This window comes from Sciurus carolinensis, chromosome 7, assembly GCF_902686445.1.
Source record: "Sciurus carolinensis chromosome 7, mSciCar1.2, whole genome shotgun sequence".
Classification (NCBI taxonomy): domain Eukaryota; kingdom Metazoa; phylum Chordata; class Mammalia; order Rodentia; family Sciuridae; genus Sciurus; species Sciurus carolinensis.
In genome coordinates, this window is record NC_062219.1 from 151,749,410 (window position 1) to 151,821,498 (window position 72,089).

Genomic DNA, 72,089 nt, shown 5'->3' on the forward strand with positions numbered 1-72,089 from the left:
AATGCTGTCCTCCAGGTCCCTCTGCTTGGTTCCTTTCCTGAGTTGCTGCTCCCTGGACCCCCCAGTGCTGCTGGCTGCCAACATATTGCTCAGTTCTTGGGAGTCACAATGTGCTGAAGGCAGTTTAGAAAATCCTTTAGGACAGTGTCATAGTACACATTTCCATAACGATGATTTAAAAAAAAACTAAAAAAAAAAAAAAAAAATGAAGCCTCTTCCCTGCAGGTGTGCTCCACCTGGTGGAATCTGGGCTGGAGACTGCTCAGTGACATCTTTCCTTGGACTCTGCTCTCCTCACTGGACCTGATCCGTATCCACCAGGAAATGCTCCATTCTCTTGCTGACGACCCTGTGTCTGCATGGGACCAGAGGATACTCTTGACATGAGGCCTGAACCCCTCAGCTGTCACTGTCCCAAGTAAGAATCCTCCGAGGGAAGAGAACTGTTTTGGTGCAAGTTATTGTTTAAGCCTCCAGGTTTTTCTCTGGAACCTTGGAACTGTGCAGGGTCGAAGCCTAGTGGAGTAGCTCAACAGTGAGGCTCTTACGAGTTTCCATGAGCTCAAACACATACTGTATTACTGCATCAAAAATCGTTAAAATTGCATATTTACCTTAATTAAACCATGATTAATGATTTAAAAAAAAAAGAGTGATTAGGTGAGAAGGAGGTGGCCATTCTCTGAAAGTTGGTTGGTGAGACTCAGTCGCCTCATGAACACAGCAAAATGCACCGTGTGTTTCAAGGTTTGTGGAGTCCTTCTCCAGGTGAGGGAGTGCCCCGCCTCCACTCTTCTTTCTGTATCCCAGGCTAGAGTATCTCTGAATCTTACCCAAGTCCATCTGGATTATCTAGCAAGTGTGCCAGGACCTCCTGAGACTGTAAGTACCTTGGAGGAGGCTTCTGTGGTGCTGGCAGGAAGCAGAAAGGGCTCCCTCACCGCCCAGCGTCTCTCGGGTCAGGCCTGCAGCCTGACAGAGTCTTCAGGAAGGAGGAAGTCCCTTTGGATCCAGTCTTCCTCCAACGATCCCAGCAGCACCTCTTTTGGGACTCTTTCCCTTGTGATACCAGAGACAAGAACTTTTTCAGGACCAACGTAGTAGCCCTCTAGCAATAGTTTCTGAGTCCCTGGGTTCTGTGATTTTTAAATGCAATTTTAAATGTAATTTGGAAATGAGACCAAATATGGTGAATTTAACCTAAGTGTGTTGTGTTGAAGGTGGCCTTGTTTACATCAGGGGGAGTTAGGAAGTGATAGCAAGAGTGGGCTGTACCTTCAGACCTAGTAAACCAGGGAGGCACAATGTTACCCAAAAGCAAAACCTATCCCCTGGGAACACATCTGTAGAAGGCACACAGGAAATCCCCTTGTGTGCAATATAATTTCCCTGTATTGCTTTCCATCCAGCTCTTAAAGAGTGTCCCTAAAATGTACCGGGCAATATTTTAGGCAAACAAAATTCACTTCAAAGATAAGGAACTTCTTACATTGTAAGATAATGTATTTCTTTCTAATTGTGGATGCTTATTGTACAAATAACAAAAAGTTAATAAGGGAGAAAAATCAATTCCCAGAAGCTCATTGGTGAATATTAACTACTGTGGTGTTCAATTCTATTTGAGTATATATATCTTTCTATAAATTGCTCACAAATAATGATAATAATAATAAAATATATTTATTGAGCATTTATTATTTTCTTGGCACCATTATTCATGCTTTTTTACATATTAACTTAATCTTCATAATATTTCTCTTAAATAGTGTTATCCCTATTTTTTTTTTTTTTTTTTTTTTGGTAATGGGGTCTGAACCCATGAGCCACATCCCCAGACCTTTTTATATATTTTATATTTAGAGACAGAGTCTCTCTGAGTTGCTTAGGGCCTTGCTAAATTGTGGTTGGCTTTGAACTTTTAATCCTCCTGCCTCAGCCTCTCCAGTGACTGGGATTAGAGGTGTGGCCTCCACACCCGACTATATTATCCCCACTTTTATAAAGAAAAAAACTGAGACACAGAATGTAGGTCACATCATTAGTACGTGCTTAATTTTTGGAAAGGTGCACACACACACACACACACACACACACACACACACACACAGACCCGCATGGGCACAGTAGCACACTCCTGTAATCATAGCATCTCAGAAGACTGAGGCAGGAGGACTGCAAGTTCCAGGCTAGCCCAGGCAACATAGAGAGACCTGTCTCAAAATAAAAAACAAAGAGGGCTGGGGATGTGGCTCAGTGGTAAAGCACCCCCAAGTTCAATCCCAGGAACAAAAGAGCAAAACATCAAAATACAAAGAGCAGACCTACACTCTACACACAGCTACACACAGACGCACGTCCAACACATGCGTTTTATCCAGCTTGTTGATAGTTGATATTTTATTAGGAAAGATTTTAAAATAATGTCTATTATGAAAAACACAGAAAATGCACAAAAATAAAAAGGGGAAAAGAACAATCAACTAATCTTTCCATTAAGGTAATGGCTATCAACACAGGTAAACTACAATCATCTTTAAAGTATACCTGATAAATCCAGGTACGTAGCCGTACATGCTACTTTGTGTGTTTTTACTTAACACTCGAGCAAACGCATGATTTCATAGTACTGAAATATTATATAAGAAACAGATGAAGATGGTGGCAATGTCTCACCTCCAAATAATTGAATTTCCATAAAGACCTAGAATGCTGAACCACTTAGGTGGGTGTCTGGTTCAATCACCCTGGTGGGCACAGAGGGGCCATCAGTCATAGGGAAGTTTCTCTTTTAAAAAGCTTCCTCCTCAGACCCTGGAAAGCAGCTGAAGGCCAGGCTTGCTGGATCAGATTCCCAAGCCACTGGTGGGGGACTTGAGGTGCCGGGGGCAGCCTCCCACCCAGGGGCAGGTGTGTCAGTCAAGACTGCTGTGCTGGTGTGAGGAGCAACTGACCTTGGTGTGTTTGGGGTCCAGCGGGCTCTCCAGTTCTCCAGTACAGTAGCTCTGTACTGTCAGCGCTGTGTGATAAATATGTTTTTGCCTAGCACAATGATCTTTATCACCAACAAACACATAATTTATTTCACACTTCATTACAGCTATCATTTAATGAATTATTTTCAATGCTCAACTTAAAGTATCAGTAGATATTTATAAACTCACAGAGAGTAAGAATACCATGTTTTTCCTCAGAAGACTGGGATTCTTTAGCTAATGAGAGATTCAGTGAGAATCAGAACTCTGCATGGATCAGCTCTGCCTGGAAAGAGCCGTTGACATTCTCAACTCCAGCATGATCTGGAACAACACAAAGGCCCAGGAGGTACACACGTCCATGTGCTCCTGTGCCACGTTGCTAAATCCCAAGCATACAGGCTTAGTTACACAAAAGCTTCAAAACCTCTTCTGATTTGCTGCTCCTCGAAATCTGTAATGGTTCCCATTATCTGAATTGAGATGGGGACTTTTCCTTTCTTTGAACTGGAAAAAAAGATTAAATTGCAAAATTAATCACTAGCCATTCAGTGTGTATTGAAATTGATATCTTTATTACAGTTGTTTTTGTATATGCCCTATTTCTCCAACTGGATTATAAACTCACTCAAACCAGCACATGCTACACTTAATAGCTATCTAGTAAAAGTATCTGGAAATATTCAAACTCCTGGGGATTCTCGGATACTATTCAATGCACTTGGCAAAATGTTATAGGAAAAAGAAGATCACAAAAGAAGCAACCATTTTAAAGACAGAAGTAGAGTGGAGAGACCCTAAAGCCCAGCCTTACTGCTTCTGGATAAGGAAGTAGAACCGCCCATCTCCCTTTTATCAGGCTGTAGTTTCAAGGTAGCTACTGCCCCTCCTCAACCATGGAATACCACGTGTATGTGGGGAGCAGTGGCAAGGAACCTGTCTGTCACTGAACCTAGGAAGCCACATCCAGAAGTGACAGGACGTGGCGGGTCCTGCGGACAGTGGAACACAGTAACCAAGTGGCGCTCTGGCTGTCTTCCTCATGGGTGGGAGTGAGTGGGTTCTAGGTAAGGGAGGAAGATGGGAATATGTCTTTGGTGACCAGACCTCTCACTTTCCACTGCAGAGAGCATTTCCCAGGGCCTCTTACAAGCAGGTTGGGCCAGAGCCATGGTTCTTGCTGCCCTATCCTCCCTGCCACCCCTTCCCTGGGAAACCAGGCGGTAAAGATTTTGCAGGAAAAAATGGAGGAGTCTGACTCCATAAGGGACTGTAGGAAGCAGAGCCCTTCGACTAGACCCCAACCCACCCCCAGTGACAGAGTGCACCGTGCTGAAGGTGGCCCTTATTAGAAGTGCAGGCATAAGTTAGGAGTGGCTAGTGTAGTTCCACAGCCTGACATCAGCTTTGCTCTCAGGGAAGAGTAGAGACGCGCTTTCCAGCAAAGCAAGAAACCCGTGGTTCACGCGTGCGTGTTGTCACTGACGTGTGTACGCACGCTTCAGTGAGGTTTTAACTGGAACTCAGGCACTCGGTCTTTCACGCAGCCCTCGAGCATGCCGTTACCACTCTGACGTGGCTCAACCCTGTTTAGTGACATGGAATCCATCCCCAGCACGTCCTCCTTGCGGGCATTTCTCTGATGGCTCCTCTTGACCATCTTTCAAGGTCCGCAGGTGTTCATGTTGACGTGCTCGCTCGCACAGGCCAAGGTCCTATGCAGGATGGTGAACTCCAGGACCAGCAACGTGACCAACTCCAGGGAACGATGGCGCTCACTCCGTCCTGTCCAGCTGCTCAGGGGATGGGCGAGCTGCTGCAAGCTCTGCTTCTCTGTCCATGATACAATGCTCTGCGAGTCATACAGCTGTACACTGACGGATCACTGTCCTTCACATATCACGACTAATCACCCCGTGTGGGACTTTGAGCTAAGCACTGAAGACACAGTGAAGAATCAAAGTTGCTCTTCTTATTTGCTCAACATAGAGTCCTAGTGTGCTTCTCACTCACTGCTGGCCTCATTGTACAGTCGTGATCTGTTGGCAGGTCGATGGTTTTGCTAGAAAACACATTAGAATATTTTGTACACATTTACCAAATGGAATATAAGATGAACCGTGATTTTCACAGGTATTCTTTGATGTTACATTTTTTTAAAGTTTAGCATGGGTGATATGGACCAACCTGGTTAGTTAATCTTCACTAACATACCATTAAGGTAGAGTCTGCCTCACAGTTTTTAATATTTTTGAAATCCCAGTGTTATTCTTTACATTGTCTAAATTTGGTGTTTTTTTTTTAAATTATTTTACTGGATTATATAACAATGCCATTAAAAATAAACCAAAGCTTCCAGGGATATCCATTAAAATATAAAAGGAATCTCTAACAAATATTTAAAAATAAGCTTTTTGTGGAAACTGAATTCTGTTTTGCCTGGCTCCTCAGTTTTGTGTACTGTGACACTTTGTCAACGGAAGCATAAATTCATCAAAGATTTCTTCTCATTTTCAAAATACATATATTTCACATATTTCAACTGGCATTTCCAGAACAGGGCAGAACGATGGCATCTTTCCGGGCCTGAGACCCGGCCAGGTCTTGACATTGCCCAGGAGCTGGGGGCCCTGCACACTTCCTGGGAACAGCCCCAGAGAGAGCCGCGTGCCCATGGCCGCGCTCTGGTCCGAAGGCATGGTGGTGGAGTGGATCGTGGCTCATGAACCGGAGGCACGGTATCATCTCCCTGCTAACTGGTATTTTACGTTGATGTGGGCTAAAACTGGATTTCCATTTAAGTGACGATGACTTTGAGCAGCATGGTGTCATCCGGAAATGGCCTCTGGTTCATAACAAGGAAGGGTCCTGCCACATCAAGAAGGAGGCTGGACAGAAGTCGCATTCGGCTTCCCACACTGACGAGAGGAACAGTGGACATCAATGCCACGTTTCCCAGCGACATGGGTCAAAGGCGGGCTCGCGGCATCGGGGAGGAGGAAAGAAGACACAGTTTTAAAACCATTTCCTTAGGTAACTGATGATTCCAAAGAGAGATTTAAAATTCTTAGAAATGCCACTTGATACTTTAGAACACATGGTTGAGGTCAAGACTGTTTAAGGAGTTGACTGGTCTTCTCAGTTTCTTCTTTGCCACGAGATGGAAATCGATGACCACTCAGTGAAGAACCGATCCTGCATCCCTGAAGGTATTTAGGAACACCATCAAAGGTCTCCGCAGAACACGGAAACTATTCCCAGCACTCAGCACGGTGAGCCTTTTTAAAGCAGTTGCTCTGGCCCCCATGGGAACTCTCCCTCCACTGGCTCTGAACACCACATGGTCATCAACTGGTATCTGATGGACCAGGCTGCTGGGTGGTCTTCCAGGGATGGAACAAGGACTTCTGGGCTCAACCTCAGCTGCCAGAACAACCTGAGAAGCATAGCAAATGCTGCCCCTCCAGAGCCTTTAATTTCAGATCAGTTTTCTCATGCAGAGATTAAGAAGCAACAGAAGCTGATCTGTTTCAAGCCATCCGCGGTCATATCGATCATAGAAACAGAGGCTGACAACTAAGAGCGCCGAAATGCCTGGTCCATGAAGCTACTCGGATGAAATGGCTCACTTCTGTCATGCTCCTGCTAAGGAGCTTGTTCGTGGACTGCTCTGACAGTCTCCATCCCAGACCCTGGGGACCTGGCAGGGAGTCTTCAAGCCCAGCTCTGGCAACATCCTGAAGACTCATGGGACTCTACTTACGGCTCTGTTTGATACCGCTGTTTACTGGTGGTAAGTTCTGCTCCCTCTAATGTTGAAGTCTGAACACTAGAGAAGCAGGCCAAGGCAAGCATATTAAGCAGGTTTTATTAAAAAGTAGTAATAATACAGACTTCTCCCAAGGGCTGATGTTCTAAAGTCCCAAGAAGTGAGCACGCCCTACATCTTTTATAGGCTAAGGTCTCTTGTTCTCCAGTTCTCTCCCCGCTTATCTCTCCTTCCTGCCTACTGACTAGGCCTGGTTTTGCAGGTGAGATGCAAAAAGTGAGAAGCGGAGGGGGCAGGGGGAGGGCCAAAGTGATTCAGGCAGGTAAGGACCCAAGGGGCATTAATTAGAAGCTCCTTGCTTGCAGTCCTTGATAAAGGCAGGCAAATTTGATAATCAATGGGCTCTGGAGATCTTTGACATTCCAATCTCCCAGGGGCAGACTCCAACTTCCAGAGGCAGATGGCTTTCATGGCCTCCATTTCCTCAATTTGACCGATCCCCTATTTCTACACTAAGTGCCTGTCCCCAGTTCTGGCTTCATCTTGACTTCCTCCTCTGCTGGTCTCCAAAAACTTAGCTACTTAACCAAGACTCCAGAGCAGGAAAGAGCATGGCATTTTCTCCAGGACCTTCTACATAGCTTGATATCCAGCTACAACCCCCTTCATAAGCCAGGATTGTATCTCTAATTATTTCCTTGATGCCAAGATGTGGCATGCACATATTTTTGAGTAAACTGCTCATTGCCGCACCGGCTTTCAAGGGGAATGGTGAAACGCCTTAACCTGGAGAGGGGGACAGCCAGGCCTCCATCCCGACTCATTCACAGGCCCTGTCCCAGGCTTGTCAATCAGAGGCTGTGCTTCTCATCACAGGTGCACTGGCCACTGGCACCTGACCTTTCACACTGTGATTACAAAGCCCCACGGCTCTGTGCATGTGGAGCCCACTGAGCTCTCGGCCTCCACGCTCCTGCTTGCCACGACAGAGGCAGAGGGCGTGAACCGGCAGCTTCCAGGACTCGCCCCAGATGTGTCCCTAGTGCAGGACTACTTGTAGGTGATTCTCCTGGGATCCTCGCATCAGGGTCACCACACGGATCTCAGGGTCGGATCTACCTGGAGAAGCACGGGCCACCTGTGGGGCGATGGGAGCACTCCACGGCAGCAGAGGTTTAGGTCTGCAGCAAGGCTTCTGCATTTGCTCAATAAGCCCACGAGGTCCCCCCGCCTCCTCACCCACTGCGTGGCCTGCTTCACCCTCCCCCACCCTCTTCCCGTCCGCCTTTCCCTACTGAGGGATGGCCTTCCTCTTTGTGGCACAGGAAGCTCCGTGAAGGCAGAGGCTGTTGTCTCACCTTCACCACCGCATCCTGGGCGCTGAGACCAGTGACTGACATATCGCAAACGTTTGTTGAATGAATAAATGTCAATTCATTCTGCCCAAATCTCACACTTGAGAATGGCAGAGTGCTTTCTCTCGCTGCTTAAACTCTTGCTTAGTGATTTTTCCCTTGTATTTGTATTCAGTAGGAAGTAGCCTGAGGTTTATTAAATCAACTTTGTGAAAACAATGAAAGAATCCTAGGAATTCTTGTTGATTACTCACTCTTTTTCCCTTTCTGATATTGAAAGTCACATTTTATTATCTTCTTTTTCCCGAGATCCCTCCTTCAGGGACTTTTCTAGACTGATCAGAGCCACCTAGCTGCCTGGGGATGCCCTCACCCTGAGGAACGTGTGCTGTGTGGTGAGGGCCTTGCCCAAAGTGGGTTCGGATGATGGAGCTCTCTGCCGCGGCTCTGTTGGTGGCATAATCAAGTGTCCCGTGGGTTTGCATTCATGTGGAGCACACAGGGGCGGGAAGCCTGGGCTGTGTGCACAGAGATGTAAATAGGAAATGTTTAATTTCGTTTTGAGGGCCCAAACGCTTATTTGAAGTTAACCACAATTGAGAGGATTTCTTCATAATCTACAAAAGCCTTTTTAAAAATCCCAATTATGCACACTTTTTAAGAAGTGCCAAATGGTGATTATTTGAAGGGAACTCGGAAGGAACCAAACCTCCGGAAAGGACACATCTTTCCCTAAGCCAAAACTGACTGCACATGCACCTCTTTAGTTTTAATTACAAAAAAGGGGCACTTTCTTCTTATCCATAAATATGAGGCGTTCTGATGTTGGTTTTTCCTTCCTTTTTTTTTTTTTTTGACACTGAGAATAAAAAATAACTTTGACTTAAGAAAGTCAGGGAGCCACGGCAACCTTAACTCTGCTGCTAATTAATGCCCTCAGAAGGCCTAGCAGGATCACTCTGCTGCTTTCATCTCCACATGATGAGTAGCTTCAAATAGCCTCCCGCCTTCCACTGCCAGTTGGATGTCATCTGCAAACCGAGTAACCGCAGCAACTGCTCCCACAGAGACGCCACTGCCTCCTCCCCCAGAGTAGGAGCTGCGGACGTGGACAATCCGCAGCCATGTGATCCTCTACCACCAGGTTCCCCAAAGCTGTCGCGAGGCCCATTAGTGGGAGAGGAGCACTGGACTATTTTCCTACCTTGCCAGAGAGCAAGGAACCGCTTTACCTAAATGCCTCCCATATCAATGTCGAGCTCGTCTTTATTTCCACACACACAGTCGCAAAAATTCTTCACACTGTCTTTTTAAAATCAAAGCAACATGCTCTGGACGCCTCCATCGTGAATATCAGCCTTGTCTGAAATGTTTCAAGGCGAACTGGAGTTTAGGTTGAACTGCATTCTACTGTGCTTTCTTTCTTTCCAAACCCCAAATTTGGGTTTATGATGGTTTTAGAAGGAACTAAAGGGATGATAGGACTTTGCAGTGAGACTCCTCGAAGAGGACAAGTCTCAGCATGCATGGCATGGTCACCTACCGGTGGCTTTCTTGCTGAATGTCACCAGAGGACACACAGAACTTTGTGTAGGTACAGGAATGCCTCTTGTCTTGCCTCATGCATTTACACAATCATGTCTTCTGAAAGCAATTACCTCAAAGTGTTTGTTTCCTAAGTTGCTACTGAAAATCAGCTTATCCTATAAATGGCATGACTTTGCGTTTAGCAGATGTATGAGATAAGCCTGTTTTGTTTTATGACTTAACAGTAGATTGCATTGCCTTGTTTCCCATATTATAAAAGATAGAGGAAATGCTATCAATACACATGGAAATATTTCCAAATGAATTGTGAGCTATTTCTTTGGAAATGAAAAGGAAACGTTGAATATTTCTACCACTTCTTCAGTCAGTACTAAAGTGACTAATTTGAGCAATTAAAAAATATTTATCCTACTGTAATTCGAAGTAGGATTAGGGGAAAAATCATTGATGTAATCATTAAATTTTAACATGAATCAAGAAACAGAACCTGTGGTGGTAAATAACAGATTTTTAAGCCACATTTTAATGGCTATTAAATAAATGATCAGTATTGGGGAAAATACCTTAATGAAGCTTTCCCCCTCTTCTCTCACAAGCTAAATTGTTTGCTATGTCTGAGAGAAGTACCATTGTACTTGTTAGATAATTTACAGTAAACACACATCCTCTTAATCACATCACAGAAGCTTAAATAGATTTGTAAAACCATTAAAAAATCAATACTTAGCTTTTAGGTGATGAATTAATTAATACAGTGTGAATGCTTGCAGTTGGCATTACCCAGCATGCTCTGCGCCCCTCATAACATCACTGTCACGGGAAACCTGCCCTAAGTACCGTGCGCCGCAGGTTGGGAGGCCCTGGTAAAAAGCCTCACTCCCTGCTTCCCAGGGCAAGTTCCAGTGGCAGTTGCTTTCTGGTAAGAAATATGATGCAGTTATTTTTCAGCAACATAGAGTGATGGAAGAAAGCCATATTATTGGTAAATAAAAGAGAAAAGATAATCCGAGGTGTCCCAGCTCTTCCAAGGTGGTTGGATAAAAGGTCATGATTCATACAACATCGTGAATGAGCTTGTGAAGAGCTGTAAATACAGGGGAAGAAATTTTTATTATTTTCCTTCATCAATTCTATAAAAAGTCTTTTTCGATGAAACAGAAAATATCTTTTCTGATTTTGTTTGGGTTACTTTATCCCATCGCTCTTCCTGTGTTTCCTTCCACGTTAAAACATGTCCTCATAACCACCTCTGTGGGTGAGTGCATGGGATGCTGGCCCCTGCCTGCCAGTCACCTCTTGCTGATAGTAGCATAAAGTGGACCACGGCAAAGATTGAGGGGTAATTAACATGGACGTCTAGGTTTTGAGGTGGACAAAACTCAAAATTTGGGGGTGATCTTTTAGAGACAGAACACCAGTTTAGAATAAGAAAGTCAACACGAAGCTTCTACTTCAGACGAGGCTTTGAACCAGACCTGGGCTCTCGAGGGAGGATCACCAGCATGGTCAGGACAAGGACTCGGAACAAGAAGGTCTGTGGGAAGTGCTGGGAAGCCACTGTAGCAGCTCGGGCTTGCGGGGAAATCTCCGAACTGTCTCATTTTCAGTTTAATTTGCTTTCCACTCATGACTGATTTGAACACTGTTGTATGTGCTTACGTTTTCATTTTCCTGTCTTTTTTGTTAAAGCATCTGTTATGATCATTTCCCCCCTCTTTCGCAGGATTGGACGTCTTCTTTCATTACGAGCTTTAAGTGTGCTGTGCACAGTAGGATGCATGTCCTTTGTCGGATGTGTGATTTGCAGGTAGCTTCTCACAGTTGGGTTGGCCCACACTCCCAGAAGCATCTCTAAGGAGTGGGGGCTGTTAACGCTGAGAAAATCTAGTTTATATGTTTTCTTTCCTTCATTGGTGTGCTATTCCACGATCACAGCTACGGACGCGTTCCTTACGCCAAGATCAAGAACTTTCTCCTGTTCCTGTGGAAATGTTACATTTTATGTTTTATACTGAGGCCGATGATCTGTGTTGAATTTTGTATGTGGGTCAAAAAAATGGTTTAAAATAATTTCACTCTCTCCCTGCCTCTCTCCTTTTCTTTCCATTCCTGCTGCCTTCCTTTTAAAAATAGTTATTATACCAGTTATTCTACCACAGTATATTGAAAAGACTTCTTTGTTATCTTCACTTTGTTATTTTTTACCTCTGTCAATACTCAATGATCTCTAGGGTTTTTATATCATAATAATCCCACTAAGTTCCTTCTACATGGGTGGGCCTGTTTCTTTTCACTGTCTATACAGACCTGCATACTAAACTGTATTTATGTTACAGAATTAAACTAAAACTCACACATAGGTACTATTACTCATTCATCTAAAAAAATATTTTAGTGATTCCAGGTCCTTTATATTTCTGTATGAATATCAGAAATTCCTAGTTAATCTCAATGCAAAAAAAATGCTGAAATTTTTATTGAGATTTTCTTGAATACGTGAACCAAAACGTTGGAAATGATGTGAACAAGACAGAGTCTCCGATTAGCAAAGTAGATCTTTCCATTTACTTATGTCTCATTTAATTTCTCTCAAATATCTTATGGTATTCAACTGAACAAATGTTCATCAGACTCATTTCTAAATATTTTATATTTTTAATATTATTGTTTATACTTGAACAATACACTTTGTTCAATTCTAGTACACAGAAATTGTGCTACAACAATTGATTTGTTATCAATCTTTTAACCATGCAAACTTGCTAAGCTCATATTATTTATAGGAATCTTTCTAAAGTTTTCAGTGGATTTTCCACACAAAGATCATGTTGTCCATGAATAAAGACAGTTCCACTTTTCTGATCTGGATGCCTTTTATTTCTTATTCTTACTATATTGCGTTGGCCAAAACCTCAAGTAAAATGTTGAAAAGAAGTGGCAAAAGTTGACATGCCTGTGTTTTTACGGATATTAGGGAGAGAACATTTGGTATTTTTCCATTAATATGATGCCAATCATGTTTTTTCTTTGTTTGTTTGGTTTTTGTAAGAAAATAGTTTACTAGGCACAGAGGATGACTGGCAAGCAAAGTCAGTAGTAGCCCAGGGGGAGGTGAGGCACAGCAGTGTTTATTTTCCCTGCCTTCTCCCTGCAAGGTTGCATGTGGGTGGCCCCATCCAGCAGATGACCTCCCCGTTGAGGAATGGGTTCTCGATTACGGTCTGCACCAGATGAGCATGCAGGGTCACCCAGTCGGCGGGGAAGGGCACCTAGCTGGCCAAGAAGTTGCTCACTTGCTCCAGAAGGCTGGTCAGCAGTGGGGTGCCAAACAGGCCTGGAGCAATGGTCATCGCCCCGCTGCCTATTGGAGCCAGATCTGAGCAATGGGCAATGTCGTGCCCACTGTGCCCCCTTTGGATGCAGAATGTGCAGCTTGTCCCACCTGGCCCTCACAGGCAGCCACACTGGCGGTCTTGATGATGACCCCACGTTGGCTTCCCTGGTCTGGCGCATTCTGGCTCATCTCACCAGCAACCAGGCGGATCACATGAAGGAACCCACAAGATCCACACTGAGAACTTTCTGGAAGTCCTCCAAGGTGGGGCCTGGTTCTTTTATACGTTGCATGCCTTCATGGCCACTGCATACCTGCACAGTTGACAGCCACATCCACACGGCCAAACCTCTCCTTTGCTGGAGTCAGGGCTGACTGCACATCCTTTTTGGAGGTCACGTTGGTTGGGGCAAACACGCAGCTCTTTCCTAACTTCTTGGCCTGGGCCTCATCACCTGAGTAGGGTGGGTCCAGAAGCACAGCAGTAACCTCTGCCTCACCAGTGGCTCTGTGGTGGCCAGACCAAGACCTGAGGCTCCTCCGGTTATTACTGCAACCAAGCCCTTCATGTTCCGACACGCCACAGCCACCTTGCTCAACCATGGGTTTTTATACTTGCACTTTATTCTGTAGAAATGATCTTGTCTTTACTATTATTATTGAAAGTTTGATTATACTGTGTCTTATTATACTTTTTTATTTTTTCTTTGTGCTTGGGTTTTGTTGAGAGTCTTAGATCTAAGAGTTTATAGTTTTATGATACTGGGATTTTTTTTTTTTTGCCATTATTTCTTCAAATTTTGTTCTGCTTACTCTTTTTTTCTATTTCCATTTTTCTTCCTCTGTCTCTTTTGGGGACCTTCAATTACATTTATAGTAAGATGCTTGAAACTATCCCACAGTTTACTCTTTCTTTGTTTTTATTTTTTTTTAATTTTATATGTTTGTTTTTTCAGTGTTCTTTTTTCTTTTTAAATTTTTTTATTTGTTATAATTAGCTGTACGTGACAGTAGAATGCATTTATACATTTTAATAGATCATACATAATGGAGTGTAATCTCTCATTTTCTGATTATACATATTGCAGGATCACATGGGTCATGCAGTCATACACGTACATGAAGTAACGACGTCTGTTTCACTCCACTATCCTTCCTACCCCATTTCCATTCCCCTTTCCCTCCCTTCACTCTCTTCTACCTAAAGTAACTCATTCCTCCATGTGTTTTATTTTGAAGTTTCAACTACTGTATCATTTTTAAATGTATAATCTGCCATTATTTTCAACCTGTGCATTCCTACCATAGATATTATTTTAATCTCTAGAAGTTTAATTAAAATATTTTTTTAAAAATTTACAGTCCATGCTTCTCAACTTCTTTTGAACAGTTTTAATAATTGCTTTAATGTCATTGTGTGATAATAGTATCTATATCAGTGCTAAGTTGATTTTAGTTGAGATTTTTCTACACAAAATAGAATAAATATCTATTTCTTTGCATGCCTATGAATTTTTAATTGGATGCTAGGCAGTGTGTATTTTATTTCAGAGGGTGATGAGTATTTTTTATGTCTTTACATATTCTTGAGCTTTGATCTGGAATGCAATTAAGTTATTCTTATGTTCCTTTGATCCTTTGAAATCTTGCTCTAAGACGTGTTGGGCAGGACTGGAACAGTGCTCCATCTTAGGCCAACTGTCCCCATGACCAAGGCAAGACCCTCATGAGGACATACCAAGTTCAGGGCAGCACGTGCAGCTACCTCGTCTGGCAGTTGGGGGCAGGCCCTGGCCCTGGCCCTGGATGAACCCTCTGGTGTACGCAGGCACTGCTCGGCTCTCCAGGGGAATCTGCTGGCGATGTCTGGAGGGCTCTCTCTGCAGCTCTTCTCTCCATTGCTCTGTCCTGTGAACTCTGGCCGCCTTGGACTCACAGACTCAGCTCTGGCTCCTCAATTCATGGGGCTGTCAGGTCCCATCTGCGCTGCTTCCCTCTGTTTTGAAGTCCAAAATGCTCCCACGATAGGGGCTTTGTCAGGGTCACCTTGTTCTCCGGGGTCTCTGAGGTCACTGCGCTGCTTGAATTTCAATGTTCTGGGAACGGCTGTTTCGTACATTTGTCAGGTTTGCGTGTTGCTTGGGTGGAAGGGTCGCTGGGTTGCTACCACCACGCCATCCTGAATACGAGTGTAAGACTCTTCTACTGGGTTTTTGGTTATGGTTATTTCTACTATTTAAATGGTTACCTCACTCTAGAGACTTTCAGATACATAGATTAATGGAAGTATTTACTCTTCTGAAGAAAAATAAAGCTAAGATACTTTAATACCAATTATCCCTTTCTGCTTTGTATGCTATATTATCATGCATATTTAATTCAATCTCGTCTATTATCTCTCCTAAGTAGTTATTATTGTTTATGCCACAGTTATTATATGTTTATGCAATAAATGTTTATTTATGCTTACCACATATATTTAACATTTTTATTTTTTAATTTTTTTGGTACTGAGGTTTTAACCCAGGGGCACTTAACCACTGAGCCTCATTTCCAGCCCTTTTTAAAAATATTTTGAGACAGGGTCTTGCTAAGCTCCTGGGACCATCCTCAAACTCACAATCTGCCTTTGTCAGCCGCCTGAGTTGCTGGGAGTATAGGCGTGCACCATGAGCCCAGTTTAACATTTTATTCTTTATTATTTCTTCTGTATTTTTTTCTCTTCTTACAGTGGCTTTTAGAAATATTTGTGAGTGGTCTTTCTGATTTGTTTTGTATAAAATCCTGTAAATGTCCTTACTTTATTCTCTCTCTCTTTTTTTTTTTTTCTTTGTGGTGCTGGGGATTGAACCCAGGTCCTTGTGCATGTGAGGCAAGCACCCTACCAACTGAGCTATCTCTCCAGCCCTGCCATCACTTTTGAAAGATAATTTCACTGGCTAGGTATCTATTAAAACTATTCTGATTGTGCTTTCTGACTCTGGGTGCCCTGGGTCTTCCTCTTTTAAAATTTCGCTCTTGCTGAGGAGGCTGCCCTTGGGAAGTTCTCCGCTTTCTGCAGAGTTGGAGGGTGGGGATCAGACTGGGCACGCGTTTTCCTTCTGGGCTCTGATCGGCTGCTAGAGTGCAGGACCCGGCGGCTCTCGAGGAAGGCCCTAGCCTGTTAATCTTTCCTGATTCACACTTTCACATTTCTCTAGCCCTTGAAAGTTTTCTTTGTTGTCTTGGCATCAAAACAGGACATTTAAAGAGATGTTTAAACAAAATAATTTGGGGCCAATTTAAGTTTGTTGTTTTTTTTTAATCAAGACAAAGTTTCAGGTTTGGGGAGATAGCTCAGTTGGTAGAGTGCTTGCCTTGCAAGCACAAGGTCCCTGGGTTCAAATCTCCAGCACCACAAAAAAAAAAAAAAAAAGACAAAGTTTCTGGAAACCTGATCTGCTTTCTTAATAGAAGAGGCATGATGGGCAGGATTTGTGGCTTCTGTCGGTGTACGGATTTGTTTGCCCTGTTAGACTGTGATCTATACCTAGTGTGGGACTGTATTTTAGTTGCTTTAAAGCCCCTGGACCCAGCTTATTGCCTAACCTGGAGCAGACGTCAGTGAGAGCATGTAAGGCAGGAGCCTGCAACTGAGCTTCCTCCCCAGCCCTGCACTTGAGTTTGGAAGAGTCTGCAAAGGCAAGCAAGGTTGGAGCGACTTTGGAGGAGTGCAAATCCAGGTGTTGAAGCTCGGAGCAGATGTAATGCACAAGTAGAAACAGAGCGGTCCGGGCACAGAAACCGTCAGGTGGATCCGAAAGAGAAGTTTAGGAAACGTTGTGGAGGGAAAGGTCCGGAGAAAGGTGAGGGCGGGAGGATGGCCAGATGGCAGACGGGCATCTCCAAGCCCTGGGAAGAAGAGGGGAGATGGAGGCGGCAGGGCTAAAGCAGGAAGGAGACTTTCTCACATGGCAGATCTTTAGTCAGAGCCGATGAAAGAGCTGAGGAGAGCGAGAAACCAAAGTAGAGGAAGCATGAGTAATGGATGGAAGAGGTTCAGGGAGGAGGTAAGAAAAACATGGATGAAGCATGTAGCCACTGGAAGGGTCAGCTTCCAAAGGGAGGAGGGAGAGCGCATGGAAATATCGTTCAGTCCCAAGCAAGAGGCAGGGTGGAGGGAGATCTCATTTTACCTAATGGAAACTATGTTCTCCTGTGTTACTGTATTTCCCAAGGAGCACATAAAAAAAGGATTAGGAGCAGCTGGAATGTTGGTAAAGGGACATGAAGCTGCATCCTGAAATAACCTAATTGGAAGAGCTACATGAGAATTTATAGCAATAGATAGCCAAGGTAGACTCATTTGGAAAGAGTAACAAAGAGAAAAGATTTGGGGAATCAGCCTGCAGGATCCAAAAGAAAACATCATCTGTGCTCTTCCAATCTTCACTTCATGTCCCGGCCGAGAGGTGCAGAGCCTCGGTCGGTATGCTATTACCTAGTGTGATCACAACACGGGTGACTACAGGTGTGCTCGGAGCGGGAATTGGTATACAGGGAAAATCCCTGATGCTCCCCTGAGGCCAGAGCAGAAGCACCCCTGTCCCTCCAGCTAGAGGGCACATGAGTCGCGACCATGTCCGGATGGGTTTTCTTAGCTTTGCAGTCCCAGCGAGTTTCAGGATACAGGGAAACTTCGCTACATGCTACCACATCTATTGAGGTGCTAAATCATGTCATGCAAAATGTACCAAGAATTCCCGGATGGATCAGACCCAAAGGACTCTCTCGCAATTAGAGTTTGCTACTGACTTCACTGAGATTTCAGATGTAATTGAAATTTGAACTTATTTTTACTGACACTTAAAATTTTATACAATGTTCAAGCCCCATAATGTTCAAGGTAAGCAGGCATTCTAGGACTCACTGACGAGCTAGTGTCCGTGTTTAGAGGCCCTCTTCTACCCTTAGAGCTCCGCAATTGATTGCTGTAGATAGAAAATAAATCCCCAGCCCCTGAATATCCACCTACTGAGTCACTGAAAGGCAATGACCCAACACAAACATTATGCTAAAAGATGAAACTAAGAAGCCAAGATCAAATGGAAAATGTTCTTTCCAAAATGAAACACTTGCTGCGGGAAAGCCTGGGGTGTCAAACCTGAACCTGAGAAGAGCTTGGCTCTGAAATCTTGGCTCCAGTGTGTGTCTGTGACTCTCTGGGTGGCTCCATGGGACGTTCCATCCAAAAGTGTGCACGAGGAACCAGCTGCAACCCGGGATGTGGGGCTCTGAGGGCAGTGTTATTCTCCAGTCCTCCCAGGTCACCATCACCTAGCTTCCTCTGCCCAGCACCAGGGGCAGAGACCGAGCTGCCCTCCATGGGCCCCTTAACTATCAAGAGTCCCAGCCAAGAAACACTTGCTGCTACCCTCATGTTCAATTGCAAGGCAGGTCCTGGGCCCATTTGCTCTCAGCATTACCGACTAGTACTTACGCTGATGACCCTGTTAGTACATGACGGAGCGGCGGCCTGGCGAACTCCTCCTTGGCAATGCCAGCGTTACTACAGGACCCCTGCAGGACCCTCACAGGAGGGTAAGGGCTGCAGCAGGGAGTAACCTGGGGGAAAGCCAGTCCTGGTTGAAAGGGGTCCTGAATTCCGTATTTGAATGATATTGAGCAGGTACTCTGCACTGAGCACTGTGCCTGCTGTTGTCAGGTGCAGTCTCTCTTTCAGCCCTCCCCACACCAGCAACAAGTGAGGAAAGGAGCTCGAAGGGGCAATAACTCACCCCCAGGAGATCACAAGCCATTTCTACTAGAACTGCAAGTAATTTCCTGCTCAAGAAACTCCCGCAGTCTCTAACAGGTCCGGAGTGGAATCTCAGGACTCCACCATGCTCTGCAGGGGCCTGACCTCCTCTGGCCCTGCTTCCCATCTCTGGCCAGAGGGACTCCCTGCTGTTCTTGGGCACAGCAAGCTTGTCCACACACAGCATCTCTGCCTGACCTGGACCTGCCACCTGGAAATCTCTTCCCCAGAAGCCTGTGGTCTCCCATCCCCCGTCCTGCATGCAGGAGCACACACCACCCAGGTCACCCTGGCCCCTGTGCCCTGTGGTCTCCCAGTCCCCCGTCCTGCATGCAGCAGCACACACCGTCCTGGGTTGTCCTGCTTCATTTGCCTTTTGAGAGCTTTCCCTTCACATTTTATTATTTTCTCATATTGCATCATATCATATCTTACTGTTTCCTACTGCCACGCAAATAAACTCTGGATGGGAGCTATTTACATTATGGATGCTTAGAATAGCTCTGGCCCTCACAGGTACTCAAGAAATGTCCAATATGTGAACACATTAGATAATCGCTTTCCCCTCTCTGGCTCTGTGCACCACTTTGATGCAATAATATTGTTTCTACTTGGTGCTGATGCTTATTGGAGGCTCCTTACATTTGAGACACAAGTTAAATGTCTTGTAAATATCTTTAAATTTAATTTTCACAAGCTGACAAAGGAATATGAGTGAGAATTGTCATTTTTATTCTGATTTTACTGATGGCAGGCCATGCTCAAAAAAATGACATAGTGCATCAGAGAACTTTGCCTCGTTGGAATTTGAATGAGGTATGGCTGGCATACCACTACTCACAACCACTACTGTAGGGAACCAGTGTGTCAGCTCTACCCATGTGCAGATGAGGAAATTGAGACCCATGTCAGTCTAGAGAAAAGGGAACAGAGTAAGATCCAGATCTTTCACTTTCTTACATGTAGCATCAGCCTGTGACCAATACGGAATTTGTAGGAGAACATCACCACCGGATACAGAAGGAAAATGTTTTTGTCTCGTGACAGAATGAATCAAGACAGCACACGGGTGGCATGTGCAGAGGGCAGCATGTGCGAGCTCACACAGGGAAGGCGGGCGGACAGCACCCTGCGAAGGCTGGCATTACCCCCAGTGTCTATGAGAGACTGGTGCCACGTGGCTGTTAGGGCCTCAGGGCAGACTTCTCATCCAGTGCCCGCCCTGTCAGTAAGCCTCGAAGACGTGACCCAGAAAATGGGGAGTGCAGCCCAGCACTGCTCTTCATGAAGGGTCCCCATCCAGACATGTGTGTTCCCAGGTGCTTGACAAATTTCAGTATGTCCACTGAGACATTCCATCACCTGTAAGGGCAGCGAGCATCAAAAAAATGAAATGTCACTACCAAACAGAGACATAAACAACAGAAAGCAACTGAATGGACAGAGGTGCAGGCACACTTAGGTACTCGAATGCTTGGACTCAGGTGTGTTGCTCTAAAATTTGAGTTGTCCATTGGGAGGCTCCCAGCCGGCCTTTTTACCCATTACCCACCAACGTGTCAAAAGCCACACTTGTCATTTCTCTGTGTTCTCTCTTGGAGGTACACTAAACCAAATCAAAAGGATAGAGAGGTAAGCATGCACGATGAGAAAGGGACTGGAGAGGAGGCGGCCACAGAAAAGCACACAGAAACCAGAAATTTAGGAAGAATAGACATGCATTAACTGATTTAAAGAACAGAGAAAACCATGTGCTTGGAATGTAGCCCTGGGTTCCTTTCCCAGCATCGCGAAAGAGGAGGAGGAGGATGACGATAAAACTAGCTAAGTGTGTGGAAGGGAGACAGGTGGGGTGGGGAGAAAGACCAGGAGAAACGTGTCAGGCATGCGCAGGGCTGGGGATCAGAAGAAAGAGCGAAGACTGAACTGTGAAGCACGTAGACCTCCAGATGTTCAGGCCAGACTTCTGAGGCCAGTCTCCAGCAGATGACTGGCGTATGGACAAGGTCACCCAGGTGGGCTCTAGATTTGGAGACATCAGACTCAAGCAGAGGCAGGAGAGAGAGAATGTGAGTCGCCTTTCTGAAAGAGGACTGAACACCCGTCTAGGAGCTGACCCGTCTCCCTTCTGTTCCGTGCCTCTGCTAAGTCCAGTCTGCCCAGTCCAATGGTGCCCACTCCCGGGGCCCATCATTGGACACTCCACCCTCCATGTGAAAGACTTTGTTCTAGGAAGGAAACCCAGAAACACAGGAAGAGACAAGTAACACTACTTGGAAATTCCCCAACAAAATGTCCTAGAGCTCAGAGGGTCCCCTGGATGAGGACAGCCTAGGAGGAGCCTTGGTCCTCCTCAGAGGCATGGTCTTAGTGCTCTTCTGAACAGGGCTGGACAGATATCACCACCAGACAGTCAGGGTCACCACCTGTCCTCTCTTGTCTCAGGAGGACTGGAAACATGGGCCCACTTTCACACAGTCCTTGCCAGCCAAGCTCTGGGTTAGATTCAACAACCAGAGACCTCCCGGTCCCAGTGGCTGGGAGACCATGGCTGTATGTGAGAGCCGGCCAGTGGGTAGGTTTGGCTGAGATGTGACAGTGGCCTCTGGATCTCTCATGGGAACCACCCACTCAGTGCCGGAGGGAGCTGCAGTTCCTCGTGCCAGCTCCCTTGCCCTTGATCTTCTCACCTTACAGTGAGTTTTACACACCTCGCCCCTGTATTGATTAACCACTCTGCCTATAGCACCTACAGTACTTTTAGAATCCAAGAGCAGTTCTCATGTGGCAGGTAAATAGGAATGAGCACCTTAGTTAGAGCATGTGCGTGTGTGTGTGCGCGCGCGCGCGTGTTAGTGGGGACCTGGAGATAACCCAAGCATTTGCCACTAGAGGAATTCAGAAGTTGAACTCCCTGGACACGGCAGAGCACAGAAGCACAATCAGCTGCGACTACAAACTGCACACATACAAACCCCTGGCGAGACCACCCAGACCTTGGAGGATTAGTGGGAACAGGAGACGAAATGAGGTCGCGGGTGCGCTGCATTTACCTGAATGAAAATACACACAGGGGAAGCAGCACTGCGCATTCTACATGAGACCTGCAGCGTCTGCACGGCATGTGCGTGTCTAGGGAGGAGACGCGTCAGGCTCAGGTGTGGATGAAGACCGGGCGAGAAAGCGTCGTGAGTGCACGCCTCCGTGGACAGAGGAGCGAGGGCCCGGTGATCCGACCCGAGACGCTTACGACGGTGCAGTGGAAACCCTATTTGAGGTCGTGAATCTGGATCTTTCCTGGGCCCGCACGTGCGACACAGCATGTCCTCATGATGCTGGGCATCAGGCCACTCCTCCAGGTCAGTCGGTGACCCAGAGGGTACGCAGCTGGCAGTCCGCGGAGTGCCGCGTTGCCACACTATGGCGCTGGGTGGTGTGGGTGTACTAATGTATTTCAGTGCGCGCTCCGTGCGGTGGTCCATCAGGACACGCTGTGAGGCACGTGTAGACATCTGTGCCGTCCACAGAGGGTCGGGTCCAGGGCTGAGCACCGACCATGGAGTGCCTGTGGCAGCGGCCCGAAGAGCAGGGGCAGGGGGCAGCATTTTTGCCCGTGAGCTCCGTTACGACGGCTATTTCATTTAATTATCCATTGCATTTCCCATGTCTGTAGGTGCTCTAGAAATTTTTATGTAACACAACTGAATTAAAATCTACCTAAATCCACCCATAGAGTTTGGGTCCCCAGAGAAAATTTCCCTAACGTGACAAAAGTCATGAAAATCCTCAGATCTCCCTTTTCAGTGCTGCCTGCATCAGAGATACAAAGTGAGCAGTGAGGAGCTGGGTCTCGGTGGCTCTGGGTTTGACAACCTCAGTGTCAGGAATGGGGACAGGAAGTGGGCCTTCAGTTTGCTCCTGGCCTGTGGCGTCTGCACCAGCTTTCAGAAGGAAGGCTCACTGGGCGTGCCAGGCGGGCTGTCGAACTTTGTCTCCAAGCCACACGCAAGACCTTAAGCAGTCATAGCTGTACTTCATGTATTTTAAAGAATATTAATCTTACACTGAAAATGATCCAGAACTTTAGATAATTAGGGAATACCACTGATTGTTTAGGAAAATCAAGTCACTGCACAGGAAGGATCTTTGTAAAACTGGCGTTGAGTGACACAAGTTGTCAGTTATAACAAAGGTTAAGACACGTAGAGAGCGTGTACGTATTTACATTTACTTACACACACATATATAAATATAAAATTCATGAACTTGACCCAGAGAACATTTGCTCTTATAAACAGCTTTATTGCTTAATTTGCAATTAGGTCTTGCTTGCCTGTGTGTGGCATTAACATAAATTGATAGAGAGAAGCACCAGGTGCATTCAATTAAAAGAGCTTTAAGGAGAGGTATCATGTTTTACCACTAGGTTGCATTTTTAAAATACATTTAACAGGTTTATTCCAATGTCAGGGTTGCAATAAATGAAAGTCAAGCTGACTGAAAACAGACATGTCTCCAAGGTTAACGTTCCTGCCTCCTGATTTCCATCACCAACTTTGAAGCTGTCCAGTCATCCATGTGCAGACCTTGCCAAAGCCTTGGCACATGCCGGCAGGGCAGTTGCTCTTCTCTGTGCAATACAAAGGCCAACACTTATTGTTTCACTTTGGAATCTTACTAGTCTGAATCAAGCTAGCCACAGAACAGCAAATGCAAAGGGCCAATCATCTCCACCACTGTATGTGGATGTACCAGGGGCAACAGAGACACTAAGAAAAGCATGAGCTACCTGGGGAAATATCTTGTCCTTTTTCACCTTTGCCTTGCTGGCTCTTGGCATGGAGGAGGAAGCCCTAGGACATGCCCTGAACAGCATGCATCAGAGATGCATTAGAGAATGATACAGTGCAAGTATATTTAGACTTTTCCAAAGCTATGAAAAGTTTATGAAGCAGCTTAAAGTTGGAAACTCAGGCACAGAGGGAAAATGAGATATGCTTGGCTCTAGATACTTGATTTCTGTGCAGCTTCAATACTGATTCAGTTGCTGCTAATACTTTCCTGGAAGATTATTCATTTACATGCAACAGTATACAAGTTGTATTCTTAAAATGTCTCAGGAAATATAAATAGATACATACACGCATTTTACCTCTTGCATAAATATAAAAATTAACTTCCAGGACAAACTTTTACATGAGATGTCTAGGACCTTCATGGTATTTTTTCTCTCAATATTTCCACTTGGTCACATATTCAAAGTCTAAAATTTAGCATACTGTCTACTACAGACTGATTGTTTATGTTCCTCCCAAATTCAAATATTCAAACCTAATTTCCAATGGGATGGAATGTGGAGATTGGGTATTTGGGAAGTGAACAGGATTAAAAGACACTTACAAAGGACACCAGGAGAGCTCCCTTAGCCCTGGACAACATGTGAGGACATGTCCAGCAGAAAGATTATGAATCAGGAAGCCGGCCCTCACCAGATTCCTAATCTACTGGTGCCTCAGCCTTGGAGTCACCAGTTTCCAGAACTGTGAGAAATAGACTTCTGCTATTTATGAAAGATCCAGTTTGTTATTTTGTTGTAGCAGCTCCACATGACTAAGATGATGTGTCTAGTCCTGAGACTCACTAACAGAAGATTCAGAGACTATGTCTTTAAGGCATATGATGTGGTGAGTCTATAGATAAGTTAACAAAACCCTTGTATTTCCTGTCCATTTGAATATTATTTTTTCCTTAAGAAAAATCCCAAATGTTGCCACATTCCAAAGGTCTTCCCTGGCATTCTTGTCAGAATCTGCTTTGAATTTTCTAATTATTTCATGCATAGACTCCCGTCCTAACTAATGTGTGAACTGTTAGGTAGAGGAGTATTCAAGGTCTTATAATTCCCCGACACCTATGTAAAACATGAGAAAGCCATGCTTTGACACATTCCCGTTCTCATCTAACACATAGCAAATAGTAGATAAAACATACAAGATACAATTAAATAATGTATACGTCCTAAATGAATTGATAAACTATAAACAGAATGAAATAAATAATATTAAAAGAAACTAACACTTTATGTCACTCAACATCTGGGCTTGGACATTCCATGGGGCAGGAAGGAGCAAGATCCCTCCCATGCAGAGGGAACTAGAGTTGGTCTCCCTGTTGGTCAGATGGTAGGCCATAGGTCAGAGTGGGATTTCCTGAGGCTGCAAAGGAGGCTGGAACAAGCCCTGGCTTCTCACCCTGAGTGAGTCAACAGTTACAACACTGCCCCTCACAGAGGCATGGAGACCTTGGGCAGGTGAGCCTTGGGCCAAGCCACCAGCAGGAGATGAAATCATGACAGATTAGATTAAAATAAGAGAAAAATACCCATAATGGTTTTAAAATAAATATGCTTAGAATGTCTGAAGGGATAGTGAAATGAATGAATCCAAGAAAGGAACAAGAATTTATGAACAAAAACAGATATAAAAGAAATAATGAAAGGTGTATTAAAAAAAATAGAGATTCTTAAGGAGAAAGCTTTTATTATTGAAATAATCATTGGGGTAACCTTGAAGTCAGACCCAACCAAAGAATAAATAAATAAATAGGACTACAGTTCTGAGAAGTTTTGCAGAATGTAACACTGTCATTAGAGTCTGAGAACATGGCAATAGGTGGAGAGGATTTTACATACTTAGGTGGGTGTTCTGAAGCAAGCCCGCCAGCAAACGTGTGAGAGGCCATATTTGAAAACAAAGATACTGCAGAATTGGGGACAGACATACGTTCTGAACCAGTCTCCACAACCGTCAATCACGGTACACGAGAGTCAGTCTGCACTCACACACTCCTTGGCGAAACTGGAAGGTATGAAAGGATAGAGGAGACAGCAGCCGTGCTACTTCAAAGGGAAGGGCCACTGCACCTCTGGCAGATGTCCTGGCAGCAATGGTGGACTCTGGAAGGTGATGCACTCACCCTCCCCACTCCTGAAGGATGTGACTGAAAGCATGGATCACATGCCTGAGAATGCACTGCTTTTTTTTTTTTTATTGTAAACAAATGAGATACATGTTGTTTCTCTGTACATGGCGTAAAGGCATACCATTTGTGTAATCACACATTTACATAGGGTAATGTTGTTTGATTCATTCTGTTATTTTTCCCTTCCCCCCACCCCTTCCACCCCTCTTTTCCCTCTATACAGTCCTTCCTTCCTCCATTCTTGCCCCCCTCCTTAATTCTGACCCTAACCCTAACCCTAACACTAACCCGTCCCACCCCCCATTATGTATCATCATCCGCTTATCAGCGAGATCATACATGCACTGCTTTTGAGTGAAGTTACAAGTCCTCTTTAGCTATCAGGTGCTCGGAGTATTTATCGACCACTCCACAACCTTGTCACAGCAATTTTCTAAATGATATGTTTCCTTTACCAAAAGTAAAGGAAAGAGGTAAGAAACAATAATTAATGGTAAAATACATGAATAAATTAAACAAACTAATTGGTTAAAAAAAAAAAAACTACATGTGATTTAAAAGAGAAAAATACAATCTAGACAACCATTAAAGGACCAAAGGGTTGGGGTTATTTTGAAGAAGCTGAAATCTTTAGATTTATTGAGGCAAATTTATAGTCCAGTATGTTTACTCAAGAATAGTTGCCGAATGAAGAAAATCACAGTCTCCAAATCAGCAAAGGGGGAAAACAAATAATAGTACTGCAGCGATGATAATGCTGACGAAGTTAACTTGGCCAACCCACAAGTACGTAGGAGAGCAGGTAAACCAAACACAAGAAGATGGTAGGCACAGCACTGACCACCTGATGTGAGAGTGGATGCTCAAATCTACCCCTGTACTGGTTACAAGATGGAGAACTAAGCAAAACAGCATAGACAAACTCAGAACTCTAACACCCAAATACTAATTGCAAAGACTACAGCATAGAATTTAAAGCAAAAGCGCTTGCTAAGGCAATTATTTCAGTCTAAGGAAATGAAGGTTGTATGGAAGCAGAAAAATATAACAATAAAGAATACATATGTGCTTAGCAATATAGCCCCAAAATTCATAAAACAGAAATGCACCTAAATTAGTGAAAATTGGCGACTCCATAAGCACCATGGATTTTGGTAAAATCCGACTGTATTTCTATCAGAAATAGATAAAGCGGATTTAAAATCAACAAGTGTATGGAAATGCTTAACATATATAAAGACAATATATAAATAAATTAGAAATAGATCACGTAGCAGAACATAAATGATGTTCCAACAATGTACAGAACATAGACCACTTGGTACAACTGTCGGTTAAAACATTCTGTGCTGATGCTACCTTCCCCGAATCACTGAGCTCTCTGCTGGGTGCTCTGTAAGTATGCAGATACCAGTTGGTGGCCTGAGACAGGGCTCTAAAGGAACATTGCATCTCAGATCTTGCTCTTTACAGTTTTCAGGCTAAAACTCCCTGTCAACTCATAGCACACTCATGAGGCAAAGAGAAGAAGAGAACATGAAAAAACTAAATGAAACCAAGTTTATCTTTCACAATGTAAAAATAACTGTACGGTTTCATTATTACATTTTTTCCATTATATTGAAAATGTGGGAAGTAGTTAAAATTAGCAAAAATAAAATCACAACTGCCTGAAATTGTAACTAATGACAGCCTTGTTAAGTCTCATTCATTATTAGCTTTAAGTGGTTGAGTTTAATATGAAGGCATTTTGTATGCACCTGTTCAATGGAAACCTTCATCAGCTTCACAGGTACTCAAAGGGGGTACATCATGGTTGGCCACCAGGAGAGAAGACGGTAGCTGGAGAAAAGCTTGGAATACATGCCACTTGAGTTTTCAGAGTTATAAATAGCCCTGAAAAGAAGAAAGGTTAATTATTTTTACATTGATTAGCTACTTTACCTATACTATTTACTTTGGAGAGAGATGTCTAGGTCAATATCGTTCAATGTGTTTTTAGCATCGTTTTACCTTTATAAATCACATGCCAGTCACAGGTCCTGAATGTGATCATTGTGCTACCCAGCACTACTTCATTCTAAAACTCCAGGCTCACTCAGACTCCTTCAGACAAATGGTTTTCAACTCGAGGAGGTCTTGCATTGGACTAAGCTTACGTTGTAACTGGAAAAACCCTGGGGACTCAAGCTGTTCCAGGGTGATGGTGGCTTTCTCCGCCTCTCCTGTGTGGGTATCACTGTGACTCTTGCGAGCGGATCTAGTTTTCTGTGTCTGCGTCATTCTTCTCTGAACCAGCTTCTGGGGTTGGCTACAGGTTTTTCTTCCCCAGGGATGATGCTTAGAGTAAAATGGGCAGTCAAATGGGGAGGGTAAGGCAGTGTAGCAAAGTGTTCTAGAAACTAATTGAGAAAGTAGATATAAAATTTTACCCAAGCGTACAGGATATGATATGTGCTTTAAAATGGCGGTTAGGGTCAACCACTCTGTCACAGTTCTGTTCGCATGACATATTCTCATCAGGGAGAGACATTGACAAGCAAATAGAGTATGGACTTCTGTCTGATTTTGCAAAGCAAAGACTCTAAGACTCTATCCTAAATGTTTTACTTCTATATTTCAGTTTGGCAAGTAACAAAAATACTTCCTTTCCCAAGAAGGTTTATATCGTGAAAAGTGACTTAGAGAAGCAAGTGATCAGGAGGACACTGTTGGAAAAGCTGCCCTCTGGGTTATGGGACTCCTCACCCAGATACCAGAAGTGTGTCCTCACCTCCATCCTTGGGAGGAGGACGCGCTGCCGCTGAGAGGCTCCGGCTGGCTCAGCAAAGGCACGCTGAATTTCCTCTGCTCTCCTCTTCTCGTGCGTGGTCTCTGGCCCATGCGCTATGAGTTTTGGGGATTATACAAGAGCACTCAACTCACTAGAGCCTTTATTTAGTTCACTAAGTAATACATGTTTCCTAGCACAGAACAACTGAAACTGTTCTGGAGAGTAAATACTTCTTTCACTGTGTTTAAAGAGAGCAAGCTATCATCTAACTGAATCTGAGGTGAGGACTGAAAGAGACTACCCACGGGTACAGATGCCCAGGAGTAAAAATCAACTGAAAAGTTAAAGGCATTTTCCAATAATGAAATAGGGAAAACTTGATTAATCAGAATTACTGTCCATCATCAAAATGCCGTTTTCATTAATTCAAAGTTAGACCTTTTCATTCAAAATCCCACCCTGTTCATTAGCATCCACATTGGTGATGACTTCCTTAAGAGAGAACTGCACAAATTACCTATTTCTGAAGCTTAATAATTTGGTAATTATTTTGAAAGTTGGCAAGCTATGCAAGAAGGTGAGTAAGAGACAGATGATGTTATATCATCAAAAACCTTAATGTATGTGCCTGAAAACTTTGGTAATTTTAAGCACTTATATCTGAACCCTTATAATAGTAAAAAACAGAAATGGGAATTGTAAGTCTGGGTTCCATATTTGCTTGCAGATGTGGCTTTGCTGTTATCATGTCTCCCAAAACTGTTTTTATTGTGTGACCAATATAGTCCCTTTGCAAAAGGGAAGAAAAATATTATGTTTATAATAAAACTCAGAGCCAGAATAAATAATTTGTACAAAAAAAACAACAGTAACAAGAGAAAATGTGGATTGCAATATTTAAAAAAATAATAAAGAAAGAGAAGGGAGATTTGCCTTTTAACCAAATAGGGCTAATGGCCAATGGTAACTGGACGCTTCACAGGCACCAGGCACCAAGGCAACACAGCCGCCCCTATTACTTCCAACAGCCTTCTCTCAAACAGGTCCAAAACTATTCAGATTGGAGGTAAAGAATTAGGTTTCATGCAGGCTTATAAGTCACCAGTGCTATGTATTTTGTCCAATTCTTTTACTCAGAATTTTGAGCATTTTTAAGTCACTAAATTGCACTTTAAAAATTTTGGAGACCTCGGGCATGGCCATCTAATTGTGTAATTACTATGTAAATCCACCTTGTTATATGTACCTGATCCCCAATGATTACTCACCAGCATTAATAATTTCTATTTGTTTAAACTTTTATATATATATATATATATATGAAATAATTTACATATTTTCCTGTGGCAGGCCTGTATAGATATCACCGTGCAAGATTAGAAAAAATATTCACATTATTGAAACACTTTATTTATAAACTCTTCCTCAAAGAGTAAATTTTAAATCTTTTAATTTCCAAGTCAGTGTAATGAAACATAATTTTTTGTTGCCAGCCACAATAAGTTTGTTGTCGTTCACTTCAGAGTTAGCAATTTCCTTCCATGGCCACTGAATCAGTGGTCTGGCAAACAATTTTGATCACTATCATCTCCGCTTTTGCACACCATTCAGCATTTACAGCAAGCTGATGAGACCACGTTGCTAGCACACATATATACTTCTCAGAAAAACTAATCCTAACCCTCATCTGGTCCATCATCAGAGTCGGCTACAGATCTGACTATTCAAATGGATGATGGTACACCTCTCCTAGGGAATATCCTTAAGTTACCCCAGCGCTTCCGGGACATCCCCTCTGACAGCAAACTTCTCTCTCTTATAGTTCCCTTGGATTACAGAAATCCCTGAGGTTTTAAAACATTAGGCTAAGTGAACACCGATAAAATGTAGAGTTGACAAAATATGGAGGTACTAGACTTGCTGTGAATTTAAAAATTAAAATAAAATTGAGGCCATTGTGGTGGCTCACAACACTGCAATCTCAGTGAGTCAGGAGGCTGAGGCAGGAGGATCAAAAGTTCAAGGCCAGTGCAAATTATCAAGACCCTTTTCAAAATACAAAATAAAAATGGCTGGGGATGTAACTCAGTGGTAAAATACCCCTGGGTTCAATCTCCAAAACAAATACAAAAAAAAAAGAAGGAAAGAAAAGAAAAAGGTGGATTTTCTACCCATGATGGGGGTGCAGCTTGTTTTCTGTATAAATATATCTCCTAGAACATTCTGAAAGAGTAAAGCCTTGCTTTCAAATATCAACCAATGCAGAAACACTTCTACTGTATACACCCAGAGGCATTTAATATTTTTAATGAAAACAAAAGCACACAGAAAATAATTACATTTCTTTAAAATCACAGTTTAAAGCGAACTAATTGAATTTAAAAGTAAACAAGAAAATATCAATTAGATATCTATTTACTCTCCTGTATAATTACATTGTTTTACTGCCCATGTTTCATAATTGTTACCAAGCAGTTTCTAAATCCCATCATTAGTTTTCCAGGAAAGAAACTGGAAAGTGTTATGTGTTGGTCTCCTAGGTGTTGTTTTGATAGGTACTCGGCTGCTCAAATTGTCTTCTTTGGAAACAGGTGTACTCAGTACACTGGAGTTTTAAATCATCCTGACCTATTAAAAGCATTTGCCCTCATGGAGATCTGGTTTTTAAAAGTCAATCATTGAAATTGTTCATGAGTACTTTGTTCTGAACTAACCATGAACACCTTAGTCGACTTTTTGTCACCATGATCAAAATACCTGACAAGAACAATTCAGAGGAGGAAAGATTTGTTTTGGTTCACAGTTTCAGAGTCCTCAGAGCATGGAGAGCTGGCTCCAATGCTCTGGGCCTGAGGTTAGGAAGAACATCATGGTGGAAGGGTGTGGCAGAGGAAGTCTGCTCTGCTCACGGTGGGAGACTGGCCAGGGAGAACATAAAAACTCCCAGGGACTCCCCGGCCCCCCACACCCAGCAATGTGCTTACTCCAACCCTGCAGTGGTCCATCCAGCTATCCATGCACTAATCCACTGAAGAGGTCAGAGTCCTCATGACCCAACTGTTGCCTAACAGGTCCACCTCTGAACACTGCTGCATTGGGAACCAGGCCTTACACACGTGAGCCCTCGGGAAACGTTCCAGATCCAAACCCACTGTCCTACTCTCATCACTTTGAGTCAAGTGACAAAAATTTTTTTGACAATGACTTCAAAAACAAGTTGGTTTCAAAGGTTTAAGAAGCCGGGGTCACCACACCTGCATCATGGAGAATTCAGGTATCAAAGGCATGAGGCAGCCATGAATGCAGTCTCTAGTAAACTCTAAGTGCATCCTCTTATGGCCCAGCCTTCCTCCTGTTTCCCCTTTCTGAAATAAGTTACCGTGAGGCGAGAAGTGAAGTTGAAGAACGTTACTTTTCAAAATCACATTTCCAAGTAACAAGAAATTTGAGGTCTCTATCATACAGAAGAAGGGCTGGATATGCAACTCTGTATGTAATATGTCCTTTGGCTGGTGGGGCTATTTCTTCACTCTCAATGCCCTTATTCATGACTCTACTCCTTTTGATATATCTTTTCTCTCATTTAGCCTAAAGATAATAACTGGCTAGTCCTGTCTTTCATAAAATTCTACTTCACAGTCACTAGTACATCATAAACCATCTGGCCCAGTGTCTGGACTTTCAGGTCCATGATGCCATTAATATGTGTAACAGTCCTGAAAGAAATCTAGGTATTACTCTAAACATCTCAACACCATGCAGCAGAGCTCTGAAAGATGACATTTGCCCTCAGCCTCAAAAGGCAGGTAAACAGGTACAGGATGCCAGAATTCTTTCTACGCTCTCTTCTACCCCTGCTTCCTTAGGTCTGCCCTAACAGCCACTCTGCGCTGCTTTCTGGTGTTTATAAAGGACACATCTTTAAGCATCTGAGGACTAGTTTGCATTGCCCTGTAATGAAGTGTCTGCTTCGAAGGTAAACACCTGCATGCCAGCCTTTATCCCTGTCTTTGTGTCTCAGCTCAGCGGTGGGAGATCTGCTGGGAATGATACTCCTTGCCTATCAGAATCACATTGCCCCCTGTAGATCTAGAGCATTCCCTGCTGGGCCTTCCTGCCTTCGTCTCCTACCGTACCTTTCATTTGGTTTCAGACAGGTTTGGGTCACTCGCTCTAGCCCTCAGAGCCACAGCCCAGTTAAAACCCTCCTGGCTGCTTACCCCTGAGGTTCGTCCCCCGCCAGGATGCCTGGCTTGTTTTGCTGCTGCTGCTGCTAGTTGCCTGGGGTCACACTCACCTTGAGTGGTTGGGTCTCAGGTCTGGTCCTTCTTCAGACTGACCTGATGACATAACTATATGCCACTCCCAGACACAGAGTCGAGCCAGACTCCTTCCCACCTGCAAGACCTTCGTGCACCCTCTACTCAGTGGTGCGGCACATTCGGGATCTGAGGAAAGGGAAAAAACACACTCAGCAAGACTTCCACTTACAGAAATTCCAAGTTCCTTCCTTAACTGCCTGTGGGCTCCTATATTCTACAGCCACTAAGCATGGATAGTTTTCTGGAAATTCAGAGGAGGAAATGTGTCATAATTTTGTAGCCAACTGTGGGTCTGAGAGGAGCTTGCTGGTTCACGGTTGATGTTATTTATTTACTAAAGCTATAGATACTTGTGGGTCAGAGAGACGTTCTAAGAAGATGACTTACCATAAAAGCTAAAAGAAATTGTTTAGACTCAGCCAAGGATGCCATTTTTGTTCCAACTGTGAGGACAACTTATCTCTCTTTGCCCACAGCAGGTCTCTCTGATCTAAAGGTAAAATGGCTGATCCAACCTAGCAAACCAAAACAAAATTTGAGTTGCCCAGAAATGGGTGAATGATTCCACTGATTACATTAGGAAAGGATATCTGTCCAGTTAAACACAGGATTAGTATGAAAAGGTCTTTCTCATAAAAGTCAAAGAGCCCTGAGTACTGTGAGGATAAATATGGGAGTCCTCAGAGTGCATGCTCACAGCTGGTACCCCCACCCCCAAAATAAAAATAAAAATAATTTTGAAAAACGTGTTAAGGTTTACCGGAACTGCAGTGGGACTGAAACTCTCATTCATAGCCTTAGAATAAGCCTATATCTGAAGAAACTTCTCTTAAAAAGGTCTCTCAACTGAGAATGTGCTTTTTAGTCTGCAGTCCCGAGGAAAACGGTGTGGCCAACAGGTCTGACGGGCCAGACCTCTTCCTAAGGCAGGCGCAAGGAGCCCAGTTTTCTTCTCTGTGGAAGACAGTTTGCCAGGCCCTGTTAGGCCACACAGCCACGTGTTGCACATATTTGTGTAATAAAGGAAATTTCCAGGTCAGGCAGGAAATTTCAATAATTCTGGCTTGTCACCATCACGGTCTTGCTGTATACTTTCGGTGACCCTGAAAACCTGGCAATGTTAGAGTTTGGTCACCAAATGATGTGCCCTCAGTACAGATCCAGCCCTCGGTCAGACTTCCACCCTGTTCTTGAACCCTGGTCCCCAAGGAAGTCACAAGACGGTTGAAACCACTGACCCAGGCGGACATTCCATCGCGGCTCCTGTTTCCTGCAGTGCACAGGTGCCCACCGGGACCCCGCAAGGTGCCCCTACGCTGTGGCAAGTTTCATGGAGATATGTGCTCATGTGTCACTGTTTCTTCCCACGTGGTCCCAGCGGTGGCTTCGCAGGCCACTCTGGCACACAGGCAGCTGCGCGGTGGTCGCAGCGCCAGGGCCCAGAGAGCCGGCCGAGGCTCCTACGCACAACCGCCCCGGCCGTCTGGAGCGCTCTGCTTCTGCGACCACGGCGTCCGAGCTGGGCCAACTGTCCTCAGCGCTCGGAGGCAATGCCCGCTCGGCGCCGGAACCCTGCGCCTGGGCGTTGCGGCGCCCTCGAGGCCTCGCGCGGGCTCAGTGGCCGCCCCGCAGCGCACCTGCCGCGTCGCCCAGCCGGTCCCGCCGCGCCCGCCATGTCGAGCTACAGCGGGCGCAAGTTCAAGACCGGGGACCTGGTGTTCGCCAAGCTGAAGGGCTACGCCCACTGGCCGGCCCGCGTGGAGCAGATGGCCGAGCCCAACCGCTACCAGGTGTTCTTCTTCGGGACCCACGAGACGGCCTTCCTGGGCCCCAAGCACCTCTTCCCGTACGAGGAGTCCAAGGAGAAGTTCGGCAAGCCCAACAAGCGGCGCGGCTTCAGCGAGGGGCTGTGGGAGATCGAGCACGACCCCATGGTCAAGGCCGCCGCGCAGCTGGCCGAGCCGCTGGGCCGCGCCGAGCAGCCCGAGCCCGCAGAGGGCGACGCGGGCCCCGGCCGCGCCGAGGCCTCCGAGCCGCCCGCCGAGGAGCCGCAGGGCCCGCCGCCCGGGCCGCCCAAGAGAAGCACGGCCGGCGCGCCCGAGGACGCCGCCAAACGGCCCCGGGAGGCCGCCCCCCGACGGCGCGGAGGCGGCCCGCGAGCGCGAGGCGGAGGCCGAGGTGGAGGTCGCGGCCCAGCGGGGCCCGCCCGAGCCGGAGCAGCCGGAGCAGGCGGCCGAGCCGCGGGCCGCCGCCCCGGGCGCAGGGGCTGGCGACGGCCTGTAGGCGCCGCGCCCAGGGGAGCCCTGCCCGGAGCCACCTGCGGCCCACGCACCGACCCCTTCCCCTCCCCGCCCGCCCCGCCCCACGCCCGGTCCCGGGAGAGGAACAGGCCACCTGCAGTCGGCAGGCCTCCGCTGGCACCCGCCTGGCCCAGCCTACGTGACCCAGGGCCCCTGCTCCCGGGACGCGACGCGGCCGCCACGTCCCGCGGCCTGCAACTGCCTCCCAGGCCTCGGCGCGACGAACGGACGGCTTCCACCTCGGGACACCGCTCTCCGCCCCCTGGCACTCTGGACCTCTGCCTCGGAATGGGGGTAGGAGTGGCAGGGCGGAGGATAAAGAGCAAGGGCTACGCCCAGGGACCTGCCCAGGGCAAGAAGGTGCCATCTCCCGGAGCGCCTGTCTCTCCACACTTGTTGTGGCGGTTTTAGGGACGCAGGGAAAGCGGGACAGCATTTAGGGGCGGGCGTCCCCTGCGCAGATCCTTTGGCTGGCCTAGAGAGTTCTAGGGAGTTGACCTTTTTTCCCATCAAAACATTTGGGGCTCCAGAGTCGTCTGCGAGGCCCGGGGACTGGACTTGGCCGCGCTTGGGTGGAGTGGTGAGAAATAACTGTCCTCGTTAGATCTCTGGGGTGGCTAATGAAGCCAGGGGCGACCTCTGGCTTCCTTTCCCATCTCCACAGCCTCAAGGCCACCCAGAGTTGTATCTATCACTCGGACATAGAAGAAAAGGCACACGCTTTAGGAAGCTTTTTAAATGAAAGTATTTTTTAGAACATTCGGAACTGCCCCCTGGGTGTGTCTCCATTCTGCTCCTGGATGTCCGGATGCCACCCCGTTTCTGAGAGAACTGGAGGCTCCCTTTTCGTCTGGGGCTCGCTGACTTTCTCTTTGTTGTTAGGGCTTTGGTGTTCCTTGTAGTGTTGTTTTCCATCAACATGCCCCTGCTGGGTCCCCTCACCATTGTCACCAGATTCAATATGTAATCTACTGAGAAGACAAATAAGTGTCCCCTCCCAACCTCTTCCTTGTGGTCTTTCTATGCCCCCTTTCCCTCTTGTCTCTCACTCCTGGGCTCTGATGAAAAATTGTTGACTATAGCTTCGGAAGTTTAGATCTGAGAACTATTTCAGTTCTAGCAAATAAAACCTGTTGATGTCTTTAAAACGAATCTCAGTCCTGATCCTTTGGTTTCTGAAGAATTGGTTCTTAGTGATGATGATGATGATGATGATGATTTTTATTATTATTGGTACTGGGAACTAAACCCGGGGGTACTTTACCAACAAGCTACATCCCCAGTGCTTTGTATTTTTTATTTTGAGACAGAGCCTCACTAAGTGGCTGAGGCTGGCCTCAAACGTGCAACCAACCCTCCTGCCTCAGCCTCCCGAGTTACTGGGATTGCAGGTGTCACTGCACTCGACAAAGAGGGGTTCCTAAGTGCTCCTTGTTTTCTGTATATCCGTGTTGAAAGCAATTGCATGCAGGGAGATTTTAGAATGTCCCTGAGAAACCTTTGTCATCCTAAGGTCTCCACCTCTCACTCCAGCTGCAACAGGCACTGTGGCTGATTGGAATGATGGACACAATGTATTTAAGATGTTTGGGTGATGACAAATTGCGATGCTAACCGAGTTACTGGTAGTTGCTATGTCTGTAGACTATTTAGCATCTTTTGGTGACTTTGTGCAAATATCCGGGGATGTTTAAGTGGTGTTACTTGCGGTCACATGTTGGGGTCCCAGGTTCTGTACTTGCCAACACTGCATGCTCAGAAGCTCGGCACGTCCTGGAGCTCCAACATGCTGGTCCATCACTAACCAGTAGAAAGGCAACTGAACACCACCTGTTTTTCATCCTTGTAAAAACTACTGCTTGAACCAGGCACAGTGGCACACACCTTAAACCCAGTGGCTTGGAAGACTGAGGCAGGGGGATCACGAGTTCAAAGTCAGCCTCAGCAACTTAGCAAGGCCCTAAGCAACTTAGTGAGATCCTGTCTCTAAATAAAATATAAAAAAGGGGGAATATGGCTCAGTGGTTCATCCCCAGTACCAAAAAATAAAGGAAAATACTGTTTGGCTCCAAGGTATCTAAGGCAGATGGTTCGTTGTTCAACTACTGCTATTGCAATAGTATTCATACTAGAAGTTACTATCATTGAATGTCTAGTATGTGTCCTGAAGAATGGTCCCACTCAGTTTTTATAGCAATTCACCAAGGTTGGTACTTGTGCTCAGATTTTCCATTGAATGAGTCTTTGGTTCAGAGATGCTAAGTGACTTTTCCCACATTCCACAGAATACCCAGAATTCAAACAAATTTTTCTGGTCTAAGCTCTTTGTCCTGAATTGTATATTTATAAGGCACTAGCCATGAATCCAGAAGTTAATAAAATAGCCATTTTAGTATTAATAACAAGTCACACAATAACTAATATTCAGTTTCTAAAGCAAGTCAAGGGGTACTCTATTTTTTTACACCTAATGTCTTTATTTAATACAACTACCCAATTAGGTGGCAACTATCATCTCTGCTTCATTGCTGAGGGAGTTGAGGTTGAGAATGTTAAGGAATTTTCCCCAAGGTCATATAACTGGCAAATGACAAAGCCAAGATCAGAGGCAGGTCTGTCTCATTCTGAATTATTGGTGCTTTGTTTCATTGTATTTTATTATTTCCCACTGGAAAAAAATCCCATCAAATAAAATGGAAGTACTTATTATCTTCTACCATTTTGAAGTGAACATTTAGAAGTTTGTAAGGTAAAGAACACATTAACAAACATTGCTTGTGGGTGTGTGAAAGATCATTTGAATGTGTGACAATTGTTTTGTCTCTAAATGACTTGGCAAAATGATGAGGACAGTGGCACATTCAGTATTTCTCAGGATTTGTGTGACTCTAGGGAGTTTGGGTATGGATCCGTGCACTGGCCACAGGCAGGCATGTGATTTCCGTAAGGTTTTCATGGAGGCACATTTTCTGAAGTGATCCAATAACCCGAAAGATAGAAAACGAAATTGCCACTGTTTGAGTTGCTCTCTCTGTGTTGTTTCTTTCTTCGTCTTGTGTTTCAAATACCAGGAATAGAAAACACTGTTTATGTGGACGAGGCAGACAATCTGCCCTCTCGGTGGCCATGACATGGTGGAACAGTGACCCCACGAATAGCAAATCTGAAGAATGCTGCACCAAGCTTCCAAACACAACAGCAGCCCACAAAGAAGCGGGGCGTGGAAACAGGCCTGTGTCAGCAGCCCTCTCCTCCGGGCGGTGGGCCCCACTGCTGTGTTGTAGTGGCCAAGAGATACTTTTGTGGACTCAAAAGGAAGTAGTTTAAACGCCCAGTGACGCCTACGCTGTTTTCGCTTCTCCTCTGAACAAGATGCGCCTGGGTGAGAAGGCTGCAGATGGCTGGTTAGTCACCTTCCCGAGGACAGGGCGCCCTCCACTTCTGCCGAAGCTGTCCTCGCCAGTGGAACGTGTTCACGGATGTGGCGCGATCACGTCCAAGCGTCCACGGCAGCGCTCGCTTACACGTTGTCAGGCGTGGTGCACACACACCACGCTCGCCGGGCTCCTTTCTGTGAGGCTTTTATGTTGTAAATATGTGACATTTCGCACACCCGTCACCTGCACGAAGCACAAAGGTGCCGTGGGGGCTGCAGATTTTGTGGCTTTCTTCGACCGGGACTTAGCTGTCACCCACTGCGCAAATCCTCGTCGGAGGAGGAGGCTCTTCTTTGGGGTTCAAGCTTCCAACTTGTCTCTGCCCCAAATGCAGCAGGCGCTCAGGTGGCCGGGCATCTTCTGCTCACCTCGCCGTCAGTGCTCTTGATGAAGGGAAACCTCCACACGCTCCTGGGGCTCCATCCCCGTGCGAGAACGAACTGCCGCCTCTTGGGAGCTTGGCCAGCGTTCAGCGTCAGTCCCACCCGGTGTTCGCGTCCCCTCTGCTGGCTCTATCATATTCTAACTTCCTAGCGAAAGAAAGCGTGTTTCGTTGATATTTCTTCTGCCTTGCAAGGCGCGCCAACAGAAGCTACGCGGCGGATGCTTTCCAAACCCTCCAAGGTTCCTCATTGGACACGCCTGGTATCCCGGTGCTGGGGTGACGGTCCCCTGTGACGTTGACCACGTTCTGACTCTGGGAGCTGGGAAACCGGCCTGTGGGCTAGTGACAGCATTGGCTGAGGTGCGGCCTGGCTCCCAGGTAGGTAGAGGGGCGGGCTGGCTCCTGCCTCTTTCAGACGGGCCACATGTGGACCATTCTGCCAAGCATGTACAGCAATAAAGGTCGAGAATGCCAAGCAGAACTCACACCTGTTCGTCCCCCTGCTTCTTGTGGTCTAGATGTGTGGCTTACTGTAGAGACTGACTGTGCTGAGAATTCCAGAGGACACCCAGAGAGCAAGGTCCCCGGTGGCTGCAGGCAGTCAGAGAGGGGTCCACGCTGCCTCAGGCAGCCCGCGGTGAAATGGGCAGGGCTCTGGCCTGAGGACCTGTGGAGAACAATGTCACCCATTTCACTCTCCTGCTGTGTGGTCAGCGCCCAAACTAGGGGTCATTTGGTTTTGCCATTTGGAGGGGCAGATCCTCTGCCTGACTTCCTTCCTTTCTTCCTCCTGTCGCAGTTTTCCCTGGATCGCTCAAGCAGAATCAAACCGGGCTCCAGCTCCATCTCCACAAGACCCTTCCTTTCCCTGAATAGCGTCTGTTCTGTGCTCCTATAATTAGCTTTTTATTGATTTTTATCAACTAACAGGTCATATGTTCCACGAGGGCAGGAACTATGATCATTTTGCTTATCCCAAGACTCTAGCAAAGTGCCTTGTTCCTATTACACACCCAGTAAATGCTAGTTGATAGAGGCATGTACGCAGGGGACAAACCCGGTGCTCCTCCATTCCTGCCCCACCTTTCAGAGGAAGTTTGGGGAGTTTTGTCATCACTAGTGAAACACGGTAAGTAGAGCCTGAGGGAATTTTTAGAATGCATGTATGCCATTTATTCAAAAAGGTTTTTTGTTATTATATATGTGCTCATCTCACAAAAATAATAGACCTAAGCAATCCTGAAGCTCAATGAGGATCAATCAGATTACACAAGTTGCCATCTGAATCTAAGCGAGAACAAGTGCATTAAACACAGCCTCTGTCTCTCCGGAAGTCATTTTTCTCTTGACGAATTTGATGCCTCCTTTTCAGCTTACTTCCCTGTGGGAGGCAGCTCGGTGGTATTGGCTCTGGATCTGCCCAAACTTAGATTTGAATCCTGGCTCCTCCGTTGTAGAGCTGTGTGATCTCAGATCCCCTCCACCAAAAGTTGTGATAATGACTTTCATGTGGCAGTTTTGTTGTGAGAAGAAAATGAGCTCATATAAGTTAAAATGTCAAGCGCAGAACCTGGCTCAAAAGCAGGCACTAAATCTACAATCATTCGCGTCCTTCATTGTAATCCAGAGAACCTCACCATGCAAAATGCTTGGAGCCCAGTGCATCACCTTTATTTAGGAAAGCCCTGGAGGCCTTTACCAGATGCAAGCAGCTCTCGGTGATAATTCTATATTTAGGCTGCCTGAACACAGGGAGACAGTGAAATTCCATTCTTCCATTTGCCCGATATTGCCGTTCAATAGCTTCTTTGAATTCCCTCGCTGGCAGCTGAGTTATTTTATACAGACATATCCAATTTTAAATACTCCTCTTTCTGGCAGGACTCGTCCCTCCTGTGGCCAGTTTTATTGCTCTTGTTATTTCCCTAGAATCCACTCTCGGATTTCCAGTGGGTATTTCTTCAATGCATCTCCTTGAGTCCTCTGTATTCCTGGCTTCCCTTTCCACTGTGCAAATGGCAACTGCATTGCTCTTGTTATCTGGCCTTTCCTCCAATGCACCTATCTCTTCACACATAATCTTAATGAGCTGCCCGCCTCGATTACTGAAAGGCACTCCAGTGTCACAGGGACTGGCCACGCTTTCCAGATGCCTTCTCAGGTTGCAGGTCCTCCTGTGATTTACCAAATGTCACTTCATTTTGCTTTTCCATTTTTCCTTTTTCTGCACCTTGGCCAAGTCTTCATCACTGTCATTATCCACCTCTCCTGGTGATCTACTTAACACTTCATTAAAAAACGTGTTCAGCCTGGCACCTTCCTCCCGCCCTTCGCTTGTCAGCAAGCCCCGCCTGTCCCTCTCGCTCCCATTCTTCATGAGTCCACCCCTCCGTGCAGCCTCCACACCTGCCTCCAGGGGCAGAGTCGGTGCTTCATGACCACCAGCCTCTCTTCCTCTCTCCCCACTTTCTCTCCTACCTTTTACCCTTGGATGTTGAACCACAGCACTGATGTAATTCAGTGACTACTTCGATGATTGTACCTGAAAAAGTCTCAAAACAAAATGAAGCTGGGCGTGGTGGAGCACACCTGTAATCCCAGCAGCTCAGGAGGATGAGGCACGAGGATCACAGGTTCAAAGCCAGCCTCAGCAATCTAGTGAGGCCATAAGCACCTTAGGAAGATCCTGTCCCAAAATAAAAAATACAAAGAGCTGGGGATGTGGCTCAGTAGCTGAGCACCCCTAAATTCAATCCCAGGTACAAAAACAAAACAAAACAAAAACAAAAATAGGAAAAGAAAAAGATGCTTTTCATCATGAGTCTAGTTTCTTTTTAAAAAAAATATACTGAATAATAATTATTATTGTTGTTTTTATTATTATTATTTTGTACCGTGATTGAACCCAGGGTTCTCAACCACTAACCACATACCAGCACTTTTTATTTTTTATTTTGAGACAGGGTCTAGCTAAGTTTCTGAGGCCTTCACTAAGTTGCTGAGGTTGAACTTGAACCTGCAATACTCCTGTCTCAGCCTCCCTGGCTGCTAGGATCACAGGGGTGCCCCACCATGCCTGACCATGTACTGTATTATTATTACTGTATAATAACTGTCCTTTCACATTTCTTGGCTTATTAGGGGGTGAGAACTGGAGGAGAAGCCATTTTGGTTATGAGAAGGAGGTGTGTCTCCATGGTACCAGGGTTGGTCAGGAACCCTGGACACAGCAGTCCACCCTCCTGAGGCCTGTGTTTCATGGGAGAGACACAAAGAGGCAAGGACTAAGCTGGATCATTTCAGAATGTGATCAGAGAGTGACAGAGGGTGGCTATGTGAGGAATATGTATTTTCAATTCTGTTAAAATCAAACTTTGCATGTTAGAGGACTCAAGAAGTGGATTTCAAATGCAATCATTTTAATAGAACAAAATATTTCTGTAGTACTATAAGCCTTGGCACTGTTGCCCACACCTGTGATTTCTGATCTTAGTAATGCACAGTGAATGGTCCCAGAGACCTGGTACCAGTCGGCAAGGCTGTGTGCACAGCACAGTGCCACCCCTGGAGAGCTTGCTGTGTCGGATGCTCTCCTGGGGCTGGAGGTAGGTTGGTGAAGGGTATAAAAGTCTCTGGATTTTTGGTGCTTCCATTTTAACAGCTTCAAAAAGGCAATTAAGAATAAAAACAACAACAACAACAAGAAATCTGTTTAGTGTCTTAGATAATTCTGAATGCTGCAGGGAGGGACACAGCAAGGTAAGGAGGGCTGGAGAACCCAGGTCCGGGTTGTACCATTTGGGATCAGGGAGTGGGGCAGCAGCCAAGGGTGCCTCCTGCTCCCGCCTCAATACGTCACATCAGAATGTCATGGAACCGGGCTCCTCATAGAGAGCACCCAAGCCAACATGATTATTAGAATGTAAGTAGTTGACAAACTCAACTACTCTATTATTGAATATATTAGTAGTGCACACCTCACTGCAGAAAGAAACACGCAGATCTTAGAATACTGGAAATGAAAATTGTTGTTTGTTATGCTTTATTTGCCAATTTATCATATGTGTCCTTGTGATGGCTTTGGAACCGTGGTATAGACCAAGATTTTTGGTGCTGTTAATCACCAAGGACTCTGGTTCCCTGCTCTGCTCCCGAAGCCTGATAAAATTCATCAAATATGAGATGACTCTTGAGGTCTTCCTCTCTGCTGGTAACTGCAACATTCCAGCTACATTGGGGCAGTTATAGATGGAAATAAGTCCCTATCACTTTATTTTATTTAGCACTATGCGTGCATTCCCCCCCTCCCCAAAAGAAAATATTTACAGTTTAATGGCCCCAGGACCCCCAGGCTTGCTTTTCTGTAGCTCTGCGATACCTACTGGTGCACTTCATAAGGGATCTTCATCGTGAATCCAGCTCATTTAATGAGGTCCCAGTGCAAGTAGAGGCTGGCACACCCAGCACCAAGGTGCCTGAGCACTGGGGTCGTTAGTCCTGGGAGACAGGCGTGGTAGGGCGGTGATCACCAGAGCTGCTGAGGGAGAGCTCAGGAGGCCCCTTGCTACTGCAGGCCTCCCACTGAGGTTGGCAGAGTGGGACACTTGCCTGGTCCCTCACAACCAGCTCTCCATCCACCAATGCCACGGGTGCGAGCTGGGTGGCTCACTGGAGCATGCTCAGGGAGGGAAGCGTGTGGGCAAACGGGACATTCTGGATGCAAACTTCCATTTTATAATATCTAGGTTGGATTTTTGCTCAGATTATGTAGGGATACTTTTAGATTAAATTTTGTATCATTTTTGAATCATCTTAACACTTTGAAACCCTGTTCCTCTTTTATTTTTTTTTCCTCCTTTTCTGAATTGTTACTTCATGGCTGGCATAATAGACACAAATCAAATGTTTCCAGGATCCTATATTCTATCCAGCCTTCCAAGGAGAGGCTTTGTGAAATCTTGGGTCTTTGTAAAATATAATCTAAAATGCACTCTTTTAGATGAATGATATGAACCTGGTTTGGAAGATGTTAGACAATGCAAAGAGGTGAATGTAGAATAAATTAATAAGCTCCTTTTTGCAACACAGAGAAAACACACACTTATGCTGTTTCCACTTGGTTGGCATTCCTAACAATGGCTCACCTGTTAGCAGAAATTACCATTAGGCCTGAATGTCAGAGCCTTGATAAAAAACACCTTCAGGTTCCTGGGAGAGGTGGAACAAGGAGCAAACATATGTCTGAGCTGTTGGGCCACATCAATTAACGGGGTGGCTGAGTATCTGCGCCCCTTCCTCCTAGTCGCTATGGCTACCCAGAGCCACGAGCACCAGCCATGCTCGGTCACGCTGGCATAAATGTCTGAATGAGATGCAGATGTATGTAATTCAGCACAGGTATTCTGAAATACTTATGACATGAAATTAAAAAGAAAAAAAATGATGAAAATGGTATTTCACACCCTAAGCATTCAGTGTGGAAAGCAAAAACAAAAACCAAAAAATAAAACACATTCTACTTTGTCTTGAGTCGTCCCCAATCTCTTCAGGAAAACAACACCTATCTCAGCTCCCAGAACCGAATATCAAACCATGAAAGAGAACGGACCTCTGGCCTTTGATTGAGGTCACCCCATGAACTTGTTAAAGAGAGCCCCTCGAGGCTGAATATAAAGAGTAATGAAGGGATGCAGTGACCCCAGGAGCTGAACACCAGAGTCATGGCATGCTGGGCCTGTTGTCGTCACCCAGGGTCAAAGAAGCTTCACGTTGGTGAGTCTCTGTTTCTGAGTTCCTAGGACAGGGAGAGATGCCCCATATCTATCAATTCTGAAGGAGGGGGACAGGAAAGGGCCTCGCCACAGATGACTCATGACAAGATATAGCCCCACGCTGCACTTGAAAGACTGTTTAAGCTCTAAAAATAAACAGATGCCCGCAAGAGTTATATCACAAAATAATTAGCATAGCACATACCAGGCAGGGCTGCTCTCTCTGCACTTCCCCCTCTGGTTCAGGGGACAGACAGTGGTCTATTGCTGCTGCTGGCCACCACCACCTCTAATAATGGCCATTATTCATAGCAGGGCACCAGAGGTCACTAGCACCGACTTGTGAGAAGGATCCTACCATTCATCCTGAATTCTTCCCTGGATTGTGAGCAACAGCCCACAGATTAGGGAACCAGTTTTTCCTTTGTGTCGGAGATGTAGATTTGACCTTGTGTTGTCCTTCTGCATCTTCTATGATCTCGCAAACCCTAGACATAAAACTTTCAAGCAGCCTTGTAAAAAACCTCCAACTGTGCTTTGGTTTTGAGTTTAAATCATAGTTTTCCCATCATTTGTTGGTTTTGCTGTAAAGAAGCCTGGGGCCTCCAGCCGCCACTGAGAGGGCAGGCTTCTCATGGTTAGTAATTAGAAGGAGCCTGTGGATTCAAGGTGGCTCAGAATTCATCATTTCTTCTTCGTCGTCTTCTTTTTTTATAAAGAACCAAATGTGTTAGTGAGATGCAGTTTGCTGAATTCATTGTCGTGTGGCTGTCTTTTTAACCTTGCTGCCCTGCTCATTATGCATGCAGTTAGTCACCAAAGACCCTGGTTCCCTGCTGTGCTCCTGAAGCCTGATAAAATGCATCAAATATGAGATGAATCTTCTGGTCTTCCTCTCTGCTGGTAACTGTCTGCAAGATTCCAGCTACATTGGGGCAGTTTAGATGGAAATAAATTCCTACCACTTAATACACAGTTAGGGTGTGGCAGGCACGGAATAAATGCCTAAGGGGGTAATAAATAAATGAGTGAATGGACAGGCTTTTGCTTCTGGTATTTCAAAGTCGGTGGCTAAATTAATTAATAGAGAATCGCCTAATGTCGCACACACAAAACCTTCGCAGGGAGGGCCTCGTAGGCAGCCTCTTTCAGCGCTGGCTGTGCTGGAGGGAAGGTAGTGCCTATCTGTGTTAGCAAGGAAGCAGGACCCAGACCTTGCAAGCACCTTCACTTCACTGCGGTCTCAGGTCAGCTGCTGTTGTACTGTCTCTGGAAAGGTTTTGGCACTCATTGTGACTCTCCTTTTTTAAAGTTGGCTTTCCAAAAACAGGGAGGGTTGCTATTTGAAGAGGAAAACCCTCATTTAACAGAGTAACCACAGAACACCAGGGCCAGAGAAAATGAGTGAATGCCCCGTGTTGAAGAGCACAATAATTTTTGATCAACCCAATCAGTAACTTCAATCCATTAATTCCAGAGTTTAAGGTTCGTGTTGACAAAGCAGAATCATTACCAGCCTTATGAGTTGTGTATGCTTTCATTTGGATAATTTGTGTGTATCTTGTAGCTCTTCTATTGCAAATAAAACTTCATCTAGATTTCTTGATCCACTCTCCCATACACCAGCATAATTCATCTGGAATTTAAATATGGCTGAACTGGAATCAAACTGCATTTTAATGTAAATATGCACAGAAAGGATAATCAACAAATTTTCTAATTAGCCTTTATCGCCATAACTGTAAATATACCTTTGATTTTTCCTAGTACATAAAATACATTACTGACTTTGTGAAGACTTTTTTTTTTTTTCTTCATTTGGTTAACAGTTCAGATCATTAAAGTTGGAGCTAGTGATAAAGAGAATGAAAGTGGGATTATGGTAAAGTGGAAAGGGAGATCTGGGGAAGTTTTTTGGAATCAGCGAGGAATCTGATTGTCCAGTTAGGAGGTGATTCTGACCTCATGCTCGGTCCAGCTCTCCCAGTTGGTTCCTGGTAGGTCCCGCGACTGCGTCCCAGCTATGCCTCTTGCTGACCAGCAACACTCCCAGTATTTGCAGGTGGAGTTGCTGGAACATTTATTGAGACATTTTTGTGAATCAGCTATAGAGGTATTTTTATGTAAAATGATGTCATCTAACAAAGGAACAACACACATCTCTACATGTGGAAATAGCACGTGTTTGGAAAAATTTTCAAAAATAAGGTAAGAGCCTCAGGTCTATGAGCCATTCATCCACCTTCATTTCTAAGATGGCAATCATAATATGTTTTTGTTTTCTTTACTTGTGGTTTTAAGTTATGAATTTACATTGGAAACTTTAGGTTTCTGAAAGCATTAGATTTGCATTTATAACTTCACAGAAAAATTTTTAAAAGCGCAATGTTTGAATGTTTTTGCAGTATAATGCAAAGAGATCCATTTTGTGCAAACTAAGAATGGATTGTGGGCATTGTTCTAGGTCCTTCAGAAAATTCAGAAAGCATCAGCAAGTTCCTAAGCAACTCAGTGAGACCCTGTCTCAAAATAAACAATAATAAGGGTTGGGGATGTGGCTCAGTGGTTAAGTGCTGCTGGGTTCAATCTCCAGAACTCGCCCCCCTCCCTCCAAAATTAGAAAGCATAGTGATTTAAGACAAATTTGAAAAACACTCCCCTACAATCCATCACTTACTTGCCCCTGGTCAATATTATTTACAATGTATAATTAAAGAGGTGTTAAGTTTCTTTAAACATGTGCAGAAGAAGCACAAGATTCGTGAAGGCCAAAGGTGTGGGTGACTTACTGAAAAGCCTTCCTATTCAAACAGCCGTACGTCGCAATGGTATGAAAAGGTCCTTCACCTGAATGTCCTAATGCTCCCTCTGTACTTAAAGCATTAAGCGAGGTCGGCTTGTTTAACGTAGCTGCTTCTTTTATGGCAAACAGAGCATTATTTAGTGACTGGGATAACTCATTATCCAAATCCCAGAAATGTGGTTTTCCGTGAGAGTCAGCGTTTCTGGTTTCTGATAGTGAACCCTAAATGAGATCCTCATGTGCTTAGTGCAAGCGAGAAGGCCGGCACGGCCAGAGCAAGGTGACTTTGCTTTTCCTACAGAGCTGGGCAAGTCACCCTTAGGGACAACAGAAAACTCATCATGTTTTAAAAGAGGCCTTGTGTTCTCCTGTGAGTGAGGTCTGGGCTTGGCTCCCAAGTGAGAACGGGACCCACTTGCTACCCCTGCCCATGACAAATTCCAATCAAGGAAACAGGGAGGTGAGAAGGTGACATGTGTCTCTGACGGCCCCTGACAGCATTAGCACAGAGGGTCACTGGGGTTGAAGTCTTCTGTGCCGCGTGGAAATGAATACGCACCAAAACCCTTGTGCCTGCAGCCCAGGAGCTCCGCACCGGACCAGCTGGTGGAGCCGCCGCCACCCTCGGCATAGTCCAGGGGATGTGGAGGGACTTGCCCGATGGCTCAGGGAGATGCCATCCCGACCCTACTGCTTATGGATGGGACATTTCAACCCTGTCTCACATTTAATTTAATTAAATATGTGCTCACTTAGAGTAAAATCATCAACCCAAGAATATATAAAAAAAATAAAAATAAGACTTCACACAGCCAAATTATATGTCATTAATTCTTATGTCTGAGAGGATCTGATGAGCATTTGGGGATCTCCTAGGAGCTGTGAAGCCCGGTGGTCGGTGTGCCCTTGAACAGACCCCGACATTGAGGTGCTGAGAGTGGACTGTGGCAGGCCCAGAGCCAAGCAGAGGTGGTGAACAGAGGCACACTGAGGCCCAGGGCCCAGCTGAACCTCCACAGGGACCAGGGAGAGGGCAGCTTTCTCCCCAGATCAAAAGCCACCACTCACCTGCCGCGCAGGGCTTCCCAACAGCTCAGAGATGTCCAGCAGCAGCCCCTGAAGAGCACCCGCTGCCCTGTGTGTCCCAACTGTCCTCCTGGCTGCAACCTGGAGAGACCAGAGCCCAGAAGATGAGAGAGTTGTGGTCACCGAGGCTGAGCGTGGTGCTGGACCAGGGGACACGGGAGTACTGCATGGACTGAGGCCTGAGCTGTGGACTGGTGAAGTCAGTCGAAGGGTTCTAACACCTCGTGATGGCGGACAGCGGGAGGAACTGGATTGAAATACAACACAGAACACGGCAGGGAGATTTTACAGAGCGCGTTCAGAAACTGTGGTTAGACAGAGAAAAACAAATCACATTTCTGTTGTGTGAAGTAAACACAGTAGTCTCCTCTTGCACAGACTTTTCTTTTCCACAGTTGTTATGCTGAATGAATGAATGCACAAATGAATGAATGAATGGGGCCTTTTCAGTCACCGCGGAGGCAAATGCATGTCTTTCTATGTTTAAAACAGAAGGAATCAAAGCCTCAGTGAGCAGATGGTGGGAGCTTTTATTTTCCAGCAGACAAAGAGCCTGCCCATGCCCTTTAGCTCACGGCCCTGGGAGGCTGCAGTCCTCCCCCTGGGTAAAGCCAGCCTGCGTAAATCAGACCGTCAGGGAAGCCAGTCACAGCTTCCTGGTTTCAATTTTACCTAAATTATCAAAAAAATTCTGCTTTCAGTGAGTGTTTTTTTTTTTTTTTGAGAACATTAATACTTTTATATTGGCATTTTTACTTTCCTTAAAATTAAAAAAGAAAAAAAAAATCACACAGAGTCTAAAAAGAACAATCAACTTTGCCAAAAGGGAACCCAGGATTGCCAAAAATGAAATTTTAAAATTCCCACACTTGGTGTTGGCATTGACAGAGCCTAAGCTTCAGAACGATTTAAATTTGGTGATATGAACTAAAATATGTGTGTTCCGCCCTCCATTACACCTTTAAGATATATCATTCCAGAAAAGCAACTAAAGCTAGGTGTTGCTTGTTATTTCATGCATAGGATATTTGCTATTATCGGACAGAGTCTCACTGTTTGAAAGAGACTTTTTGTACTAATGTGAATAAGAAATACCTCCTTTGGGGTCAGAGGCATGCATAAAGATATATCATTTGGCTTTTAACAGGACTTTCTGGTGGCTTGACTCTACAGTTTTAAATTGTCCTATATGCATCAAGTATTCCTCACTGAACGTTCTTGCTATGTCCTCTGCAAATATGGCTGGAAATAATTATAGTGAGGATGGTTTCATAGGATGATGTCACTCCAGAGAGGACCTGCACCGCAGGGAACATTTCCCGTAAAGTATGGCAGAAACTGCAGGGTAATCAAAGTGCAAATTCCAATTTATTTAAGCAATATTGTTCTTGCTCCTCCATTTCACAAAGCTGTCCTTTCTCATTAAATTTTTGAAAGGGAAGGAATGAATTTTACCAACAGAAATCTGAATGCTGGTTGACCTTTTTGAAAACTGCATGAAACACTGGCGTCAGCTGTCTTCTCACACACGTGGTGACAAAAGGAAGCAGTTGAGGCTTGGAAGGCGTAGACGCTGGACAGATGCAAGACCCGGTGCCATCGGCTCATGTGTGATTTGAAGAGAAGCTTGTGCATATTGAAGAGAACACATTTGTTGATGAGCTCTGGAGGGCTCAGAGGATTTCTGTGGCTTCCGGAGGGACACTCGGGCTGGCTTGAATTTCACTGGCCATGGGCGGTTGCTACATAGCAAGTACCTTGTACTTTCTGGCAACAAATGAATATAACTAAGGTTGATAAGAGTTAAATATTGGTGAAATTTTGACAGTTCAGTGCCTTTGGTTGTTTAATAGTTTATTCTTTTATCAGATGTTCATTAAGCATCACTGAGCTGTGAGCCAGCAATGTGCAGGTAGAAGCATTACATCAAATAAGACCCATTTCTGCCCTTAAGATGCTCATCAGCAGGAAGGGGTCTCCTTCTATCAGGCACAAGACTACCACACAGTGTGGCTAAAGCTTTGGTGGACAGAAGCCCAGGTGTTGTGGGAGTACCCAGGGGGCCCTGCCCAGAAATGCGCCATCTGGTGTCTGTTTTGTTATTAAAGATCAATTGCTCAGGAAGAAGGCAGGTGAAAGGGATTCAAAGCAAAAGGACTAGTGTTTTCAAAGCACCAAAAGTAAGGAAAAATAAGGAAAATGGGGGATAAAAGCACTCCTCTTTGGCCAGAGAGAATGTAAAACGGGGTTGTGTCCTTAGAGGAGTCTGTTCTTTTGTGTTGTGTTAAGCATACCCGGATTCTGTCACAGAATCAGGGTGGTGATTGACATAATTGCTCAGGCTTGGGCTCTTGGGGCGCTATCTCTGGGATCCATGCTTTAGAAGGTCTACTTTTTATAGTCACATGGAAAAGAAAAGTTATTCGTGAATACCAGGTCACCTCCATACAAGGCTTAGTATTCATGGTTGCTCCAGTTCAACACATAATGCAAAACACCAGCTCTCATGACTAGCATTCAGGCCAGGCAAACACTTCTCCACGTTTCTGGCAGGATGTCTAGAAGCAATGGGGTCCACATGCTGGAGAGAGCCCTGGAAATGCCTCTGGCAGCACTGGAAATAGACAATGCTTCAAGCTTGGGACGAGTTTGAGAGGTAGAAACTGGAAGTCATTTTCTTAAAAAAAAAAAAAATGTATATTGTTTGATTAAAAATGCTCCATTAACACGCATGGAGTTCATTTCTGCATACAAAGAAGAGTTTCCAAACAACCAAAGGGCCTCACACTTACTTGGCTTTTCATTCCAGCAGGTGTACAAAAATGTATGCAGGAATCAGGGTGGTGTTCGCACACAGACTAAGGAGTATTTTACACAGTTAGATATTTATATAATTTAAATATGCTCTTTCTTTGTACACATGTAATGTCAGCTTTCTGGGTCCCGGGGTTCTGCCATCTGAGAATACAACCAATTGCAAGCCAAAAATAATTGAAAAAAAGTCATGTATGAATTGAACATGTATAGACTTTTTTCTCATTACTCCCTAATACTTAAGTATAACAACTACATAGCATTTACGCTGTGTTAGGCATTATAAGAACTCTAAAGAGGTTGTAAAGTTTATGGGGAAATGTGTGATGTTATGTGAAAATATACAATGGCATTTTATATAGAGATTTTGAGCACCTGCATGGTTTGGTAGGGGAGCTCCTAGAACCAATTCCTTTTGACACCAAGGAACAAATCCATGTGTGCCTGTGCACAAACATACACACAATACATACAAAAGAACACATATACAAAAAAACACACAGAGCATGCTAGTTTGATGTTGAATGATTAAATTTGAACAACTTTACTTGTATGGAAATATCAAATTCTTTTTATTTTTTTGAGTACTGGGGATTGAACACAGGGGCACTTGGCCACTGAACCATATCCCCAGCCCTATTTTGTATTTTATTTAGAGACAGGGTCTCACCAAGTTGCTTAGTGCCTGGCTTTTGCTGAGGCTGGTTTTTGCCATTCTCCTGCCTCAGCCTCCCATGACAGGTGTGGTAAATATCAAATTCTTAAAAATTAAAAACACTTCCCCTTCAAAAAGATTTTATTTTATATTTTGACATTCTTTTATTATAATTTATCTTTTTTGCTTTTCTAGGTGATTTTGAATATTTTAAAGGAAAAGAACTTTTTGAAAATATGAAAAATAACTCATTTTCACATTTAACTTACATCTTCAATTTAAAAAATTCCACTTTTATATATTTTTGTATTTTTAATCCTTTATGTGATTATCATGTCTAGAAGACAAATTCTATTTTAAAATCTTGATTTAAATAAATGAGTTTATTAAAATGAGTGCTATAAAATATATAATAATGCACACATTGCTTATTCTAATACCACTAGGCTGTACAAAGAATGTGGACAATTATCATACAACTTAGTCAACTTGACTAAGACTTCACTCATATTAAAAAATAGCTTTGCATATTTATTGAGAATTCATCCGAATGAAGGCATCCTTTTTTCACAGAAGGCAGACACATTCTATGTATTAAGTTTGTTAAATTGATTTATAACTCTTAAGTATTTAGCTATGGATGCCCATGTGCACTCTGTCCCAGGCCTTGGGAAGTGTTTAAGAAGTATAGGCCTGGTTACCAAAATACTTAAAGCAATCAACGTGCTCAATAGTGCAATTGAGAAAGATTCCTCTAGAGGAGACTATAGCATCTCAGGAGGCTGGTCTTCTCCTGAGTGGTATTTCCAACTGTGGTCTGAAATTCTGAATCAACCCCTGACTTCTCACATCATTTCCTTGTAGAAGTTTTAAGCTCCAGGTTAAAACTTTTTTTTTTTTTTTTTTTTTTTTTTTTCAACTCTAGGTTTTCTGGTCAGTAAACCATGGGTCCACCCATTTTGAAAACAGGCTCTTTGACTGCTCAACCCCAGGTCTGGGTGTTCTAACAGTATTCTCCTCAGCTAAAAGGAAAGTAGAGGAACCACAGGAGCCTGTGCTGAGTTTCAAAACTAAAGCTTATGCAATATCTAACACCAGCCATTAACCACAGAGACTGTTCAGGCAAACAAATATTTTAAGCCCATAACACACCCTTCGGTAGGGAAACTCTCCAGATTTGCACAGCAAGATAAATGAGACTTGAATCCTCCAGCTGACCACTAAGGCAGTGTCTCAGGTTGCTCTGGATCTTCTCAAGCTGCAACCTTCCTCTCTGGTCCACTGAGGGCTCCTGAAGAGTCACCAGCTGATGTCCTCCGGGAGAAATATGGAAGAGCCAGGTGCTTTGGAGATACTACTTCAAATATTCTGCATAGGTTCATTTTATGGGCAGAAGGGAACTATGAGAATAGAAAGCACAGTTGATTGCTTTTCCAAAGTATATTTTATTCTGACTTTGACCTAAAATTGGAGGGGATGACTCTTGCCTACTCTCAAGCTGAAATAAGATGTAGAATACATTCTAAGTCAGAGCTGGGGATTCCAATTAAAATTTTTCTTGGACTGACACACTTAGAAAGCTTTCTTCTCTAATTTTATTGTGAAGAAAAACTAGAGAGGCTAAATTAGGTGGTGGTGCCTTAGTGACGTCAAGTTTCCAAACTGGGAAACAAATTTTGTTTTGAAAATACACCCCATGTAATCCTAGAATGCTTTTGTGTTTTATTTTATTTTTTTTGACAGGAGATGATATCTTGGTGGCAATATTGAAGGTTAGTAAGTACTAAATTATTAACCAGGAGATGAAATTGAGTAGTTCTGATAAATTCAAGTCTATATGTATTAATGTATAATTTATGTATATATGCATAAATTTACATATATGATGCTATGGAGATAGTAATATTTTAATACACAATGTAATTTCTATTCCCTACTTGCACAAAATTTATGAATTTCTCATATCATATCAGTAGGAATTCTGAAATAAATTTATATAATTAAGACTAGATCTAAGATGATTCTAAAATCTCTTCTTGTGATCACTTCTGCTTTGCTGGAATACATTTTATTCTATTTTATGCACAGCATCCTGAACAGGGGCTGGAAAGGACAGCATCCTAAATTCCACAGCACCAAAGAAGGCTTTGTGCAGGATCAGCATCCTCAACAGGGAGGCAGAGATGTGTGGAAGAGGGAGGCAATGGCCATCACGCTCCGTGAATTTCCCGAAACAAAACCACAGTAACTGGAACAACAAAATTTGCACCTGGTTGACATGACCATCCACCAGTTCTCCAGTGACACATTCCATTCAGAAGAGCACAGGACAGACCCACATACGTCCTCGTCAGAGAGCTGCTGGCTGTTCTGGCTTGGGTTTAGGATCTGCTGCTTGATACGTGTGGGACCTTAGTCAAGTCAGCTTTGTCCTTCCTCAGTGAACCCATACGAAAAGTGTAAAATAGCACTTGTTGGGATTAATACAAGAGGCAGAACCCTTATGTGACACAAGGATTAAGCGGCACAGTGTGGGTGAAGCACTTACTAGCACATAGAAAGTGCTCAGTTTATATTTGCCGTTATCCTAGCACCTGAAAACTGTATTTTAATAATACTCAGATAGTCGTATTTTTCTTGCTACTTATCCACAATATTGAGCACAATGGATATTTGTTTCCAGCCATCATGATGAGGATGCAGTAAAAAAGATAAACCCCATCGCCCCTCTTGCAATTGTGAATAATCATCTTAGTGCACAGCAGTCAGAAACTCAGGAGCAAAAATATTCTTTATGAGGGCAAATATAAAGAAATTGAGACCACAAAAAATTGTGCCTTACTTAGACATTCTCAAGCCCCCAGGACAAAATAAAAGTGACTGGTCTCATGTGACAGCCCTCTTTTTAGCCACCTGGATCATGTATAGCCAACAGAGAAGACAATGGTTCTTGTTTTACTAATGGAAAAATATATACGTAGATTTTTTTGTGTAGTGCTGTATGGAACTCAGGGGTGCTTTACCGTTGAGCTATGTCCCAGTTCTTGTTTTTGTTTTATTTTGAGACAGAGTCTTGCTAAGTTGCCCAGGCTGTCCTTGAACTTGCAATGCTCTGCCTCAGTCTCCCCAGTCCCTGGGATCACAGGCATGTGCCACTGCACCAGGCTCACTAAGGGAGTTTCGGAAGCTTGGCTTCCAACCTTACTGTGAGTAAGTTTAGACTCAACAGAGAACTCAGCCTAATGCACAGCGAACCTGGAGTTAGCCAGCAGCAGGTGCGGACAGGGCTGCTCTCAGAGACACATGAAGACATTAAAGAAGCCGAGCCCTGATCCAGACCACAGTACCGTGCGTGCACAGACACAGGCACAGACTGGAAAATTCACAGGTTAGCACTTTGCAATATTTATTTTGTCTGCTTCTAAAATATTTAGTCTGGGAGATTTACACTGATACTTTATTGGTGTACACACTTGTCCAAATTTACAGCAGCCGAAGCTGAACAGAGCTTTGGGGACCCAGGTTCACGGCTAGCTGATTGTTTAGAAAGTCCAGATGTGAAGAGCCAGATCTTCCTGCAAGTGTAGATAAAAAGTGGGTCAAGCCAAGTGTATGGAAAACGAGATAATGGGAGATTCAGAGAAGATTCCCGTGGGGGCTGGTTTCTCTGATGTCCAACTGAGCTACATATTAATGAAGGATGAAAACCCTCTCACAACTGATAAGCAGGCTGTCTCCCAGCAATTATCATTGCTCCTGTTGCAAAATAGGGACTTTATTTGGACTTTATCCATTCCTTGACTCTCTCTGTGAGGAAGCATGGCCTCAAATAATTGCAGGCCTATTAGCACATCAATTACCTGAAGACCTTGATTTTTAGCAAGGAGTGGATTTTAATCAATTGCTGTAAATGTTATCGAGAGATTAGTTGTCCCAGAGAATGAAATTAAGTACAATTACACTGTAATAACTTGTGAGTGCCACCAGCATATGTTTTCAGGTTCCTGTAGAATGAATGCATTCTGTTGCTCCTGTGGACATAGAATTCTGTGTACTAACTGGAATCCATGTTGCCTTTTAATTTCCTTCCTTGTAAGGAACAAAACAGACACAACTGAAGTAAAAAGTACATAACTCACACTTTCATATATCAGCATTCTTCCCAAACAAGGCAATTTGAGATCCTCAGTTGAATCTAGAGTTTGCTGAAGGAAGACCTCATTTCCATCCTGAGACTCATCCAATGTTCCTAAGGCTGGTAGTTGGGTGGAGTCAGGACAGCAGGAGAAATGACGAGGGATGATGAGGGAAGAGGGGCTCAGGAGTGGTCCAAGGTGGTCACAAATGACCACATGCCAGATGGAGGGCATACGAGTACTGATCAGGCCTCCAGCAGTGGGAGGGAGCTTATGAAAATACCGCATTGCTGTCTTCGGGCTGGGCAGTGAGCCTCTGCAGCGCCTGCAACTGTCTCTTCTTGGGCACGTGGCAATGTGCTCATGGTGTTGAGCCTCACCTCAAGTATCTGGAGCATTCACACTGCAAGGGAGTACCTAGCACATGCGAGAAGCTAATTCCAAAGACTTTAACTACCACATCTGTTCAACACGAGAGTTTTCCTGATTAGCTTAAGGGATGCCAGACTTGGGTTTGCTTGCTGAAATCAGTGACCTATGCAGCATGATCATTGGTAGAACTGTACTCTGACTTACCAGAGGGAATGGAAATTTTTCCAGGCATGTGACTTGGCTAAAATATTCATATTGCACACATCCACGTCAACAGGATGTGGAAATTCAGGGAGGCGTCAAATACTTTGATTGGTGGCACATAAGGACTGATCCCTGAAAGGCTCTGTGGCTTGGCCTTGATTCTAAAAAGTTACAATTTCTTACCTTCAGGATGTTTTAACAACTGCCAGGAGCAAAACTCTCTGTTGGGTGTAACTTAGGGTGGAAAGGGGAGGTTTCACTCACTTTACAGAACAGGTATCTATTTGGGGTTGGAAGGCTGGGAAGTGTTTGTTTAGTATATTCAATGTTTGTAGCAGACTTCGGTCTAAAATTTACTTTCATTATACCCTGGCGACAAGGTCATGTTTGAGTAGCTACCTCCCACTCACCTTAAGCTATTTGAGGATTAACTTCTTGCACCAAAAGTAACTTAAGAGTTCTTGTCTAAATTACTTTAGCACACTTCACAACAGGGCACTAGATTACTATTATTTTGGAATTAAATGGAAGCACTACCTTTGAAGCCTGGAAAGATCATAGATTTGTAAGTTATATGTAATATATGATCCTCCTATTGTTGGATTCCAATACTGTAACTCAAAAACAGGGACTCTAATAAGCGGTACCTGACCCTGGATGGGGAAAAATTACATTTTTAGTTTGGTTAATTCCTAATAGAATTTAGTATTTCCTTTTTTTTTTTTTTTCAAGTGTAGAAAAATCACTAGACATACCCGCAATATTGTTACCTCTAAGCAGAGGTTGTTCATGTTTTAAACACTTTTTGTAGATGGCGCTAAATATCATTTATGATCATCAACACTTAAAATTATGATTATGATTGACCAGCTACTGTATCATTTTATTTAATGTGTCAATAAAGACTTGCATGAATTGTTAAATTTGCTTTCTTAGTATTCTGAAATTTTAAGCCAATTTTTCATAATAATTGGCTTTCTCTTAAATTCTGCATATTTTATCGTATGTGTTTAAAAAATACTTTTTGGGCAAGGGGATCAATGGGAACCACCAGACTAACAAAGGGTCCCATTAAGGACCCTTGTTCTAGAAGGTTCTTTCCATGCCAGCCCCATTGCCAACATTCAACCACATTGCCTCTGCTTTCCAATGATCATCATTTGACTTTTCCTGGTTTAATAGGTGACAGTTACACAGCACTGATCATTGTCTGAATTCTTTACACGATCTAGTCATGCACATGGCTAGTGATCTCCTGTACTTGGAGGGTTCCAGTTGAACACCTCACAGGTGGTCCAGGAGGTGGGAACCCTGTCTCCTCTTACTAGCTACTGTATCCCTAGATTTAGCACAAGGACATCAGACCGAGGAAGGGCTCAACAAATACTTGTCCAATTAATGGTTGGAGATTCCAAGATCTATTTCTGTAACTCTTAATTTCCCTCTGGCTTTTATAGCTATTAATGGAATGTCAATACAGGAACTTCAAAGTGGGTTAAAGATAGAACTTCTCACCTTTCCCCACACCACAGTAGTCCCTCTTATCCATGAGGTGTAAGTTCTCAGACCTCCAGTGGATGCTGACATTGCAGAGAGTACCCAAGCCTTTATTTTCTGTTTTACCTAATCCTACAGGTCATAAAATTTAATTTGCAAATCAGACACAGTAAGAAATTAACAATAATAAGAAAAAATTACAATAATGACAGTGTATTTTCATCAAAGTCAAATGAATGTGGTTTCTCTCCCTCTTGAAATGTCTTACCATAGTGTGCAGACCCTTCTCATGGTGACGTGAGATGAGGCAATGGTCACAAGATGACAGGCAGTGATGTGAATGAGGTCAGCTTGGTGACCTACATAAGGGCTACATGAACACAAGTACAGTGATACTGCAATGGTTGATCTGAGAACCGAGCAGTACTAATGAGCAGGTAGCATATACAGTGTGGATACATTGGGTAGAGACAACTCAAGTCTGGGGTAAGGCAGCAGGATGGCGAGATTTCCTCATACTGCTTTGAACAACATGCAATTTAAAACTCATAAATCGTTTATTTCTGAAAACTTCCATTTAATATTTTCAGATCATGGTTAATTTTGGGTCACTGAACCTGCAAAAAGCAAAGCTGAGTTTAAATGAATTTAAAGCACCACTGTTCTTTTTTCTTCTGTGCTCCATACTTTGGCAAGTGTTGATGTAAGTGTCTGCATCATTGCCCGAGCCAGGAACAGCATCCCCATAATGGTGACCCGGAGAGAATTTCTTTAGGGCCTAAAGCACTCTGACTTCTGATTCCTTGGGAGCAGTGTAAACTCTTTAAGTGGGCCTCCAAGTTCTTGCATAATACACTAGATCAGACTTCTTTGGTATCAGCTGCCTTAACTCTGTTCTTTTCTCTACTTCCCTGCACCCCTGTGCTAGGGATGCTTTGGTGACAAACGCTTGCTCCTGCCTCAGGTCTCCAGCATGCTGCTTCCTCAGGGTGTAAAACTCCTCTCCTGCTGCACACCAGCCTCTCTTCCTGGGTAAATTCCCATCCATTTTCTAGTCTGATTTCCTCTGGGAAGTGAGTCTTCTCTCTTGGCTTCCCATGGTTTGGTGTTCTAAAACCAGACTCAGGATGCCTGCAGCAGAGTCTTGAGGATGTGCATGTCAGGGTTTTAAAGAACCCTGCAGGTGACATGGGTACAGCACAACCATGAACCACCGTTTAGAAAATGCTAAACTCTGTGTTGCACTTGTGTCTGGCTGTGTTCTTTACTAAGTGGGGAGCTCTCGAGCAGGAGATGTGTCTATCTTGCCCACTTTCTAAGAAACGTACAGTCTAGCAAGGAGATAATATGTTTCTGTCCAGTCCGTGCATCTCCTTTGTGACCTCAGCTTCTCCGGGACGCTATCCTATAACTCGAAGGCCGTTAGCTTGGAGTCTCTGGGTATGTGGAAGGTAGCTAAGCCATTCTGGTAAGTTGTGCTGCCCCACCACCTATCTTAACAGTTATTAAAATTCTCCCACAGCACTGAAATCATTCCTAGGATTGTTCCTGAGACAGGAATTAGAGCTCAGATGGCGAATGCTAATGCTTTCTGATATTTTATATATAGAAATGAGGTAGATTTGCTAAAAGTCAAAGCCAATATTAGCTTCCTTGACATATCATTATTCCTTATCCTTGACCAATATTTACTAAGAGCTTCTTTTGAGAATAACATTGTAGGATACGTGTGAAGAATAAATTGTTAAGTATAAATGCCATTAGAAAGCCCAGGTAAATGTCAAGGTAAATGCAAGCCATGTGGAATTAGATGGAATTCACACACTCACATGCTTGCACACACGTACTTGAACACAGCGAGTGGGTTGGGAGCTGTCTTAGTCTTGTTTCCTGGGGATGTTAACTATTTTTTCCAAGTGCTATTCTGAAAGTAACCTAAATGTTGCAATCAACTGAAGCAGAAGTGAACGTTTCTTCCTTAAGGACAATGGTTCCTCTGCAGCCCCTGTGTTACCTACAGTTTTCTATAATCATCACAGTGCAACTTTTATTTTTTTAATGTCCCCCTTCTTTCTTTACCACCATACAAATAATAAAAAGTGTCTTAAAACTGCATTTGGAAAAGCATTCCGGGTCTTTATGCTTTTAAAATGACATAATTAAATATGATTCCCTCAAGGTGTTTGTAACACCTAGAAAACTGGATAAGATAAAAAGAATCACTCAGATAATCATGTGAATTTCTACTTTGGTGTCATCCCAATTAAATCTATGTGTTGGGATTCTGTCTTCAGATTATATAGGATAGTCAATTTCTGTAAAAAGTGCATTTGTACCTGATTATAAATGTAAGGCACAACTATTGTAGTAATTGAAGTAATGTAAGCAATGAAAGGCATAATCATTGAAATCTGTTAAAGTAAAAAAAAAAACATAAAGCCATATGTGGTAATAATCACAGCTAATATTTGGCTTCTGTACTTCTTTAATACATTTAAAAAATTTAATTTACATCTAATGACTTTACATCTTTGTGGAGTACATCGTGATATTTCAAAACTGGTATACAATATGTAATGATCAGATTAATGCAATTGGCTTATCCATCACTTCAAACATCTGTCATTTCTTGTGTTGGGGACATTTAAAATCCTCTCTACTGGCTATTTTGAAGTGGGCAGTCAATTGTCAGGTGTAGACACCCAGCAGTGCTTGGGGCATTTGGTTGTTCCTTCCACAGTCTAGCACCTGGCCCGACGACCGTCACCTTACCCTTCCACCTTATCTTTCCTCTGGCAACCACAGTGCTGGTCTCCACGTCTCTCAGATCAACCTTTTCTGCCTCCACTTGTAAGTAAGAATGAACGGAGTTCGTGGTCCCGTGTCTGCTGCGAACTCCGGCTTCCGTTGCTCTCCAAGGCGGAATAACACTCGATACGTCTGTGCACATTTCACTTGACCTTCCCCTGTGGAAGGTGGTGCCTATGCTGCTTTCACAGGATGAAAACTGGAAATGTCCAAGCAATGTCCTCTGTCAAAGGTGGAAGAGACTTGGAATTCCATTCTGGAAGAGGCAGAGGCTCCTTCTGAGTTACAGCCTGGGAAGGGCCGACTTGGAGATTGGGTGAGGGGTGGAGGGTGTAGCTGTGAATGCCACACCCATGTGGTCGAGCTCCCGGCTCCCAGGGAACTGACTTTTGAATATGGATAAGCCTAATTCTAGAGCAGATTTCATAGTGTAGACATGCAGAAAGCTTTCAAAGCCTCTGCGTTCTCTCTTGACCAATATATATATATTTCCAGCTGTAGAAAACCAAGTGTATGGGTTTCTCCTCCTTCTTAGCACAGTTTACGCCCTGCTTACTTTCTTTGCTTACCATTTTGCCCAGAAAGGAGAAAAAGTTAGGGTTGGAATAGAAAAAGGACAAAAAGGAAGAAGAGAGAAAAGATGGAAGGGAGAGAGAAATAAGAACTCAAAGGAGAAAGAACACAGAGGGAGAATCATAAACGCACAGGTGTAGGGAAATGAATTGCAGCAGAACGCCGGGAAGAAGGGGAAATGAGTCCTCGTCTCTCTGGGACGCTGACTGGTGCTCTGTACCTCTGCTCCGTATGCTCCGCTGCAGCGAAGCTCAGGAACTGCCTGGGTAGCAGGGATCCCCGCCTCTCAGGACGTGGGCTTGGGAACAGCAGAGGAGGCCTGCAGATGGATAAAGGATGTCGTGCAGCTAAGGGGAGGCTCCAGTAACTCCCTGAGTGGCAGGTGGCGGGTGGGGCCCGGGCCAGCCAAGTTTAAACGAGTAGACCCAGGAGGTAGCCAGACATGCAGGGCGGAGGGGGCCAGGAGAGCAGAGCTGTGGGAATGGAACTACAGGAGACTCTCAGTGGCCCACCATCACAGAGCAGAGGAGATGCCGGTCGGTGGCCTGCTCACTAATGTGTCAGGGGAGAGCTGAGAATCTTTCAGCTGCCAGAATCATTTGTTAATGGCAGGAATAATAATAGTGATAAAAAAGTGGAACGGCATCGTACTAGATGTTTGCAGTTGGCGCATGTGCCACAGGTGAAGTCGTGCTCAAAACCTGGGGCTCCGTCAAGAAGCTATGTTCTCTGCAATATGCTTCTAAAGGAAAGAATGATAATTTTCACCGCTAAGAGAACCAAAGGCTTCAGCCTAAAGAGAGAATGTCCCTCCGTGGGAAGGACTGAACCTCTTCGAAGTGGAGGCCCTCAGACCCTTGAGAGAGATTAAGCTGAGAAACAGCTGACACTAAGTTCATGGGAGGCAGTTGCTGGGGATTGGAAAGCTCGCCCCAAAGGGAAGAATCCACGGCTGGAACAAGGAGGGTCGTTGTTGACCTTTTATACATTTCTCTCTGTTCTCACTTGCTTCTCATAGATCTGGATATCAAATAATAAAATGAAAAAATATGTATTAATTCCTTAGAATGGCAACAGAAAGAACGAAGTAGAAATTATACCTCGGGGTGAAGTTAGCTTTTGAGTATTTGCTGTGATTTTTTACTAGCTCTAATTCATATAGTTGTTTTAATGATTAAAGAGTACAGTATGTAAATTCTCAGGCTCACAAAGGACTTACAATAAATGTTAGCTCTTATCTTCTATTTACTTTAAAACTCAACCTTGGTTTCTTGGCTGATATGTGCTAAAGCAAATTCTCCCCAGTTGACCATTTTGGGAGATCTAGAAAACTGTTCTTTTACAATAAATACGAATTCTTGTAAAACGCTGCTCATGGCTCCTTTGCCCGCTTGATCTTCTGGGGTCGATAGAATTGAAAATGACATTTGCCACTGAAAGTCGCCAAATGAGGCAACGTCTGGTCTGGAAAGCCGGAAGGAGAGGGCACACTTGGAAAGCAGGAAGTGGGTGGAGGGCCTTCTCACAAGGTGGAGGAAGGCTGGAGAGCTGCAGAGAGCCCAGCAGGGAGTGGGCAGCCAGGTGGGCTGGGCTGTGTATGGGGAGAAGTGGCCGCTGCTGGCCATGGTCCAGCAGGGAGAGGGCTTGGGATGAGCCTACCCGCCTGCTTTTCCTGCTGGAGAGTCCCATGAGCTGAGCACAATGAAGCCGACTTTGTTCATCCAGAGAGGGAATCTGAAAGAGGAAAAGACATTATCCAGCACCGTTAGGGGTGTGTGTGCACGTGTGTGTGTGTGTGTGTGTGTGTGTGATAACAAACTCAATGCAGGCTCCTTCCAGCACCTGCCCCAGAAGGTCCAAGGCAGGTGAAGTGCCACAACCTGATTACGTGGATTTGGAGGACAGGATAAATAGCTTAGGTAGTTACCTGTATCAGGACAGAAGGTCAGAGCAACAACTCACCATCTAATTTTCATCTTCTCGTGCATGGATGGGCTAGCTCGGGAGCGATGCCACTGGCCTTCTAGTGCGTGGATGGGCTAGCTCGGGAGTGAAGCCACTAGCCTGAAATCCAGTCTGGGTTCTTGGGAGGGAGAGGAGAAGGGAGGTGAGAGGGTTAAAGTTTCCATCTGCTCCTTGGGAAGGGCCTAGGTAAACGCCAGTGAACAGGCCGTCTGTCATTTCTGAGTCCCCTGCTCTTGGCACTGCAAGTCCTCGCTGTGGGGCTCCAGTTTGGCCTCTTGGCTGATGACTTTCTCGGGAGAGGTCTGCTCCGGTGCTCCACCAGTGAGGCGCCCCCCGCCCCTTGTTCTGGTCCTCCCACCGGAGAGCAGGCCCTCAGCTTGCCATGGCGCTCGCGGTTGTGGTCGCATCCACGACAGGGTGGAAGTGGCTGCTCGTACCTTCCAGGTTGAGAGCACAGGTGAAGTCTGTAAATACTGAGCTCTCTTCATGTGCAGGACCAGGCTTAGCACAGAAAGCAGTCCCTGAGCCTGAGGAGGTCTAGGGATGGCAATCTCCACCAAACCTACGAAATAAAACCAAGAAGCTCCTTCTCCATCGCCGGAAGTAGCTGGAGCTGTGGCGCAAGCAATTCGCGGATGCCATGAACTCTGGCGACCTCAGGAAGTCTCGATACCGTGGGTGGGCAGGGTTGAGTCTCACGTTATTTCTTTGTAACCACATTTTTTCAACCAGCCTTGAGGTAATGTTGTCTTTTATTTTAGTTTTTGCTTAGATCCCGGAAATTGCACAAGAAAGGGAGGAAAGGAGAGGGCACTGGGCTGGGCATGACTCTAGGACACCTGGAGGCACGTGGTACCCGCTGGGAAGGGAGTGAGGGCGGTTCAAAAGGCATTTCACTGCAACGTTTCCTCCGACGGCAGTGCGCTGCTGCACCACGTACCCAGTAGTCCTTTCAAGACTAGGCATCATCTTCGTCACTTATCTTTGTTTCGCTACTTCTGCTAAAATGAAGCCCGAGTTTCCAGTCATCGTGCCCCAAGGCTGGGACGGCTGGTGTGCTGCCTGTGGTCCCACCTCACTCACTACCTCTCCCTCTCTGCAGTCGCTGGGCAGTGACACCAGCTCCAGCCCTGCCTCTGCTGCCCCCCGTGTGCCAGCCCGCGATCCTCCAGGGCCTCGTGTGACCGCGAGAGCCAGCAGAGTGTTTGCACAGAACAGGGCTTCTCTCCTACCTGGAAGCTCTTCCCTCAGCTCTCCATTCGGCCCCCGTCACCAGAGCCTCAGGTGTGCGTGTGCCCACGTCCCCTGTGCAGAGAGGCCTTGCTGGAAGACCCTGGTGAGTCCAGCCTCCACCCCAGCTAGCCCTGGTCCTTAACCGGATGTCTTCTTCAGAGGACGCAGTATCATCGACTGAGATTTTCTTATTTGTTTAAATACATACTGGTGTTTGTCTTATTTGTGTTAAATACGTATTGTGTTTGTCTCCCTGGCAGAATGAAATCACTTTGAGGGAAAATACGTGCTGGTGACAGCTTTGTGTTTAGTACATAGAGCAAGACCTGGCAAAAAGAAAAAATTAATGCTGTTTCACAATAAAGGACTTTTGAATGAGTGCTTGCACCTCTGAATTGAAGCCCCACTTTCTGAATTCTTTTCTGGTGTTATCTATAACTTCAAGACAAACATGACTTAGATTAACTTTTAATTTAAACTTTCGCTTACGACATAAAAATGATCTTTTTTTTTTTTTCTGAGAGACACACTATCCGTCAGAGTTCTTACATGCAAACTACTTTATAGGCAAAAATTCTCTCTGTAGTCACGGGAGAGCTGCAAGATGAATTTGATAAATCCTTGGGTGGCTGAGTGGCCACCCAACCCTAACCAGTGTCAGTGAATGTTACCAAGTGCACCTTGAATTAACAAACTGACCTTTTGTTCTTAGCATGGAGAAGTGTCTGTGCCAACACTGCAGTGGAAGGGTGTTAGTTAGTATTTATTTTCCCCATATTTGTGTGATATTCTTCCCATGGGGCTTGTTTTTGTGGAGGTGATGTGTCAATCATGTGGACTCAGTGGGGCCCATGGGAGCGTTGCATTTCTAATTTAAATGGGTGATTTTGCATTGTTTCCCTGTTTGACTCTTAGGTGCTTGGGTAATAGGGATTAGCTGGTGAGGAATGAATTACTGTTTTGACCTTGAACAAATTAAGGGATTTTAAAAAATTATTCATTTAAAAAAATTTTTACAGACTGCATTTTGACTCATTGTACACAAATGGGGTACATCCATTTCTATGGTTGTACACGATGTAGATTCACACCATTCATGTAATCATACAGGTACATAGGGTGATATGTCTGTCTCATTCCACCGTTTTTCATACTCCCCTCCCTCTCATTTCCTTCTACGTAATCTAAAGTTCCCCCATTCTTCTCTCACTCCCCAACTCCCCACACCCATTATATATCATCCTCCACTTCTCAGGGAAAACATTCGGCCTTGGTTTTGGGGACTTGGCTTATTTCACTTAGTATGATATTCTCCAACTGCATCCATTTATTTGTAAATGCCATAATATTATTCTTCTTTATGGCTGAATAATATTCCATTGTGTATATATACCACAGTTTCTTTATCCATTCATCTGTTGAAGGGCATCTAGTTTGCTTCCACAATCTAGCTATTGTGAATTGAGCTGCTATAAACATTGATGTGGCTGTGTGACTGCAGTTTGCTGATTTTAAGTCCTTTGGGTATAAACCGAGGAGTGGGATAGCTGGGTCAAATTACCACTGCATAGGGCCACCTTAAGGAGTGCAGCAGGCAGCCAGTTGACTTCTGTGAAATGTATGTTCCCGGAACCATCACTCAGGTCAAGAGCCTTCCTCATTCTTTTGCGTCCAAAGATAGCCTTGGATTAGAGTGTCTTGCTTCTGTCACTTCATATGAGGGGAATTAGTGGAGTGTGTTATCCTTATATGACTATCCCTTGTTTAATATGGATTCATCATTTTTACCTGTGGCAGTCTTTGTTCCTTTTCTTTGATACATAATGTTCCCTAGCACATTATCACAATTACTCTTTACCAAAGATGATAGTGTTTTCATTGCCAGTTTGGGAGTTTTATAAATAATATGCTATCAAATTTTTGTTTGTGTTCATTAGAGTTCATATATACATAAACTCTAATTTTGGGTGGATATGTGCCCATGTATGTGTTCAGATTTATTAGACACTACCACGCTGTTATCAAAAGCAAGTGTATCAGGGGTATTCCCACCATGAATATCTGAGAGTCTCATTTTACTGCATCCTTTTAATTTCAGTGGTTGTTGAATAGTACCATTCTGATGGATATTTAGTAATATCATCTTCTGATTTTAATTTCTTTTACTTTAGTGACACATGATGTTGAGAATCTTTTGATATGTTTATCACCATTTGGAAGATAGAAATAAATTCTATTTATTAACCATTTCCTCAGATTAGAAAAAGGACTCCATTGCTCCAGACTCTTCAAAGTCATCCGCTGGGAAAGCTGCCACAATAACCTTATGGGCCTATAATCCCTCGAAGGTGCACGTCAGCATCGGGAGAGGTCAATGCCTCTGTCACCTGGTACCTCAGGCAAGGAACAGCCCAAAGGACCATCAGATTACAGACAGCAAGAGCAGGTTGAAAATTCACCTCGGAAAGTCAGAGTGGCCAAAGAAAGAGGGACTCTGCTCCTTCCTAAGATTAGGACCGTGAGCATTTAAAGCAGAGCAGGCATCCCTGTGAGTGAAAGCTACCCGTGGCACAGAGTCCTGGCGGGAGAGCTCCTGCCGAGGAGGAACAGGGCCCAGCACGCGTGCTCCGGGTGATGCCTGGTCTTCTGTGTCCTGTCAACTGTGTGCCACCAGCCAGGAGGGGAAGCAGGCCCGTGCATCAGTGCTGGGCACCAGGACGCTAGGGATCCGGGAGACAGCAGGCGTCTGAGAAGAAAGGGACGCCACCGATGCTGGGAGTTAACACTCCCTAGTTTTACTTACACCCAGCTCTAGTTCAGTGTTGAGAAATCTAAGTTCTTAGTTAACTGATACCACTAATCCACTCTCTAAGACTGTAAAAAAAAAATCAATGTCTCTTCATTAAGCAAATTCACTTTTGCCTTTAAAATTAGGAATAATATTTCCTCATTTTTCCTAATTTGCTTCAGATAAAATAGGTTCAGATTTGCAAACTGACAAAACCTCTTACCAACAGATGGTGTTTTTTGAGACGATTCAATGGTATTCTAAATGATGTTTCAGATTTTTTTTTGATTCAGTGAAATAAGAAATGAGAACTGTAACATAAAGTATTTTCATTAGATGAACATTTAGATACAGAGCCTTTTTAAAGTTTCCTGCATTCAGAACCGACGTCATCGTCATACTTAGAAAACTTATTCTTGCCAACACTGAAGATACCTTGCTCATTCAAGAAGTCTCATGACCTTCAGGATTTCATCAACGGTACGATTTGATATGTGAAAGCTTATGACATATAAAATATTTTCATTAGATGTACATTTAGTCGCAAAAACTCTATTTAAAAGCAATTTATATTCAGAATATAAGCCAAAGGCATATTTATAAAACCTACTGCAATTTGAAAAATGCTCTAATTGTTTAGTGGCAGATCTCATGACCTTTAGATTACCTATTGCATTTGATTTTATTTTTAGTGCTTTCAATTATCTTCGTGACACTCAGATACTTTAGAGGGAATTAATTCTTGGAGGAAGAGTCTCGTTCTCCTTGCGGGGGGTGGGCCTGATTATGCCTTCCATCTCACACTCGGCGTCTCCACGGCGACTGGGGTAATAATGGACTATTTAAGCATTTCTGAATCTAGAGAGAAGGCACCAGTTTGATGGTCATTTATCTGTAGTGAGGAAAATGATCTTATAATGTTAGTGATTATGTTAATTACTTTGGAGGGATGGATTCAACAAACGAGTGGAGAAAATCAAATTGCTAAACTATACAACAGCATCTCTAAATGACTTTATGTAGCGTTGGAAATGTAGGTTCGTTGAAGGTATAGAGGCATTTTTTAGGTTAAAAGTCGATTCCCTAGTACATTTCCTATCTTTACCTTTATTATTTCCTGGGGTTCTCTTTGAGTTTTGATATCAATATCTTAGGTGTGTGCCATTTTGTTAGTTTTCCACTTTTAAACTTAAATAAATTGTTGCCCTGAATATTGCCTAGATGAGGCAGGCACTTCCGTCCCTTGGAGGAAGCTCGGGCATCTCCAGGTCGGCCAGCTTCCGTAATAGTTCTGGGAAGCCCAGAGGCCGCATATCAATCAGCCATCGGAAAGCCTGTGGCAGAGCAGTGCGGAAGGGGCAGGTAATGACCGAGAGGCGAACTGAATCTCAATTCAGGCTGCTAACAAGCTGGAAAACCAACACAACTAATTTAAACAAGGTCTGGCGGAGGCAAATAACCACTTGCTCCCATCCTTCTTAAAATTCAGGGTGCATCTTATTCAATTATTACTACCATTGCTCTGAATTAATTAAGCCACCACAGACTTGCTGGAGATTCTGAAATAGGGACAGAGATATGGTACAGGGCCCGAGGTTGGCAATCTACTTAAACTGCCAGGAAGATAAACAGGTGCCCAGGGGTCTCTGTGAGAACAGGGAGGCTGGCCTGAAAAGGAAAGAAAAATGCCGGAGAGCCTCTGTGGGTGATGGTTTCATTTCTACGCTATGTACTAGAGTGGTATGTATGGGAGTTTCTTGGTCATTTTTAACAGACTTCCTCTGCTTACTTTGTTTCTTCTTTAGAGTAGAAATCTTTCACAGGGTAAAATGTCCTTTGCCCCACTGGTAAAGTAGGTAAAGAAAGAGCATCCCAAGTGACATCCTCCTACGGACAGTTCTTAGCTCTCCCACTTTCCTTCCTCCGTTGCATGGATTTCTTAGTTTCAGCCAAATGATCCCAACCATTCCTACCACCAGGGCTGCCTGGGAGTAGGTCCCATTCAGGAGCAGAACCAAGGGGTGCTTCCTGCAAGGTGAGCCCCTCCCCTTCCCCTGTGGGGGACCCTCCACCCCAGAGCCCTTCACCTCTGGCCAGCACGCCCCAGAGAAATATATCCAGCCTTTGCATTTGGGATGTCTTCGTTAACTGTTCATTAAAGAACACAGGCCCTCTTGACAGGTGGGATACTAAAAGTAAAATTGCATTTGTTAAGAATTCTCTAGCTTTCATTTTTCTTATGGGAAAATATTAGTGCATATCAATTCCTGCTACCTACACCTCTATCCTACTGGTAATTATTTTTAGAATGACAAGAAAAGTCAGCCATCCTAAATGTGCGATAGCGACGTGCCTCTGAACGTCAGTGCTCAGCTCACTTGCTCCCCTCCTCCTTTCCTGGTGGAACTCTTCCAAGTGCATCTGTGCTCAGCAGTCGCAGCACCTCACTCCTGCAGAAACATCACCAGGGTGCTCACACGAACTCCCAGGTCAGCACAAGTTTGATACTTAATCATGATAAGTATGTCGGAAATATCTAGCTAACTAAGGTCATCAAAGTGTAGCAAAGCTCAGATTTTTATCACAACACTGATAACTTTCTTCTGCAGCATGACAGTGGTATATTTTTTCTTCTTAGAACATCATAGACATCTTCTAAAAGTGACAACCTTAGCTTGGTTCCACACATGTAAATTGTTTTGATTAATATGAATATAAATGTAAGCTGGAAGAGAAAAGACAGCATAAAAAGGGTAAAATGCTTTCATTTTAAAGAGTCTATTTTGTAACTGCAAACCCTTAGAATTATAGAAGGTCTGATGATAAATTTCCTCCTTTTTAAAAAATTCCCTAACAAACAGAAATAATTAGGCAATAAGTTCCTGAATCAGTAACTTCCAGTTACAGAGCTGGCATTCTTCAAAGATTTCAGAGATCAGAGAAAATTCTTTTCCACATTTTCACTTCAATCTATAAGAATCTACCACTTTCCTTAGACCATACTAAGTTAAAAAAATTCAGAATTTTATCACGCCTTGCCTTGACTCATTCACAACTTGGGTCTGAGACCCTGGCACACAACCAGGGTACACCCAGGCACAGAGACGAGTTTTCTTAAGATGGGGTACCCTGGGATCTTTTCTCCTTTCCCCCTGGATATGAAAGGTTCCCTTCCAGTCTTCTGGGCTGTCTGTAGCTCTTTCGAATAATGAAGAAATACACATATCTTCCTCTGAGTTCATTTCTCAAAGAGAAAGGAGACAGGCTGCCTCAGGTCAGACCCAGACATCTTGGTGGAGAAAGACAAGCCAAACCGAACCAAGCCAGAGTTGGGCCCTTTTTGTTTCCGCTACCTTTTGTAAAAACCTGACAACCATTTGCTGTCTTGTGAGACAAAGTAATTAAGGGTTGACTTTTTACAATCTCTGGGAGAGGAAGACCATCAAATAAAAGGGGAGAAAGGGCCCTAGAGCTAGACCTTAGATCCACAGGCCTCAGGAAAATGTCGTCAGGCCCTGCATGCTTCCAAGTGGCCTTGGACTGTGGTAACAGCCAACCACAGGTTTGCTCGCCTGCTCCCTGACATCTTTTTGCAGTCTCGAGGGATTTCTCCCAACCCTCAGTCCTTACTGGAAGCAGTTTTCATTAAATGAAAAAACTAAATAATTGCCCAATAGGTATCTTCTCTTAGCTTGTCCAAGCAGAGACATCGGGATCCTCCCAGCCCTAAAGTCTTCTCACTTGGATTTCGAATCTGCAATTTAACTTGTACGGAAACTAAGGCCCAGATGTGGTGTCCACAGGGCTCATGACCAACGGATATAGACCTGGCCGATGGCCTCAGCATTGAGGTCGGTCAGCGCTCATCTCTTCCTGTGGTTTGTGTAACATTTTCAACTGAAGATTTTTTTTCTCATTGTTTGATATGTTTATTTCAATCAAAAATGTTTGAGGATTAAAAGCCCAGTATAAACCAGTCTAATGCAACTACATTTGATCAAAAAAGAATTAATATATCCCATAACCCTTTGATTTTTCTGGTAGTTTTATTTCTCATTGCCACTTTTTCCCATAGCTCAGTGGTTCCCATACTGTGGTTTCTAAGTGGAATTTGGAATTTGGACAATTCATAATCACTCGGGAATTTCTGAGAACTATGGCAAGCATCACAGAGATAAGCCTTCAGCAATTTCTAAGTACTGGTAGATTTCAGCTTATTTATCATCACAGTCAGTATTTATAAAGCTAATTTTCTTATGGGCTCAGGAAACAACTTTCTAATGGGGATGTTGTATGTGCACACACAGGAATAACACCATGACTTGTTCATCAGCCTGGAACAGTGCTGGCTGGTCAGGTGACCAGCAGAAGAAGGAGCCTCCTGGTTCCAAAATTGCTAGAAGAGAGACAG

At 44.3% G+C, this 72,089-nt stretch overlaps 1 pseudogene; it reads right to left on the bottom strand.

Annotated features, from left to right (window-relative positions):
• Positions 1-12,734: 12,734 nt before the first annotated feature.
• On the bottom strand, positions 12,735-34,526 carry LOC124989471 (3-hydroxyacyl-CoA dehydrogenase type-2-like; annotated as a pseudogene).
• Positions 34,527-72,089: the final 37,563 nt, after the last annotated feature.